Consider the following 72089-nt stretch of genomic DNA (forward strand, 5'->3'; position numbering starts at 1 on the left):
CCCTCGTCTATCCCCAGGACCAGTGTGTATCTGAGTCAATGGGACACTCTCTGACCTTTCTCCCCAGTCTATCACCTCGACCAGTGTGTATCTGAGTCAATGGGACAGTCTCTGACTTTTCTCCCCAGTCTATTCCCAGGACCAATGTGTATCTGAGTCAATGGGACCCTCACTGACCTTTCTCCCCAGTCTATCCCCAGGACGAGTGTGTATCTGAGTCAATGGGACTCTCTCTGACCTTTCTCCCCAGTCCCCCAGGACCAGTGTGTATCTGAGTCAATGGGACTCTCTCTGACCTTTCCCCCCAGTCCATCCCCAGGACCAGTGTGTATCTGAGTCAATGGGACTCTCTCTGACCTTTCTCCCCAGTCTATCCCCAGGACCAGTTTGTATCTGAATCAATGGGACTCTCTCTGACCTTTCTCCTCAGATCCCCAGGACCAGTATGTATCTGAGTCAATGGGACTCTCCCTGACCCTTACTCCCCAGTCTATCCCCAGGACCAGTGTGTATCTGAGTCAATGCGACACTCTCTGACCTTTCTCCCCAGTTTATCCCCAGGACCAGTTTGTATCTGAGTCAATGGGACTCTCTCTGACGTTTCTCCCCAGTCTCTCCCCAGGACCAGTGTGTATCTGAGTCAATGGGACTCTCTCTGACCTTTCTCCCCAGTCCCCCAGGACCAGTTTTTATCTGAGTCAATGGGACTCTCTCTGATCTTTCTCCCCAGTCTAACCCCAGGAGCAGCGCGTATCTGAGTCAATGGAACTCTCTCTGACCTTTCTCCCCAGTTTATCCCCAGGACCAGTGTTTATCTGAGTCAATGGGACTCTCTGACCTTTCTCCCCAGTCTATCCCCAGGACCAGTGTGTATCTGAGTCAATGGGACTCTCTCTGACCTTTCACCCCAGATCCCCAGGACCAGTATGTATCTGAGTCAATGGGACTCTCTCTGACCTTTCTCCCCAGTCTATCCCCAGGACCAGTGTGTATCTGAGTCAATGGGACACTCTCTGACCTTTCTCCCCAGTTTATCCCCAGGACCAGTTTGTATCTGAGTCAATGGGACTCTCTCTGACCTTTCTCCCCAGTCTCTCCCCAGGTCCAGTGTGTATCTGAGTCAATGGGACTCTCTCTGACCTTTCCCCCCCGTCCATCCCCAGGACAAGTGTGTATCTGAGTCAATGGGACTCTCTCTGAACTTTCTCCCCAGTCTATCCCCAGGACCAGTTTGTATCTGAGTTAATGGGACTCTCTGACCTTTCTCCCCAGTCTATCCCCAGGACCAGTGTGTATCTGAGTCAATGGGATTCTCTCTGACCTTTCTCCCCAGTCTAACCCCAGGAGCAGCGCGTATCTGAGTCAATGGAACTCTCTCTGACCTTTCTCCCCAGTTTATCCCCAGGACCAGTGTTTATCTGAGTCAATGGGACTCTCTGACCTTTCTCCCCAGTCTATCCCCAGGACCAGTGTGTATCTGAGTCAATGGGATTCTCAATGACCTTTCTCCCCAGTCTATCCCCAGGACCAGTTTGTATCTGAGTCAATGGGACTCTCTGACCTTTCTCCACAGTCTATCCCCAGGACCAGTGTGTATCTGAGACAATGGGACACTCTCTGATCTTTGTCCCAGTCTATCCCCAGGACCAGTGTTTATCTGTGTCAATGGGACTCTCTCTGACTTTTCTCCCCAGTCTATCCCCTGGACCAGTTTGTATCTGAGTCAATGGGGCTCTCTCTGACCTTTCTCCCCATTCTATCCCCAGGACCAGTGTTTATCTGAGTCAATGGGACACTCTCTGATCTTTCTCCCCAGTCTATCCCCAGGACCAGTGTGTATCTGAGTCAATGGGACTCTCTCTGACCTTTCTCCCCAGTCTATCCCCAGTACCAGTATTTATCTGAGTCAATGGGACACTCTCTGATATTTCTCCCCAGTCTAACCCCAGGAGCAGCGTTTATCTGAGTCAATGGAACTCTCTGACCTTTCTCCCCAGTCTATCCCCAGGACCAGCGTTTATCTGAGTCAATGGGACTCTCTCTGACATTTCTCCCTCGTCTATCCCCAGGACCAGTGTGTATCTGAGTCAATGGGACACTCTCTGACCTTTCTCCCCAGTCTATCACCTGGACCAGTGTGTATCTGAGTCAATGGGACAGTCTCTGACTTTTCTCCCTAGTCTATCCCCAGGACCAGTTTTCATCTGAGTCAATGGGACTCTCTCTGACCTTTCTCCCCAGTCTATCCGCAGGACCAGTGTGTATCTGAGTCAATGGGACTCTCTGACCTTTCTCCCCAGTCTACCTCCAGGACCAGTGTTTATCTGAGTCAATGGGACTCTCTCTGACCTTTCTCCCCAGTCTATCCCCAGGACCAGTTTGTATCTGAGTCAATGGGACTCTCTCTGACCTTTCTCCCCAGATCCCCAGGACCAGTATGTATCTGAGTCAATGGGACTCTCTCTGACTTTTCTCCCCAGTCTATCCCCAGGACCAGTGTGTATCTGAGTCAATGGGACACTCTCTGACCTTTCTCCCCAGTTTATCCCCAGGACCAGTTTGTATCTGAGTCAATGGGACTCTCTCTGACCTTTCTCCCCAGTCTCTGCCCAGGACCAGTGTGTATCTGAGTCAATGGGACTCTCTCTGACCTTTCTCCCCAGTCTATCCCCAGGACCAGTGTGTATCTGAGTCAATGGGACTCTCTCTGAACTTTCTCCCCAGTCTATCCCCAGGACCAATTTGTATCTGAGTTATTGGGACTCTCTGACCTTTCTCCCCAGTCTATCCCCAGGACCAGTGTGTATCTGAGTCAATGGGATTCTCTCTGACCTTTCTCCCCTGTCCCCCAGGACCAGTTTTTATCTGAGTCAATGGGACTCTCTCTGATCTTTCTCCCCAGTCTAACCCCAGGAGCAGCGCGTATCTGAGTCAATGGAACTCTCTCTGACCTTTCTCCCCAGTTTATCCCCAGGACCAGTATTTATCTGAGTCAATGGGACTCTCTGACCTTTCTCCCCAGTCTATCCCCAGGACCAGTGTGTATCTGAGTCAATGGGACTCTCTCTGACCTTTCTCCCCAGATCACCAAGACCAGTATGTATCTGAGTCAATGGGACTCTCTCTGACCTTTCTCCCCAGTCTATCCCCAGGACCAGTGTGTATCTGAGTCAATGGGACACTCTCTGACCTTTCTCCCCAGTCTATCCCCAGGACCAGTGTGTATCTGTGTCAATGGGACTCTCTCTGACATTTCTCCCCAGTCTATCCCCAGGACCAGTTTGTATCTGAGTCAATGGGGCTCTCTCTGACCTTTCTCCCCATTCTATCCCCAGGACCAGTGTTTATCTGAGTCAATGGGACACTCTCTGATCTTTCTCCCCAGTCTATCCCCAGGACCAGTGTGTATCTGAGTCAATGGGACTCTCTCTGACCTTTCTCCCCAGTCCATCCCCAGTACCAGTATTTATCTGAGTCAATGGGACACTCTCTGATCTTTCTCCCCAGTCTAACCCCAGGAGCAGCGTTTATCTGAGTCAATGGAACTCTCTGACCTTTCTCCCCAGTCTATCCCCAGGACCAGTGTTTATCTGAGTCAATGGGACTCTCTCTGACATTTCTCCCTATTCTATCCCCAGGACCAGTGTGTATCTGAGTCAATGGGACACTCTCTGACCTTTCTCCCCAGTCCATCACCTGGACCAGTGTGTATCTGAGTCAATGGGACAGTCTCTGACTTTTCTCCCTAGTCTATCCCCAGGACCAGTGTGTATCTGAGTCAATGGGACTCTCTCTGACATTTCTCCCCAGTCTATCCCCAGGACCAGTGTGTATCTGAGTCAATGGGACCCTCACTGACCTTTCTACCCAGTCTATCCCCAGGAACAGTGTGTATCTGAGTCAATGGGACTCTCTCTGACCTTTCTCTCCAGTCCCCCAGGACCAGTGTGTATCTGAGTCAATGGGACTCTCTCTGACCTTTCCCCCCAGTCCATCCCAAGGACCAGTGTGTATCTGAGTCAGTGGGACTCTCTCTGACCTTTCTCCCCAGTCTATCCCCAGGACCAGTTTGTATTTGAATCAATGGGACTCTCTCTGACCTTTCTCCCCAGATCCCCAGGACCAGTATGTATCTGAGTCAATGGGACTCTCTCTGACCTTTCTCCCCAGTCTATCCCCAGGACCACTGTGTATCTGAGTCAATGGGACACTCTCTGACCTTTCTCCCCAGTTTATCCCCAGGACCAGTTTGTATCTGAGTCAATGGGACTCTCTCTGACGTTTCTCCCCAGTCTCTCCCCAGGACCAGTTTGTATCTGAGTCAATGGGCCTCTCTCTGACCGTTCTCCCCAGTCTATCCCCAGGACCAGTGTGTATCTGAGTCAATGGGACTCTCTCTGAACTTTCTCCCCAGTCTATCCCCAGGACCAGTTTGTATCTGAGTTAATGGGACTCTCTGACCCTTCTCCCCAGTCTATCCCCAGGACCAGTGTGTATCTGAGTCAATGGGATTCTCTCTGACATTTCTCCCCAGTCCCCCAGGACCAGTGTTTATCTGAGTCAATGGGACTCTCTCTGACCTTTCTCCCCAGTCTATCCCCAGGACCAGTGTGTATCTGAGTCAATGGGACACTCTCTGACCTTTCTCCCCAGTCTATCCCCAGGACCAGTGTGTATCTGTGTCAATGGGACTCTCTCTGACTTTTCTCCCCAGTCTATCCCCAGGACCAGTTTGTATCTGAGTCAATGGGGCTCTCTCTGACCTTTCTCCCCATTCTATCCCCAGGACCAGTGTTTATCTGAGTCAATGGGACACTCTCTGATCTTTCTCCCCAGTCTATCCCCAGGACCAGTGTGTATCTGAGTCAATGGGACTCTCTCTGACCTTTCTCCCCAGTCTATCCCCAGTACCAGTATTTATCTGAGTCAATGGGACACTCTCTGATCTTTCTCCCCATTCTAACCCCAGGAGCAGCGTTTATCTGAGTCAATGGAACTCTCTGACCTTTCTCCCCAGTCCATCCCCAGGACGAGTGTTTATCTGAGTCAATGGGACTCTCTCTGACATTTCTCCCTAGTCTATCCCCAGGACCAGTGTGTATCTGAGTCAATGGGACACTCTCTGACCTTTCTCCCCAGTCTATCACCTGGACCAGTGTGTATCTGAGTCAATGGGACAGTCTCTGACTTTTCTCCCTAGTCTATCCCCAGGACCAGTGTGTATCTGAGTCAATGGGACTCTCTCTGACCTTTCTCCCCAGTCTATCCCCAGGACCAGTGTGTATCTGAGTCAATGGGACCCTCACTGACCTTTCTCCCCAGTCTATCCCCAGGACCAGTGTGTATCTGAGTCAATGGGACTCTCTCTGACCTTTCTCTCCAGTCTCCCAGGACCAGTGTGTATCTGAGTCAATGGGACTCTCTCTGACCTTTCCCCCCAGTCCATCCCCAGGACCAGTGTGTATCTGAGTCAATGGGACTCTCTCTGACCTTTCTCCCCAGTCTATCCCCAGGACCACTTTGTATCTGAATCAATGGGACTCTCTCTGACCTTTCTCCCCAGATCCCCAGGACCAGTATGTATCTGAGTCAATGGGACTCTCTCTGACCTTTCTCCCCAGTCTATCCCCAGGACCAGTGTGTATCTGAGTCAATGGGACACTCTCTGACCTTTCTCCCCAGTTTATCCCCAGGACCAGTTTGTATCTGAGTCAATGGGACTCTCTCTGACGTTTCTCCCCAGTCTCTCCCCAGGACCAGTGTGTATCTGAGTCAATGGGCCTCTCTCTGACCGTTCTCCCCAGTCTATCCCCAGGACCAGTGTGTATCTGAGTCAATGGGACTCTCTCTGAACTTTGTCCCCAGTCTATCCCCAGGACCAGTTTGTATCTGAGTTAATGGGACTCTCTGACCTTTCTCCCCAGTCTATCCCCTGGACCAGTGTGTATCTGAGTCAATGGGATTCTCTCTGACCTTTCTCCCCTGTCCCCCAGGACCAGTTTTTATCTGAGTCAATGGGACTCTCTCTGATCTTTCTCCCCAGTCTAACCCCAGGAGCAGCGCGTATCTGAGTCAATGGAACTCTCTCTGACCTTTCTCCCCAGTTTATCCCCAGGACCAGTGTTTATCTGAGTCAATGCGACTCTCTGACCTTTCTCCCCAGTCTATCCCCAGGACCAGTGTGTATCTGAGTCAATGGGATTCTCACTGACCTTTCTCCCCAGTCTATCCCCAGGACCAGTGTGTATCTGAGTCAATGGGACTCTCTGACCTTTCTCCACAGTCTATCCCCAGGACCAGTGTGTATCTGAGTCAATGGGACACTCTCTGACATTTCTCCCTAGTCTATCCCCAGGACCAGTGTGTATCTGAGTCAATGGGACTCTCTCTGACCTTTCTCCCCAGATAACCAAGACCAGTATGTATCTGAGTCAATGGGACTCTCTCTGACCTTTCTCCCCAGTCTATCCCCAGGACCAGTGTGTATCTGAGTCAATGGGACACTCTCTGACCTTTCTCCCCAGTCTATCCCCAGGACCAGTGTGTATCTGTGTCAATGGGACTCTCAATGACTTTTCTCCCCAGTCTATCCCCAGGACCAGTTTGTATCTGAGTCAATGGGGCTCTCTCTGACCTTTCTCCCCATTCTATCCCCAGGACCAGTGTTTATCTGAGTCAATGGGACACTCTCTGATCTTTCTCCCCAATCTATCCCCAGGACCAGTGTGTATCTGAGTCAATGGGACTCTCTCTGACCTTTCTCCCCAGTCTATCCCCAGTACCAGTATTTATCTGAGTCAATGGGACACTCTCTGATATTTCTCCCCAGTCTAACCCCAGGAGCAGCGTTTATCTGAATCAATGGAACTCTCTGACCTTTCTCCCCAGTCTATCCCCAGGACCAGTGTTTATCTGAGTCAATGGGACTCTCTCTGACATTTCTCCCTAGTCTATCCCCAGGACCAGTGTGTATCTGAGTCAATGGGACACTCTCTGACCTTTCTCCCCAGTCTATCACCTGGACCAGTGTGTATCTGAGTCAATGGGACTGTCTCTGACTTTTCTCCCTAGTCTATCCCCAGGACCAGTGTGTATCTGAGTCAATGGGACTCTCTCTGACCTTTCTCCCCAGTCTATCCCCAGGACCAGTGTGTATCTGAGTCAATGGGACCCTCACTGACCTTTCTCCCCAGTCTATCCCCAGGACCAGTGTGTATCTGAGTTAATGGGACTCTCTCTGACCTTTCTCTCCAGTCCCCCAGGACCAGTGTGTATCTGAGTCAATGGGACTCTCTCTGACCTTTCCCCCCAGTCCATCCCCAGGACCAGTGTGTATCTGAGTCAATGGGACACTCTCTGACCTTTCTCCCCAGTCTATCCCCAGGACCAGTTTGTATCTGAATCCAAGGGACTCTCTCTGACCTTTCTCCCCAGATCCCCAGGACCAGTATGTATCTGAGTCAATGGGACTCTCTCTGACCTTTCTCCCCAGTCTATCCCCAGGACCAGTGTGTATCTGAGTCAATGGGACACTCTCTGACCTTTCTCCCCAGTTTATCCCCAGGACCAGTTTGTATCTGAGTCAATGGGACTCTCTCTGACGTTTCTCCCCAGTCTCTCCCCAGGACCAGTGTGTATCTGAGTCAATGGGCCTCTCTCTGACCGTTCTCCCCAGTCTATCCCCAGGACCAGTGTGTATCTGAGTCTTTGGGACTCTCTCTGAACTTTCTCCCCAGTCTATCCCCAGGACCAGTTTGTATCTGAGTTAATGGGACTCTCTGACCTTTCTCCCCAGTCTATCCCCAGGACCAGTTTGTATCTGAGTCAATGGGGCTCTCTCTGACCTTTCTCCCCATTCTATCCCCAGGACCAGTGTTTATCTGAGTCAATGGGACACTCTCTGATCTTTCTCCCCAGTCTATCCCAGGACCAGTGTGTATCTGAGTCAATGGGACTCTCTCTGACCTTTCTCCCCAGTCTATCCCCAGTACCAGTATTTATCTGAGTCAATGGGACACTCTCTGATCTTTCTCCCCAGTCTAACCCCAGGAGCAGCGTTTATCTGAGTCAATGGAACTCTCTGACCTTTCTCCCCAGTCTATCCCCAGGACCAGTGTTTATCTGAGTCAATGGGACTCTCTCTGACATTTCTCCCTTGTCTATCCCCAGGACCAGTGTCTATCTGAGTCAATGGGACACTCTCTGACCTTTCTCCCCAGTCTATCACCTGGACCAGTGTGTATCTGAGTCAATGGGACAGTCTCTGACTTTTCTCCCTAGTCTATCCCCAGGACCAGTGTGTATCTGAGTCAATGGGACTCTCTCTGACCTTTCTCCCCAGTCTATCCCCAGGACCAGTGTGTATCTGAGTCAATGGGACCCTCACTGACCTTTCTCCCCAGTCTATCCCCAGGACCAGTGTGTATCTGAGTCAATGGGACTCTCTCTGACCTTTCTCTCCAGTCCCCCAGGACCAGTGTGTATCTGAGTCAATGGGACTCTCTCTGACCTTTCCCCCCAGTCCATCCCCAGGACCAGTGTGTATCTGAGTCAATGGAACTCTCTCTGACCTTTCTCCCCAGTCTATCCCCAGGACCAGTTTGTATCTGAATCAATGGGACTCTCTCTGACCTTTCTCCCCAGATCCCCAGGACCAGTATATATCTGAGTCAATGGGACTCTCTCTGACCTTTCTCCCCAGTCTATCCCCAGGACCAGTGTGTATCTGAGTCAATGGGACACTCTCTGACCTTTCTCCCCAGTTTATCCCCAGGACCAGTTTGTATCTGAGTCAATGGGACTCTCTCTGACGTTTCTCCCCAGTCTCTCCCCAGGACCAGTGTGTATCTGAGTCAATGGGCCTCTCTCTGACCGTTCTCCCCAGTCTATCCCCAGGACCAGTGTGTATCTGAGTCAATGGGACTCTCTCTGAACTTTCTCCCCAGTCTATCCCCAGGACCAGTTTGTATCTGAGTTAATGGGACTCTCTGACCTTTCTCCCCAGTCTATCCCCAGGACCAGTGTGTATCTGAGTCAATGGGATTCTCTCTGACCTTTCTCCCCAGTCCCCCAGGACCAGTTTTTATCTGAGTCAATGGGACTCTCTCTGATCTTTCTCCCCAGTCTAACCCCAGGAGCAGCGCATATCTGAGTCAATGGAACTCTCTCTGACCTTTCTCCCCAGTTTATCCCCAGGACCAGTGTTTATCTGAGTCAATGGGACTCTCTGACCTTTCTCCCCAGTCTATCCCCAGGACCAGTGTGTATCTGAGTCAATGGGATTCTCACTGACCTTTCTCCCCAGTCTATCCCCAGGACCAGTGTGTATCTGAGTCAATGGGACTCTCTGACCTTTCTCCACAGTCTATCCCCAGGACCAGTGTGTATCTGAGTCAATGGGACACTCTCTGACCTTTCTCCCCAGTCTATCCCCAGGACCAGTGTGTATCTGTGTCAATGGGACTCTATCTGACTTTTCTCCCCAGTCTATCCCCAGGACCAGTGTTTATCTGAGTCAATGGGACTCTCTCTGACATTTCTCCCTAGTCTATCCCCAGGATCAGTGTGTATCTGAGTCAATGGGACACTCTCTGACCTTTCTCCCCAGTCTATCACCTGGACCAGTGTGTATCTGAGTCAATGGGACAGTCTCTGACTTTTCTCCCTAGTCTATCCCCAGGACCAGTGTTCATCTGAGTCAATGGGACTCTCTCTGACCTTTCTCCCCAGTCTATCCGCAGGACCAGTGTGTATCTGAGTCAATGGGACTCACTGACCTTTCTCCCCAGTCTACCCCCAGGACCAGTGTTTATCTGAGTCAATGGGACTCTCTCTGACCTTTCTCCCCAGTCTATCCCCAGGACCAGTTTGTATCTGAGTCAATGGGACTCTCTCTGACCTTTCTCACCAGTCTCTCCCCGGGACCAGTGTGTATCTGAGTCAATGGGAATCTCTCTGACCTTTCTCCCCAGTCTATCCCCAGGACCAGTGTGGATCTGAGTCAATGGGACTCTCACTGAACTTTCTCCCCAGTCTATCCCCAGGACCAGTTTGTATCTGAGTTAATGGGACTCTCTGACCTTTCTCCACAGTCTATCCCCAGGACCAGTGTGTATCTGAGTCAATGGGATTCTCTCTGACCTTTCTCCCCAGTCCCCCAGGACCAGTTTTTATCTGAGTCAATGGGACTCTCTCTGATCTTTCTCCCCAGTCTAACCCCAGGAGCAGCGCGTATCTGAGTCAATGGAACTCTCTCTGAACTTTCTCCCCAGTTTATCCCCAGGACCAGTATTTATCTGAGTCAATGGGACTCTCTGACCTTTCTCCCCAGTCTATCCCCAGGACCAGTGTGTATCTGAGTCAATGGGATTCTCACTGACCTTTCTCCCCAGTCTATCCCCAGGACCAGTGTGTATCTGAGTCAATGGGACTCTCTGACCTTTCTCCACAGTCTATCCCCAGGACCAGTGTGTATCTGAGTCAATGGGACACTCTCTGACCTTTCTCCCCAGTCTATCCCCAGGACCAGTGTGTATCTGTGTCAATGGGACTCTCTCTGACTTTTCTCCCCAGTCTTTCCCCAGGACCAGTTTGTATCTGAGTCAATGGGGCTCTCTCTGACCTTTCTCCCCATTCTATCCCCAGGACCAGTGTTTATCTGAGTCAATGGGACACTCTCTGATCTTTCTCCCCAGTCTATCCCCAGGACCAGTGTGTATCTGAGTCAATGGGACTCTCTCTGACCTTTCTCCCCAGTCTATCCCCAGTACCAGTATTTATCTGAGTCAATGGGACACTCTCTGATCTTTCTCCCCAGTCTAACCCCAGGAGCAGCGTTTATCTGAGTCAATGGAACTCTCTGACCTTTCTCCCCAGTCTATCCCCAGGACCAGTGTTTATCTGAGTCAATGGGACTCTCTCTGACATTTCTCCCTAGTCTATCCCCAGGACCAGTGTGTATCTGAGTCAATGGGACACTCTCTGACCTTTCTCCCCAGTCTATCACCTGGACCAGTGTGTATCTGAGTCAATGGGACAGTCTCTGACTTTTCTCCCTAGTCTATCCCCAGGACCAGTGTGTATCTGAGTCAATGGGACTCTCTCTGACCTTTCTCCCCAGTCTATCCCCAGGACCAATGTGTATCTGAGTCAATGGGACCCTCACTGACCTTTCTCCCCAGTCTATCCCCAGGACCAGTGTGTATCTGAGTCAATGGGACTCTCTCTGATCTTTCTCCCCAGTCCCCCAGGACCAGTGTGTATCTGAGTCAATGGGACTCTCTCTGACCTTTCCCCCCAGTCCATCCCCAGGACCAGTGTGTATCTGAGTCAATGGGACTCTCTCTGACCTTTCTCCCCAGTCTATCCCCAGGACCAGTTTGTATCTGAATCAATGGGACTCTCTCTGACCTTTCTCCCCAGATCCCCAGGACCAGTACGTATCTGAGTCAATGGGACTCTCTCTGACCTTTCTCCCCAGTCGATCCCCAGGACCAGTGTGTATCTGAGTCAATGGGACACTCTCTGACCTTTCTCCCCAGTTTATCCCCAGGACCAGTTTGTATCTGAGTCAATGGGACTCTCTCTGACGTTTCTCCCCAGTCTCTCCCCAGGACCAGTGTGTATCTGAGTCAATGGGCCTCTCTCTGACCTTTCTCCCCAGTCTATCCCCAGGACCAGTGTGTATCTGAGTCAATGGGACTCTCTCTGACCTTTATCCCCAGTCTATCCCCAGGACCAGTGTGTATCTGAGTCAATGGGACTCTCTCTGACCTTTCTCCCCAGTCCCCCAGGACCAGTTTTTATCTGAGTCAATGGGACTCTCTCTGATCTTTCTCCCCAGTCTAACCCCAGGAGCAGCGCGTATCTGAGTCAATGGAACTCTCTCTGACCTTTCTCCCCAGTTTATCCCCAGGACCAGTGTTTATCTGAGTCAATGGGACTCTCTGACCTTTCTCCCCAGTCTATCCCCAGGACCAGTGTGTATCTGAGTCAATGGGATTCTCACTGACCTTTCTCCCCAGTCTATCCCCAGGACCAGTGTGTATCTGAGTCAATGGGACTCTCTGACCTTTCTCCACAGTCTATCCCCAGGACCAGTGTGTATCTGAGTCAATGGGACAATCTCTGACCTTTCTCCCCAGTCTATCCCCAGGACCAGTGTGTATCTGTGTCAATGGGACTCTCTCTGACTTTTCTCCCCAGTCTATCCCCAGGACCAGTGTGTATCTGAGTCAATGGGACAGTCTCTGACTTTTCTCCCTAGTCTATCCCCAGGACCAGTGTGTATCTGAGTCAATGGGACTCTCTCTGACCTTTCTCCCCAGTCTATCCCCAGGAGCAATGTGTATCTGAGTCAATGGGACCCTCACTGACCTTTCTCCCCAGTCTATCCCCAGGACCAGTGTGTATCTGAGTCAATGGGACTCTCTCTGACCTTTCTCCACAGTCCCCCAGGACCAGTGTGTATCTGAGTCAATGGGACTCTCTCTGACCTTTCTCCCCAGTCTATCCCCAGGACCAGTTTGTATCTGAATCAATGGGACTCTCTCTGACCTTTCTCCCCAGATCCCCAGGACCAGTATGTATCTGAGTCAATGGGACTCTCTCTGACCTTTCTCCCCAGTCTATCCCCAGGACCAGTGTGTATCTGAGTCAATGGGACACTCTCTGACCTTTCTCCCCAGTTTATCCCCAGGACCAGTTTGTATCTGAGTCAATGGGACTCTCTCTGACGTTTCTCCCCAGTCTCTCCCCAGGACCAGTGTGTATCTGAGTCAATGGGCCTCTCTCTGACCTTTCTCCCCAGTCTATCCCCAGGACCAGTGTGTATCTGAGTCAATGGGACTCTCTCTGACCTTTCTCCCCAGTCTATCCCCAGGACCAGTGTGTATCTGAGTCAATGGGACTCTCTCTGACCTTTCTCCCCAGTCCCCCAGGACCAGTTTTTATCTGAGTCAAAGGGACTCTCTCTGATCTTTCTCCCCAGTCTAACCCCAGGAGCAGCGCGTATCTGAGTCAATGGAACTCTCTCTGACCTTTCTCCCCAGTTTATCCCCAGGACCAGTGTTTATCTGAGTCAATGGGACTCTCTGACCTTTCTCCCCAGTCTATACCCAGGACCAGTGTGTATCTGAGTCAATGGGATTCTCACTGACCTTTCTCCCCAGTCTATCCCCAGGACCAGTGTGTATCTGAGTCAATGGGACTCTCTGACCTTTCTCCACAGTCTATCCCCAGGACCAGTGTGTATCTGAGTCAATGGGACAATCTCTGACCTTTCTCCCCAGTCTATCCCCAGGACCAGTGTGTATCTGTGTCAATGGGACTCTCTCTGTCTTTTCTCCCCAGTCTATCCCCAGGACCAGTTTGTATCTGAGTCAATGGGGCTCTCTCTGACCTTTCTCCCCATTCTATCCCCAGGACCAGTGTTTATCTGAGTCAATGGGACACTCTCTGATCTTTCTCCCCAGTCTATCCCCAGGACCAGTGTGTATCTGAGTCAATGGGACTCTCTCTGACCTTTCTCCCCAGTCTATCCCCAGTACCAGTATTTATCTGAGTCAATGGGACACTCTCTGATATTTCTCCCCAGTCTAACCCCAGGAGCAGCGTTTATCTGAGTCAATGGAACTCTCTGACCTTTCTCCCCAGTCTATCCCCAGGACCAGTGTTTATCTGAGTCAATGGGACTCTCTCTGACATTTCTCCCTAGTCTATCCCCAGGACCAGTATGTATCTGAGTCAATGGGACACTCTCTGACCTTTCTCCCCAGTCTATCACCTGGACCAGTGTGTATCTGAGTCAATGGGACAGTCTCTGACTTTTCTCCCTCGTCTATCCCCAGGACCAGTGTTTATCTGAGTCAATGGGACTCTCTCTGACCTTTCTCCCCAGTCTATCCCCAGGACCAGTTTGTATCTGAGTCAATGGGACTCTCTCTGACCTTTCTCCCCAGATCCCCAGGACCAGTAAGTATCTGAGTCAATGGGACTCTCTCTGACCTTTCTCCCCAGTCCCCCAGGACCAGTTTTTATCTGAGTCAATGGGACTCTCTCTGATCTTTCTCCCCAGTCTAACCCCAGGAGCAGCGCGTATCTGAGTCAATGGAACTCTCTCTGACCTTTCTCCCCAGTTTATCCCCAGGACCAGTGTTTATCTGAGTCAATGGGACTCTCTGACCTTTCTCCCCAGTCTATCCCCAGGACCAGTGTGTATCTGAGTCAATGGGATTCTCACTGACCTTTCTCCCCAGTCTATCCCCAGGACCAGTGTGTATCTGAGTCAATGGGACTCTCTGACCTTTCTCCACAGTCTATCCCCAGGACCAGTGTGTATCTGAGTCAATGGGACAATCTCTGACCTTTCTCCCCAGTCTATCCCCAGGACCAGTGTGTATCTGTGTCAATGGGACTCTCTCTGACTTTTCTCCCCAGTCTATCCCCAGGACCAGTGTGTATCTGAGTCAATGGGACAGTCTCTGACTTTTCTCCCTAGTCTATCCCCAGGACCAGTGTGTATCTGAGTCAATGGGACTCTCTCTGACCTTTCTCCCCAGTCTATCCCCAGGAGCAATGTGTATCTGAGTCAATGGGACCCTCACTGACCTTTCTCCCCAGTCTATCCCCAGGACCAGTGTGTATCTGAGTCAATGGGACTCTCTCTGACCTTTCTCCACAGTCCCCCAGGACCAGTGTGTATCTGAGTCAATGGGACTCTCTCTCACGTTTCTCCCCAGTCTCTCCCCAGGACCAGTGTGTATCTGAGTCAATGGGCCTCTCTCTGACCTTTCTCCCCAGTCTATCCCCAGGACCAGTGTGTATCTGAGTCAATGGGACTCTCTCTGACCTTTCTCCCCAGTCTATCCCCAGGACCAGTGTGTATCTGAGTCAATGGGACTCTCTCTGACCTTTCTCCCCAGTCCCCCAGGACCAGTTTTTATCTGAGTCAAAGGGACTCTCTCTGATCTTTCTCCCCAGTCTAACCCCAGGAGCAGCGCGTATCTGAGTCAATGGAACTCTCTCTGACCTTTCTCCCCAGTTTATCCCCAGGACCAGTGTTTATCTGAGTCAATGGGACTCTCTGACCTTTCTCCCCAGTCTATACCCAGGACCAGTGTGTATCTGAGTCAATGGGATTCTCACTGACCTTTCTCCCCAGTCTATCCCCAGGACCAGTGTGTATCTGAGTCAATGGGACTCTCTGACCTTTCTCCACAGTCTATCCCCAGGACCAGTGTGTATCTGAGTCAATGGGACAATCTCTGACCTTTCTCCCCAGTCTATCCCCAGGACCAGTGTGTATCTGTGTCAATGGGACTCTCTCTGTCTTTTCTCCCCAGTCTATCCCCAGGACCAGTTTGTATCTGAGTCAATGGGGCTCTCTCTGACCTTTCTCCCCATTCTATCCCCAGGACCAGTGTTTATCTGAGTCAATGGGACACTCTCTGATCTTTCTCCCCAGTCTATCCCCAGGACCAGTGTGTATCTGAGTCAATGGGACTCTCTCCGACCTTTCTCCCCAGTCTATCCCCAGTACCAGTATTTATCTGAGTCAATGGGACACTCTCTGATATTTCTCCCCAGTCTAACCCCAGGAGCAGCGTTTATCTGAGTCAATGGAACTCTCTGACCTTTCTCCCCAGTCTATCCCCAGGACCAGTGTTTATCTGAGTCAATGGGACTCTCTCTGACATTTCTCCCTAGTCTATCCCCAGGACCAGTGTGTATCTGAGTCAATGGGACACTCTCTGACCTTTCTCCCCAGTCTATCACCTGGACCAGTGTGTATCTGAGTCAATGGGACAGTCTCTGACTTTTCTCCCTCGTCTATCCCCAGGACCAGTGTTTATCTGAGTCAATGGGACTCTCTCTGACCTTTCTCCCCAGTCTATCCCCAGGACCAGTTTGTATCTGAGTCAATGGGACTCTCTCTGACCTTTCTCCCCAGATCCCCAGGACCAGTAAGTATCTGAGTCAATGGGACTCTCTCTGACCTTTATCCCCAGTCTATCCCCAGGACCAGTCTGTATCTGAGTCAATGGGACACTCTCTGACCTTTCTCCCCAGTCTATCCCCAGGACCAGTGTGTATCTGAGTCAATGGGACTCTCTCTGACCTTTATCCCCAGTCTATCCCCAGGACCAGTGTGTATCTGAGTCAATGGGACTCTCTCTGACCTTTCTCCCCAGTCCCCCAGGACCAGTTTTTATCTGAGTCAATGGGACTCTCTCTGATCTTTCTCCCCAGTCTAACCCCAGGAGCAGCGCGTATCTGAGTCAATGGAACTCTCTCTGACCTTTCTCCCCAGTTTATCCCCAGGACCAGTGTTTATCTGAGTCAATGGGACTCTCTGACCTTTCTCCCCAGTCTATCCCCAGGACCAGTGTGTATCTGAGTCAATGGGATTCTCACTGACCTTTCTCCCCAGTCTATCCCCAGGACCAGTGTGTATCTGAGTCAATGGGACTCTCTGACCTTTCTCCACAGTCTATCCCCAGGACCAGTGTGTATCTGAGTCAATGGGACAATCTCTGACCTTTCTCCCCAGTCTATCCCCAGGACCAGTGTGTATCTGTGTCAATGGGACTCTCTCTGACTTTTCTCCCCAGTCTATCCCCAGGACCAGTGTGTATCTGAGTCAATGGGACAGTCTCTGACTTTTCTCCCTAGTCTATCCCCAGGACCAGTGTGTATCTGAGTCAATGGGACTCTCTCTGACCTTTCTCCCCAGTCTATCCCCAGGACCAATGTGTATCTGAGTCAATGGGACCCTCACTGACCTTTCTCCCCAGTCTATCCCCAGGACCAGTGTGTATCTGAGTCAATGGGACTCTCTCTGACCTTTCTCCACAGTCCCCCAGGACCAGTGTGTATCTGAGTCAATGGGACTCTCTCTGACCTTTCTCCCCAGTCTATCCCCAGGACCAGTTTGTATCTGAATCAATGGGACTCTCTCTGACCTTTCTCCCCAGATCCCCAGGACCAGTATGTATCTGAGTCAATGGGACTCTCTCTGACCTTTCTCCCCAGTCTATCCCCAGGACCAGTGTGTATCTGAGTCAATGGGACACTCTCTGACCTTTCTCCCCAGTTTATCCCCAGGACCAGTTTGTATCTGAGTCAATGGGACTCTCTCTGACGTTTCTCCCCAGTCTCTCCCCAGGACCAGTGTGTATCTGAGTCAATGGGCCTCTCTCTGACCTTTCTCCCCAGTCTATCCCCAGGACCAGTGTGTATCTGAGTCAATGGGACTCTCTCTGACCTTTCTCCCCAGTCTATCCCCAGGACCAGTGTGTATCTGAGTCAATGGGACTCTCTCTGACCTTTCTCCCCAGTCCCCCAGGACCAGTTTTTATCTGAGTCAAAGGGACTCTCTCTGATCTTTCTCCCCAGTCTAACCCCAGGAGCAGCGCGTATCTGAGTCAATGGAACTCTCTCTGACCTTTCTCCCCAGTTTATCCCCAGGACCAGTGTTTATCTGAGTCAATGGGACTCTCTGACCTTTCTCCCCAGTCTATACCCAGGACCAGTGTGTATCTGAGTCAATGGGATTCTCACTGACCTTTCTCCCCAGTCTATCCCCAGGACCAGTGTGTATCTGAGTCAATGGGACTCTCTCTGACCTTTCTCCCCAGTCCCCCAGGACCAGTGTGTATCTGAGTCAATGGGACTCTCTCTGACCTTTCCCCCCAGTCCATCCCCAGGACCAGTGTGTATCTGAGTCAATGGGACACTCTCTGACCTTTCTCCCCAGTCTATCCCCAGGACCAGTGTTTATCTGAGTCAATGGGACTCTCTGACATTTCTCCACAGTCTATCCCCAGGACCAGTGTGTATCTGAGTCAATGGGACTCTCTCTGACCTTTCTCCCCAGTCTATCCCCAGGAACAGTGTTTATCTGAGTCAATGGGACACTCTCTGACCTTTCTCCCCAGTCTATCCCCAGGACCAGTGTGTATCTGAGTCAATGGCACTCTCTCTGACCTTTCTCCCCAGTCCCCCAGGACCAGTGTTTATCTGAGTCAATGTGAGACTCTCTGACCTTTCTCCCCAGTCTATCCCCAGGACCAGTGTTTTTCTGAGTCAATGGGACACTCTCTGACCTTTCTCCCCAGTCTATCCCCAGGACCAGTGTGTATCTGAGTCAATGGGACTCTCTCTGACATTTCTCCCTAGTCTATCCCCAGGACCAGTGTGTATCTGAGTCAATGGGACACTCTCTGACCTTTCTCCCCAGTCTATCACCTGGACCAGTGTGTATCTGAGTCAATGGGACAGTCTCTGACTTTTCTCCCTCGTCTATCCCCAGGACCAGTGTTTATCTGAGTCAATGGGACTCTCTCTGACCTTTCTCCCCAGTCTATCCCCAAGACCAGTTTGTATCTGAGTCAATGGGACTCTCTCTGACCTTTCTCCCCAGATCCCCAGGACCAGTAAGTATCTGAGTCAATGGGACTCTCTCTGACCTTTCTCCCCAGTCTATCCCCAGGACCAGTCTGTATCTGAGTCAATGGGACACTCTCTGACCTTTCTCCCCAGTCTATCCCCAGGACCAGTGTGTATCTGAGTCAATGGGACTCTCTCTGACCTTTATCCCCAGTCTATCCCCAGGACCAGTGTGTATCTGAGTCAATGGGACTCTCTCTGACCTTTCTCCCCAGTCCCCCAGGACCAGTTTTTATCTGAGTCAATGGGACTCTCTCTGATCTTTCTCCCCAGTCTAACCCCAGGAGCAGCGCGTATCTGAGTCAATGGAACTCTCTCTGACCTTTCTCCCCAGTTTATCCCCAGGACCAGTGTTTATCTGAGTCAATGGGACTCTCTGACCTTTCTCCCCAGTCTATCCCCAGGACCAGTGTGTATCTGAGTCAATGGGATTCTCACTGACCTTTCTCCCCAGTCTATCCCCAGGACCAGTGTGTATCTGAGTCAATGGGACTCTCTGACCTTTCTCCACAGTCTATCCCCAGGACCAGTGTGTATCTGAGTCAATGGGACAATCTCTGACCTTTCTCCCCAGTCTATCCCCAGGACCAGTGTGTATCTGTGTCAATGGGACTCTCTCTGACTTTTCTCCCCAGTCTATCCCCAGGACCAGTGTGTATCTGAGTCAATGGGACAGTCTCTGACTTTTCTCCCTAGTCTATCCCCAGGACCAGTGTGTATCTGAGTCAATGGGACTCTCTCTGACCTTTCTCCCCAGTCTATCCCCAGGACCAATGTGTATCTGAGTCAATGGGACCCTCACTGACCTTTCTCCCCAGTCTATCCCCAGGACCAGTGTGTATCTGAGTCAATGGGACTCTCTCTGACCTTTCTCCACAGTCCCCCAGGACCAGTGTGTACCTGAGTCAATGGGACTCTCTCTGACCTTTCTCCCCAGTCTATCCCCAGGACCAGTTTGTATCTGAATCAATGGGACTCTCTCTGACCTTTCTCCCCAGATCCCCAGGACCAGTATGTATCTGAGTCAATGGGACTCTCTCTGACCTTTCTCCCCAGTCTATCCCCAGGACCAGTGTGTGTCTGAGTCAATGGGACACTCTCTGAACTTTCTCCCCAGTTTATCCCCAGGACCAGTTTGTATCTGAGTCAATGGGACTCTCTCTGACGTTTCTCCCCAGTCTCTCCCCAGGACCAGTGTGTATCTGAGTCAATGGGCCTCTCTCTGACCTTTCTCCCCAGTCTATCCCCAGGACCAGTGTGTATCTGAGTCAATGGGACTCTCTCTGACCTTTCTCCCCAGTCTATCCCCAGGACCAGTGTGTATCTGAGTCAATGGGACTCTCTCTGACCTTTCTCCCCAGTCCCCCAGGACCAGTTTTTATCTGAGTCAAAGGGACTCTCTCTGATCTTTCTCCCCAGTCTAACCCCAGGAGCAGCGCGTATCTGAGTCAATGGAACTCTCTCTGACCTTTCTCCCCAGTTTATCCCCAGGACCAGTGTTTATCTGAGTCAATGGGACTCTCTGACCTTTCTCCCCAGTCTATACCCAGGACCAGTGTGTATCTGAGTCAATGGGATTCTCACTGACCTTTCTCCCCAGTCTATCCCCAGGACCAGTGTGTATCTGAGTCAATGGGACTCTCTGACCTTTCTCCACAGTCTATCCCCAGGACCAGTGTGTATCTGAGTCAATGGGACAATCTCTGACCTTTCTACCCAGTCTATCCCCAGGACCAGTGTGTATCTGTGTCAATGGGACTCTCTCTGTCTTTTCTCCCCAGGCTATCCCCAGGACCAGTTTGTATCTGAGTCAATGGGGCTCTCTCTGACCTTTCTCCCCATTCTATCCCCAGGACCAGTGTTTATCTGAGTCAATGGGACACTCTCTGATCTTTCTCCCCAGTCTATCCCCAGGACCAGTGTGTATCTGAGTCAATGGGACTCTCTCTGACCTTTCTCCCCAGTCTATCCCCAGTACCAGTATTTATCTGAGTCAATGGGACACTCTCTGATATTTCTCCCCAGTCTAACCCCAGGAGCAGCGTTTATCTGAGTCAATGGAACTCTCTGACCTTTCTCCCCAGTCTATCCCCAGGACCAGTGTTTATCTGAGTCAATGGGACTCTCTCTGACATTTCTCCCTAGTCTATCCCCAGGACCAGTGTGTATCTGAGTCAATGGGACACTCTCTGACCTTTCTCCCCAGTCTATCACCTGGACCAGTGTGTATCTGAGTCAATGGGACAGTCTCTGACTTTTCTCCCTCGTCTATCCCCAGGACCAGTGTTTATCTGAGTCAATGGGACTCTCTCTGACCTTTCTCCCCAGTCTATCCCCAGGACCAGTTTGTATCTGAGTCAATGGGACTCTCTCTGACCTTTCTCCCCAGATCCCCAGGACCAGTAAGTATCTGAGTCAATGGGACTCTCTCTGACCTTTCTCCCCAGTCTATCCCCAGGACCAGTCTGTATCTGAGTCAATGGGACAATCTCTGACCTTTCTCCCCAGTCTATCCCCAGGACCAGTGTGTATCTGTGTCAATGGGACCCTCACTGACCTTTCTCCCAAGTCTATCCCCATGACCAGTGTGTATCTGAGTCAATGGGACTCTCTCTGACCTTTCTCCCCAGTCCCCCAGGACCAGTGTGTATCTGAGTCAATGGGACTCTCTCTGACCTTTCCCCCCAGTCCATCCCCAGGACTAGTGTGTATCTGAGTCAATGGGACACTCTCTGACCTTTCTCCCCAGTCTATCCCCAGGACCAGTGTTTATCTGAGTCAATGGGACTCTCTGACATTTCTCCACAGTCTATCCCCAGGACCAGTGTGTATCTGAGTCAATGGGACTCTCTCTGACCTTTCTCCCCAGACTATCCACAGGAACAGTGTTTATCTGAGTCAATGGGACACTCTCTGACCTTTCTCCCCAGTCTATCCCCAGGACCAGTGTGTATCTGAGTCAATGGCACTCTCTCTGACCTTTCTCCCCAGTCCCCCAGGACCAGTGTTTATCTGAGTCAATGTGAGACTCTCTGACCTTTCTCCCCAGTCTATCCCCAGGACCAGTGTTTTTCTGAGTCAATGGGACACTCTCTGACCTTTCTCCCCAGTCTATCCCCAGGACCAGTGTGTATCTGAGTCAATGGGACTCTCTCTGACCTTTCTCCCCAGTCTATCCCCAGGACCAGTGTTTATCTGAGTCAATGGGACACTCTCTGAGATTTCTCCCCAGTCTATCCCCAGGACCAGTGTGTATCTGAGTCAATGGGCCTCTCTCTGACCTTTCTCCCCAGTCTATCCCCAGGACCAGTGTGTATCTGAGTCAATGGGACTCTCTCTGACCTTTCTCCCCAGTCTATCCCCAGGACCAGTGTGTATCTGAGTCAATGGGACTCTCTCTGACCTTTCTCCCCAGTCCCCCAGGACCAGTTTTTATCTGAGTCAAAGGGACTCTCTCTGATCTTTCTCCCCAGTCTAACCCCAGGAGCAGCGCGTATCTGAGTCAATGGAACTCTCTCTGACCTTTCTCCCCAGTTTATCCCCAGGACCAGTGTTTATCTGAGTCAATGGGACTCTCTGACCTTTCTCCCCAGTCTATACCCAGGACCAGTGTGTATCTGAGTCAATGGGATTCTCACTGACCTTTCTCCCCAGTCTATCCCCAGGACCAGTGTGTATCTGAGTCAATGGGACTCTCTGACCTTTCTCCACAGTCTATCCCCAGGACCAGTGTGTATCTGAGTCAATGGGACAATCTCTGACCTTTCTACCCAGTCTATCCCCAGGACCAGTGTGTATCTGTGTCAATGGGACTCTCTCTGTCTTTTCTCCCCAGGCTATCCCCAGGACCAGTTTGTATCTGAGTCAATGGGGCTCTCTCTGACCTTTCTCCCCATTCTATCCCCAGGACCAGTGTTTATCTGAGTCAATGGGACACTCTCTGATCTTTCTCCCCAGTCTATCCCCAGGACCAGTGTGTATCTGAGTCAATGGGACTCTCTCTGACCTTTCTCCCCAGTCTATCCCCAGTACCAGTATTTATCTGAGTCAATGGGACACTCTCTGATATTTCTCCCCAGTCTAACCCCAGGAGCAGCGTTTATCTGAGTCAATGGAACTCTCTGACCTTTCTCCCCAGTCTATCCCCAGGACCAGTGTTTATCTGAGTCAATGGGACTCTCTCTGACATTTCTCCCCAGTCTATCACCTGGACCAGTGTGTATCTGAGTCAATGGGACAGTCTCTGACTTTTCTCCCTCGTCTATCCCCAGGACCAGTGTTTATCTGAGTCAATGGGACTCTCTCTGACCTTTCTCCCCAGTCTATCCCCAGGACCAGTTTGTATCTGAGTCAATGGGACTCTCTCTGACCTTTCTCCCCAGATCCCCAGGACCAGTAAGTATCTGAGTCAATGGGACTCTCTCTGACCTTTCTCCCCAGTCTATCCCCAGGACCAGTCTGTATCTGAGTCAATGGGACAATCTCTGACCTTTCTCCCCAGTCTATCCCCAGGACCAGTGTGTATCTGTGTCAATGGGACCCTCACTGACCTTTCTCCCAAGTCTATCCCCATGACCAGTGTGTATCTGAGTCAATGGGACTCTCTCTGACCTTTCTCCCCAGTCCCCCAGGACCAGTGTGTATCTGAGTCAATGGGACTCTCTCTGACCTTTCCCCCCAGTCCATCCCCAGGACCAGTGTGTATCTGAGTCAATGGGACACTCTCTGACCTTTCTCCCCAGTCTATCCCCAGGACCAGTGTTTATCTGAGTCAATGGGACTCTCTGACATTTCTCCACAGTCTATCCCCATGACCAGCGTTTATCTGAGTCAATGGAACTCTCTGACCTTTCTCCCCAGTCTATCCCCAGGACCAGTGTTTATCTGAGTCAATGGGACTCTCTCTGACATTTCTCCCCAGTCTATCACCTGGACCAGTGTGTATCTGAGTCAATGGGACAGTCTCTGACTTTTCTCCCTCGTCTATCCCCAGGACCAGTGTTTATCTGAGTCAATGGGACTCTCTCTGACCTTTCTCCCCAGTCTATCCCCAGGACCAGTTTGTATCTGAGTCAATGGGACTCTCTCTGACCTTTCTCCCCAGATCCCCAGGACCAGTAAGTATCTGAGTCAATGGGACTCTCTCTGACCTTTCTCCCCAGTCTATCCCCAGGACCAGTCTGTATCTGAGTCAATGGGACAATCTCTGACCTTTCTCCCCAGTCTATCCCCAGGACCAGTGTGTATCTGTGTCAATGGGACCCTCACTGACCTTTCTCCCAAGTCTATCCCCATGACCAGTGTGTATCTGAGTCAATGGGACTCTCTCTGACCTTTCTCCCCAGTCCCCCAGGACCAGTGTGTATCTGAGTCAATGGGACTCTCTCTGACCTTTCCCCCCAGTCCATCCCCAGGACCAGTGTGTATCTGAGTCAATGGGACACTCTCTGACCTTTCTCCCCAGTCTATCCCCAGGACCAGTGTGTATCTGAGTCAATGGGACTCTCTCTGACCTTTCTCCCCAGTCCCCCAGGACCAGTTTTTATCTGAGTCAAAGGGACTCTCTCTGATCTTTCTCCCCAGTCTAACCCCAGGAGCAGCGCGTATCTGAGTCAATGGAACTCTCTCTGACCTTTCTCCCCAGTTTATCCCCAGGACCAGTGTTTATCTGAGTCAATGGGACTCTCTGACCTTTCTCCCCAGTCTATACCCAGGACCAGTGTGTATCTGAGTCAATGGGATTCTCACTGACCTTTCTCCCCAGTCTATCCCCAGGACCAGTGTGTATCTGAGTCAATGGGACTCTCTGACCTTTCTCCACAGTCTATCCCCAGGACCAGTGTGTATCTGAGTCAATGGGACAATCTCTGACCTTTCTACCCAGTCTATCCCCAGGACCAGTGTGTATCTGTGTCAATGGGACTCTCTCTGTCTTTTCTCCCCAGGCTATCCCCAGGACCAGTTTGTATCTGAGTCAATGGGGCTCTCTCTGACCTTTCTCCCCATTCTATCCCCAGGACCAGTGTTTATCTGAGTCAATGGGACACTCTCTGATCTTTCTCCCCAGTCTATCCCCAGGACCAGTGTGTATCTGAGTCAATGGGACTCTCTCTGACCTTTCTCCCCAGTCTATCCCCAGTACCAGTATTTATCTGAGTCAATGGGACACTCTCTGATATTTCTCCCCAGTCTAACCCCAGGAGCAGCGTTTATCTGAGTCAATGGAACTCTCTGACCTTTCTCCCCAGTCTATCCCCAGGACCAGTGTTTATCTGAGTCAATGGGACTCTCTCTGACATTTCTCCCCAGTCTATCACCTGGACCAGTGTGTATCTGAGTCAATGGGACAGTCTCTGACTTTTCTCCCTCGTCTATCCCCAGGACCAGTGTTTATCTGAGTCAATGGGACTCTCTCTGACCTTTCTCCCCAGTCTATCCCCAGGACCAGTTTGTATCTGAGTCAATGGGACTCTCTCTGACCTTTCTCCCCAGATCCCCAGGACCAGTAAGTATCTGAGTCAATGGGACTCTCTCTGACCTTTCTCCCCAGTCTATCCCCAGGACCAGTCTGTATCTGAGTCAATGGGACAATCTCTGACCTTTCTCCCCAGTCTATCCCCAGGACCAGTGTGTATCTGTGTCAATGGGACCCTCACTGACCTTTCTCCCAAGTCTATCCCCATGACCAGTGTGTATCTGAGTCAATGGGACTCTCTCTGACCTTTCTCCCCAGTCCCCCAGGACCAGTGTGTATCTGAGTCAATGGGACTCTCTCTGACCTTTCCCCCCAGTCCATCCCCAGGACCAGTGTGTATCTGAGTCAATGGGACACTCTCTGACCTTTCTCCCCAGTCTATCCCCAGGACCAGTGTTTATCTGAGTCAATGGGACTCTCTGACATTTCTCCACAGTCTATCCCCAGGACCAGTGTGTATCTGAGTCAATGGGACTCTCTCTGACCTTTCTCCCCAGTCTATCCCCAGGAACAGTGTTTATCTGAGTCAATGGGACACTCTCTGACCTTTCTCCCCAGTCTATCCCCAGGACCAGTGTGTATCTGAGTCAATGGCACTCTCTCTGACCTTTCTCCCCAGTCCCCCAGGACCAGTGTTTATCTGAGTCAATGTGAGACTCTCTGACCTTTCTCCCCAGTCTATCCCCAGGACCAGTGTTTTTCTGAGTCAATGGGACACTCTCTGACCTTTCTCCCCAGTCTATCCCCAGGACCAGTGTGTATCTGAGTCAATGGGACTCTCTCTGACCTTTCTCCCCAGTCTATCCCCAGGACCAGTGTTTATCTGAGTCAATGGGACACTCTCTGAGATTTCTCCCCAGTCTATCCCCAGGACCAGTGTGTATCTGAGTCAATGGGACTCACTCTGACCTTTCTCCCCAGTCCCCCAGAACCAGTGTTTATCTGAGTCAATGGGACTCTCTCTGACCTTTTGCCATTGTCCATCCCCAGGACCAGTGTGTATCTGAATCAATGGGACTCTCTCTTCCCTTTCGCCCCTATCGATGTATGAAAGCTCTTTGAATCAATTGTTTTCTCTGTTTGGTGCTCTCACAATTCCGGGCTGGTTCACCTGGTGTTGTTCCTCAGTCTACAATCCCTGTTAGGTTCTCAAGCACTCCTAAATTCACCAGGACATCTGATCAGGACAGAAAATGAGAACAATATTATCGGTGTGAAATAGAGTGCGATGTTAACCTACCTTGTATTTACTGGTCTAAACAAAACATTCAAGTAAAAATAATTCAATATTCCACGGTTAGAGACTCCTCATATACCGGCCGTGCATTTTCCAGGAGTAGGTCCATATTGAAGATAGAAACATAGAAAATAGGTGCAGGAGTAGGCCATTCAGCCCTACTAGCCTGCACCGCCATTCAATAAAATCATGGCTGATCATTCAACCACAGTACCCCACTCCTGCCTTCTCTCCATAAACCTTGATCCCTTTAGCCCTAAGGGCCACATCTAACTCCCTTTTGAATATATTTAGTGAACTGGCCTCAACAACTTTCTGTGGCAGTGAATTCCACAGGTTCACCACTCTCTGAGTGAAGATGTTTCTCTTCATCTCGGTCCTAAACGGCTTACCTCTTATCCTTAGACTATGTCCCCTGGTTCTGGACTTCCCCAACATCGGGAACATTCTTCCCGTATCTACCCTGTCTAATCCCATCAGAATTTTATATGTTTCTATGAGATCGCCTCTCATTCTTCTAAATTCCAGTGAGTATAAGCCTAGCTGATCCAGTCTTTCCTCTTGTCAGTCCCGCCATCCCCGGACTCAGTCTGGTGAACCTTCGCTGCACTCCCTCAATAGCATTAATGTCCTTCCTCAGATTAGGAGACCAAAACTGTACACAATACTCCAGGTGTGGTCTCACCAAGGTCCTGTACAACTGCAGTGAGACCTTCCTGCTCCGATACTCAAAGCCTCTCGCTATGAAGGCCAGCATGCTTTCTCCGCTATCTACAATCACTGCCCATTCCTTTATATTCCTGGCTGATGCCCATCCAGGACACACACGCCCAGTCTCCACCTGTCTGTCTGTCCCTCGTGTTTTACTTTCTCTCAGTGACACCTCAGGCAGAGAGAGAGCTGACAGACAAGATATTCAGCTCAGACAACTCAGCAACTTCCCTGGAGCGTTGGCAAGCTTTAATGACACTCATTAACAAGGGCTTTCGCCCTCCCACTCCCACTTTCTGGGGCTCTCTCTGTGTCCGGAGAAACAACAGTGGACATCCAACTCGCTCTCAATTCCTGTCTGAGAGAGGGACCGCCCACCGTGTGTGAGGTCAGGGCCCCGCCCACCGTGAGTGAGGTCAGGACCCCGCCCACACAGCCCCTGAGCCCAGCAATGTGAGAGAATAAAGAGAGAAGGTGCTGGGAACAGTCAGCCTAAGAGCTCAGGCAGTGTGTGTGGGGGGAGAGAGAGAGAGAATGGAGCTGAGGGAAGATCATTGTCATTGGCCTGACATTCAGGGGCATGGGCCTTTACCTGCTGCGGTGGGCAGTGCAGCTGAAAGATTGAGTGACAATATACAGCACTGTTTCCTGACACAACATGTTAATGCACTCACTGGGGAAAACCAGAGATTGGATCTGGTGTTTAGTAGTGAGCCTGACCTGGGATCAGGCCTCCGTGTGGGGAACATCTGGGCAACACTGATCACATTATACCGTCCCGATTGGCTGGGAGAACCAAAGGGACAGAGACCCTGCGACACGGACCGCATTTCAGTGCAATCTTCTCCCAAACTGGCAGAGGATTGTAACAGGTAAATTGGTCAACCCTCCTCGGTGGTGATGTGACCAATGTTGGATATAAATGGAAAGGTTTTAAAAACTAGTTTAAAAATGTGGTAAACAAATGTAGTCAAAATCAAAAGATAGAAATGTGGTAAGAAAAAGCCGAGGTGGGCGACTGGCTCTGTACAAAGATGTAAACAGAAAAGTTTCCACAAATTAAATAAATTTCACACTTAAATAAATAGGGTGAATAAAAGGAACAACTAAAGAAAACGAAGGCTGCTATTTGATCAGCAAAAATTCTCTGGGAATAAAAGGATTGCAGACAACTGGCCGTCATGGGCAGAGCTTTTTCAGTTATGTGCTGAGTCCGAGAACTATCAAAGTCTGTATTGAGCCACTGAAGGGTGTTCAAGGACAGGTTACACAGGACTCACTGAGTATGGTGGGAATATCAGTGAGCACTGTGCATCAGTCTTCACCCTTTAACATCATGCTCAAATATTAGAATTTAATAATACTAGTTTTATCAGTAACATTAACATATATAAGCATATTGTTTTCGAAAACATTCAGAACTTAAAAAGAGATAGAGCAGCCGGACTGGAGGATATCAATCCAAGGGTCCTCCGCGAGATGGGACATGTGCTGTGTGAGGGTTCTCCGCGAGATGGGACATGTGCTGTGTGGGGGTCCTCCGGGAGATGGGACATTTGCGAAGTGAGCCCCTCCGGGAGATGGGACATGTGCTGTATGAGGGTCCTCCGGGAGATGGGACATGTGCTGCGTGAGGGTCCTCCGGGAGATGGGACATGTGCTGTGTGAGGGTCTTCCGGGAATGGGACATGTGCTGTGTGAGGGTCCTCCGGCAGATGGGACATGTGCTGTGTGAGGATCCTCCGGGAGATGGGACATGTGCTGTGTGAGGGTCCTCCGGGAGATGGGACATGTGCTGTGTGACGGTTCTCAGCGAGATGGGACATGTGCTGTGTGAGGGTCCTCCGGGAGATGGGACATGTGCTGTGTGAGGATCCTCCGCGAGATGGGACATGTGCTGTGTGAGGGACTTCCGGGAGATGGGACATGTGCTGTGTGAGGGTCCTCCGGGAGATGGGACATTTGCGAAGTGAGCCCCTCCAGGAGATGGGACATGTGCTGTGTGAGGGTCCTCCGGGAGATGGGACATGTGCTGCGTGAGGGTCCTCCGGGCGATGGGACATGTGCTGTGTGAGCCACTCCAGGAGATGGGACATGTGCTGTGTGACGGTCCTCTGGACGATGGGACATGTGCTGTGAGAGGGTCCTCTGGGCGATGGGACTTGTGTTGTGCGAGCCCCTGGCGTGTATGTTTAATAGCTCACTGTGAAATAGTTCCTACAGATTGGAAGGATGCTAATGAAGTCCCCATTTTAATAAAAACGTGACAAGGCAGACCCGGGTAACCAGAGGCCCATCAGTTTAACATCAGTAAGAGGTAAGATGCTTGAAAGAATCATAGGGGATGCAATATATGAATACTTGGATAGGGAGGGACATATTAGGAACTCCACAACCCATAATAAAGAGTTCATGTCTCACAACTCTAATTATATTTTTTGAAGAAGTTACAAAGTTGGTGGATGAGGGAAGCCCAGTAGACATTATCTACTTAGATTTCCAAAAACCTTTTGATAAGGTACCGCACAAGAGGCTTCTCTATAAGAACGGAGCCTCTGGTATTAGTGAAATATATTGAGCTGGATACAGAACTGGCCGGCAGGATGCAGGTAAAGAGCAGTTATAGATGGATTTGGATCTGTTTGCTACCGGTCACCAGTGGTGTCCAGCAGGGATCAGTGTTGGGACCATTTCATTTTACTATTTTTATTAATGATCAGGATTTTGGGTTTAGGGGCACAATTTGCAAATTTTGAAATGATACCAAGATCTGTGCGAGTGCTCGAACTGTAGAAGAGGCTCGTCTGATTCAGGCATATTTTAATGTGTTGGGAGACTGGCCTCATGACTGGAAAATGATGTATAACTTAGATAAGTTCAGTGTTATTCATGTTGGAAGGGCAAATGCTCAACATTCATTCACCCTCCAGGGAAAGGCATTAAAAAGATGGTGGAGATAGAAAGAGATTTCGACATTCTAGTGAATACATCCTTAAAGGTACACGAGCAATGCAGTGCAGTGACAGTTAGAGCAAATAGGGTGTTGGGATTTATCCATAGGACAATTGAGTATAAGACGAGGAGTACTGTTTTGTCCTTATACAAGACCTTAGTCAGGCCACACTTGGAATACTGTGTCCAGTTTTGATCTCCTCACATGGTGGGTGATAGAGGTTCTGGAAAGGGTCACTCGACTAATTCCAAGTCTAAAGCATCTTAGTAACCAAGATAGGTTAAAAGTGTTGGGACTCTTTACCTGAGAGCAGCGTAGACTTCGGGCGATATGATTGCGGTTTATAAGATAATGAAGGTGAGAGAGAGTGTTCCAGCTGACCGTTTATTTCAATTAAGTAGGTTAGGCAGGACCAGGGACACAAATTTCAGTTGTACAAGGCTAGATCTAGGTTAGACATCAGGAGGTGGTTCTTTTCCCAGAGAACAGTAGACCTCTGGAACAAGCTGCCCTCTCATGTGGTGGATGCAGACTCACTGAATTCCTTCAAGTAAAAGCTGGATTTGTTTCTGGCTGCGGCGGAGATTAACACTTACAGAAGGTAGGTACTGCAGGGAGTTTAATGGCCAGAGTGATCTCCTGGACTAGTTTCCATCACTTCGATGGGTCGGAGCTGAATTTCCCAGATTTTATTTTCCCAAATTGTCCTAGTTTTTTTTTAAAATCTGTATTTTTGCCTCTCCCAGGAGATCACATGGACTCGGGTGGAGTGGAGTGTATACGCTGTGATATATCGCAATTGTGTGGGACAGGCTTGATGGACCAGATGGTCTTTATCTGTCCGTCATTTATCGTGTGTATCAAAACATTTCCTCTACACTGTCCCACCGAACACTACCAGAGCAGGTGCAGCACGGCTTAGATACAGAATAAATCTCAGGCCCCGAATTCGTGCCCACAGGCCCCGTGGTGACAGGCCCGGGGGAGCAGGGTCACTGGCGGCCATCTTGCACAGAGCGGGATCAGGACGCATGCGCGGCCATCTTGGATCAGGAACAGAGAGTGGGCGGGGCTTCAGAATCTCTGTTCCCAACTGGATCCCAGTGCCCGGGAGATGGACATTCTGGGCAACACATTTTTCATCATCTTAGAATCAGAGACTGGTTACAACATGGAAGGAGACCATTTGGCCCGTCGAGCCCATGCCGGCTATCTGCAAGTGCTTCTACTAATCCCACTCTATCTACTCTGTCCAGACCCCTCATGATTTTGAACACCTCTGTCAAATCTCCTCTCAATCTTCTCTGTTCTGAGAACAACCCCAACTTCTCCAGACTATCCACATAACTGAAGTCCCTCATCCCTGAAATCATTCTTGTAAAACATTTCTGCACGCTCTCAAAAGGCCTTCACATGCTTACTAAAATGCGGTAGCCAGAATTGCTCCAGCTCAGTCAACAAGCTCCCCACTGAAGAGGAACTAAACTACAGAACCAGTGGCAACCTGTTCAACCTTCGTCGTCTCCAGGCCAGGTCCAAGACCACCCCAGTCTCTGTCGCTGAGCTACCGTACGCGGACAATACCTGCGTCTGCGAACATACAGAGGCTGAACTTCAAGTCATAGTCAACGTATTTACTGAGGCACACCAAAGCATGGGCCTTACACTAAACATCAGTAAGACAAAGTCCTCCACCAGCCTGTCTCGCCGCACAGCACTCCCTCCACCCACCCCCCGCAGTCATCAAGATCCATGGCACGGCCCTGGACAACGTGGACCATATCCCATACCTCGGGAACCTCTTATCAACAAGACCAGACATTGACAACAAGATTCAACACCGCCTCCAGTGCAGCCTTCGGCCGCTTGAGGAAAAGAGTGTTTGAAGACCACGCCCTCAAATCTACCACTAAGCTCATGGTCTGCAGGGCTGTAGTAATACCCACCCTCAGAGACATGGACTATGTACAGTAGACACCTCAAGTTGCTGGAGAAATACCACCAACGATTTCTCCGCAAGATCCTGCAAATTCCCTGGGAGGACAGATGCACCAACGTTTGTGTCGTCGACCAGGCCAACATCCCCAACAGTGAAGCACGGACCACATTTGATCAGCTCCGCTGGGCAAGCCACATTGTTCGCATGCCAGACACGAGATTCCCAAAGCAAGCACTCTACTCAGAACTCCTTCACAGCAAACGAGCCAAAGATGTGCCAGAGGAAACATTACAAGGACACGCTCAAAGCCTCCCTGATAAAGTGCAACATCCCCAGTGACAGCTGGGAGCCCCTGGCCAAAGACCTTCCTAAGTGGAGGAAGAGCATCCGGGAGTCTCATCGCTGAGAGCGTGCAGAAATCAACCGCAGGCATCAGAAAGAGCGTGCGGCAAACCTGTCCCACCCACACCTTCCCTCAACGACTATCTGTCCCACCTGTGACAGGGACTGTGGCTTCGTATTGGACTGTTCAGCCACCGAAGGTCTCATTTTTAGAGTGGAAGTATGTCTTCCTCGATCCGAGGGACTGCCTATGATGATGATGATGAACCAGAATTGGACACAATACTCCAGTTGAGGCCGAACCAGAGTTTTACGTGGGTTCAACATAATATCCACACTTCTGTACTCTATACCTCTATTCATGAAGCCGAGGGTCCTGTAAGTCTTTGTAACCACTTTCTCAACCTGTGCTGCCACCTTCAGTGATTGGTGCACATATACTCCTGGGTCTCTCTGTTCACGCACCCCTTTACAATTGTACCCTTTAGTTTATATTTACTCTCCTCTTTCTTCCTCCCAAAATGTATCACTTTTAAACTTTTCTACGTTAAGTTTCATCTGCCACATGTCTGCCCATTCCACCAGCCTGTCTATGTCTTTCTGAAGTCTATCACTATCCTCCTCACTGTTCACTGTACTTCCAAGTTTTGTGTGAGCTGTAGATTTGGAAATTGTGCCCTGTACACCCAAGTCTAGGTCATTAATATAGATTAAAAAAAGCAGTGGCCCCAATACCGACCCCTGGGGAACACCACTTCCTCCAGTCTGAAAAACAACCATTCACCACTATTCTGTTTGTGTCACTTAGCCACTTTCATATCCATGCTGCCACTGTCCCCGTTATTCCATGGGCTTCGATTTTGCTGGTATTGGTAACACGCCTGGGATCAGTAAACACAAAACCCAGTCTGTTAATCACTTTCAGCTACTGGACTTAGCATGTACCCCACAGCATCTCTTCTACCTTCAATATGTGAATAGAGCATCACGCCTGTAAACCTGGTTTAAGTTTATATCCACTCAGCAAATCTATTTAAGAAAAGCCTGTAGGCCAATGAGACACTGTTAAGCTGCCAGTGTGCTGCTGGTTTGATTGGCATTTTGCCTGTAATGGACTCCGTATTTTGGTCTCCGTATTTAAGGAAGGATATATCTGCATTGGAGGCAGTTCAGAGAAGGTTCACTGGGTTGATTCCGGAGATGAGGGGATTTACTTTTGAAGATAGCTTGAGTAGCTTGGGCCTAAACACATTGGAGTTCAGAAGAATGAGAGGTGATTTTATCGAAACATAAGATAATGAGGGGGCTTGATAGGTGGATGCAGAGAGGATATTTCCACTTACACGGGAAACTAAAACTAGGGGACATAGTCTTAGAATAAGGGGCCACCCAATTAAAACTGAGATGCGGAATTTCTTCTCTGAGGGTTGCAAATCCATGGAATTCCTTGCCCAGGAGAGCTGTGGAGGCTGGGTCTTTGAATATATTTAAGGCGGAGATAGAGAGATGTTTGAGCAATAAGTCAGTAAAGGCTTATGGGGAGTGGGCAGGGAAGTGGAACTGAGTCCATGATCAGATCAGCCATGATCTTATTGAATGGCGGAGCAGGCCCGAGGGGTCAAATGGCCTACTCCTGCTCCTATTTCTTATGTTCTCATGTTCTAACTGAACATTTCTCCCAGTGTAACCTTGTCTGTAATGAAATATGTGTCATTTAATAAGCCTCAGGTCCTTGCTCATGTCTGCTGCAGATTCCAGAGTTGATTCCGGAGATGAGCGGATTGACTTATGAAGATAGGTTGATTTGGTTGGGCCTATACACATTGGAGTTCAGAAGAATGAGGTGATCTCAGTGTGGCCCTGAAGGACTGTGTCCAGGCTGAAGTTCTGTTCCCCCTGTAAGATCCTCCCCACAGATTGTCCTTTCTCAGCTCTAGCCAGGTGATGCTGTACACTCAGGTGGGAAAGACAAAAATCCACAGCAATGTGTTGAAAGCAAAAGTAATTTATGTGTCCATATCCCAAATATTATACCTCTTTCCAGTTACAGGAGTTATTACCATCAGCGTTACAGGATTTATAAACCCCAACTGTCAGAATGAACACGATGCAGTCTAGGATGTGATTACCAGCAGCAATAACAACAGAATCCAACCCCTGCGGTCACTTGTGAACTCGCTGGTGTCTCAGCAGGTTGCCTGACAGAGAGAATCCCTTCCCACACTTAGAGCAGCTGAACGGCCTCTCCCCAGTGTGAACTCGCTGGTGTGTCAGCAGGTCGGATGACTGAGTGAATCCCTTCCCACAGTCGTAGCAGGTGAACGGCCTCTCCCCAGTGTGAAGTCACTGATGCCTCAGCAGGTGGGATGATGTAGTGAATCCCATCCCACACTCGTAACAGGTGAACGGCCTCTCCCCAGTGTGAACTCGCTGGTGTGTCAGCAGGTCGGATGACTGAGTGAATCCCTTCCCACAGTCGGAGCAGGTGAACGGTCTCTCCCCAGTGTGAACTCGCCGATGTGTTTCCAGCTGGGACGGGTAGTTGAAACGTTTCCCACAATCCCCATATTTACACAGTTTCTCCCCAGTGTGACTGCACTTGTATCTCTCCAGTTTGGACGATTGACTGAAGCCTTGTCCACACACAGAGCACGTGTACCGTTTCTCCCCACTGTGAACGGTGCCTTCTGCTTCCATGGTCAAAAGCTGATGATATTCCAGTCCCGATGTACCGAGTGACTGTCAGATCTTGAGGTGATGTTTGGTTTGAGCTTCCAGTCTACAAATCCTCCCCATTTAACATCCTGTAAAGTGAATTTCAAACAGGAAAAAGGGAGTGTGAGAGAGAACCCACAAAAACACAAAGGCAGATTGTGAAATTGAGTTTAATGAATCTGGTCACTTGTGGGGCCGGCACGAGAAAAAAGTGACCATCAAAGCTGCCGGATTGTCATAAAAACACATCTGAGTCAGTACTGTCCTTCAGGGAGGGGAACCCACCTCCCTCGACAGGCCAACATGGGAAATTGTTGGTCCCACTGGGCCCAGAAGTACTGGGGGTGAAACCCAGCAACTTCTACCCCTCTCCATCCAGGTCAAACTGATGTAACAACAGACCCAAACAGGAGGCCAGTGAGTGACTTCCACATCCAGCGCCCACTGATACAGAGCGGCTGGGAATTGCTGGGCCTGCTGTATAAATGTAAGTTGTTGTTTTCCTGGTGTGGGGGAGGGGCTGCCCCCGGGGGTTTCTGGTGCCGGGCCCGGTGGCTCTGACTCAGGGCCCGAGAGCCGCGGTCGGTGTTGCCCGGGGCCCGAGAGCCGCGGTCGGTGTTGCCCGGGGCCCGAGAGCCGCGGTCGGTGTGGCCCGGGGACGAGAGCCGCACTCGGTGTTACCCGGGGACTGAGAGCCGCACTCGGTGTTACCCGGGGACTGAGAGCCGCACTCGGTGTTACCCGGGGACTGAGAGCCGCACTCGGTGTTACCCGGGGACTGAGAGCTGCACTCGGTGTTACCCGGGGACTGAGAGCCGCACTCGGTGTTACCCGGGGACTGAGAGCCGCACTCGGTGTTGCCCGGGGACCGAGAGCCGCACTCGGTGTTACCCGGGGACTGAGAGCTGCACTCGGTGTTACCCGGGGACTGAGAGCCACACTCGGTGTTACCCGGGGACTGAGAGCCGCACTCGGTGTTACCCGGGGACTGAGAGCTGCACTCGGTGTTACCCGGGGACTGAGAGCCACACTCGGTGTTACCCGGGGACTGAGAGCCGCACTCGGTGTTACCCGGGGACTGAGAGCCACACTCAGTGTTACCCGGGGACTGAGAGCCACACTCGGTGTTACCCGGGGACTGAGAGCCACACTCGGTGTTACCCGGGGACTGAGAGCTGCACTCGGTGTTACCCGGGGACTGAGAGCTGCACTCGGTGTTACCCGGGGACTGAGAGCCACACTCGGTGTTACCCGGGGACTGAGAGCCACACTCGGTGTTACCCGGGGACTGAGAGCCGCACTCGGTGGTGCCCGGGGACTGAGAGACACACTCGGTGTTACCCGGGGACCGAGAGCCACACTCGGTGTTGCCCGGGGACTGAGAGACACACTCGGTGTTGCCCGGGGACTGAGAGCCACACTCAGTGTTACCCGGGGACCGAGAGCCACACTCGGTGTTACCCGGGGACTGAGAGCCACACTCGGTGTTACCCGGGGACTGAGAGCCGCACTCGGTGTTGCCCGGGGACTGAGAGCCGCACTCAGTGTTACCCGGGGACTGAGAGCCACACTCGGTGTTACCCGGGGACTGAGAGCCGCACTCGGTGTTACCCGGGGACTGAGAGCCGCACTCGGTGGTGCCCGGGGACTGAGAGACACACTCGGTGTTACCCGGGGACCGAGAGCCACACTCGGTGTTGCCCGGGGACTGAGAGACACACTCGGTGTTGCCCGGGGACTGAGAGCCACACTCAGTGTTACCCGGGGACCGAGAGCCACACTCGGTGTTACCCGGGGACTGAGAGCCACACTCGGTGTTACCCGGGGACTGAGAGCTGCACTCGGTGTTACCCGGGGACTGAGAGCCACACTCAGTGTTACCCGGGGACTGAGAGCCACACTCAGTGTTACCCGGGGACTGAGAGCTGCACTCGGTGTTACCCGGGGACTGAGAGCTGCACTCGGTGTTGCCCAGGTACTGAGAGCCGCACTCGGTGTTACCCGGGGACTGAGAGCCGCACTCGGTTAAAAAGGAGGCAGACAAAAAGCAGGAAACTATAGACCAGTTCGCCTAACATCTGTGGTTGGGAAAATGTTGAAGAGTTCATTCTTCAAGAAGCAGTAGCACGCCATTTGGAAAAGCATAATTCGGTCAGGCAGTCAGCATGGAATTATGAAGGGGAGGTTAATTCTTTGAGCATGTAATGAACAGGGTGGATAAAGTGGGTGTGGTGTATTTGGACTCCCAGAAGACATTTGACAAGGTTCCACATAAAAGGTTACTGTACAAGATAAAAGTTCACGGGGCTGGGGGTAATATATTAGCATGGATAGAGGATTGGCTAACTAACAGAAAACAGAGAGTCAGGATAAATGGTTCATTTTCCGGTTGGCAATCAGTAACTAGTGGGGTGCCGCAGGGATCAGTGTTCGGACCCCAACTATTTACAATCTATATTAACGACTTGGAAGAAGGGACCGAGTGTAACGTAGCCAAGTTTGCTGGCAATACAAAGATGGGAGGAAAAGCAATGTGTGAGGAGGACACACGTAATCTGCAAAAGGACACAGACAGGCTAAGTGAGTGGCAAAAATTTGGCAGATGGAGTGTAATGTTGGAAAGTGTGAAGTGATGCAATGTGGCAGAAAAAAATCAAAGAACAAGTTATTATTTGAATGGAGAAAGATTGCAAAGTGCTGCAGTACTGAGGGACCTGGGGGTACTTGTGCATGAAACACAAAAGGTTAGTATGCAGGTGCAGCAAGTGATCAGGAAGGCCAATGCAATCTTGGCCTTTTTTGCAAAGGGGTTGGAGTATAAGAGCAGGGAGGTCTTGCTACAGTTACACAGGGTATTGGTGAGGCCACACCTGGAATACTGCGTGCAGTTTTGGTTTCCATATTTATGAAAGGATATACTTGCTTTGGAGGAAGTTGAGAGAAAGTTCACTTGGTTGAGATGAGGGGTTGACTTATGAGAAAAGGTTGAGGAGGTTGGGCCTCTACTCATTAGAATTCAGAAGAATGAATGAGAGGTGATTTATCGAAACGTATAAGATAATGAGGGGGCTTGAGAAGGTGGTAGCAGAGAGGATGTTTTCACTGATCGGGGGAGACTAGAACTAGGGGGCATAATATTAGAATAAGGGGCACCCCATTTAAAACTGAGGTGAGGAGGAATTTCTTCTCACAGAGGGTTATAAACCTGTGGAATTCGCTGCCTCAGAGAGCTGTGGAAGCTGGGACATTGAATATATTTAAGACAGAGATAGACAGTGTCTTAACCGATAAAGGAATACAGGGTTATGGGGAACGGGCAGGGAAGTGGACCTGAGTCCATGATCGGATCAGCCATGATCGTATTAAACAGTGGAGCAGGCTCGAGGGACCATATGGCCCACTCCTGCTCCTATTTCTTATGTTCTTATTTTCTTATATAGTGGGTGTCTGGTATGGGAGTGTGGATTTGACTCTATCTGTCCATCTCTGGTATGTGGATGAGGGTTTTACTCTGTATGTTAGTTTCTGATACGAGAGCATGGATTTTATCCTGTACCTGTCAATTTCTGGTAACTGCCTGTGGGTTTAATTCTGTATCAAAAAGGGCCACATTACAACATAATTCTAAAAGGACAAAGAGTGTTTAAAAAAAACAAGCCTGAAGGCTCTGAGTCTCAAAGCGAGAAGCATTGTAATAAGGTGGACGAATTAACTGCACAGATATCTGTTAACGGATATGATGTAATTGGTATTACTGAGACATGGCTCCAGGGTAACCAAGGCTGGGAACATAACATCCAGGGGTATTCAATATTCAGGAAGGATAGCCAGAAAGGAAAAGGAGGTGGTGTAGTGTTAATGGTTAAAGAGGAGGTTAATGCAACAGTCAGGAAGGACATTGGCTGGGATAATGTGGAATCTATATGGGTAGAGCTGCGAAACATCGAAGGGCAGAAAACGTTAGTTGGGGTTGTGTACAGACCATCAAACAGTAGTAGGGGGGTTGGGGATGGCATCAAACAGGAAATTAGGGACGCGTGCAATAAGGGTACAGCAGTTATCATGGGTGACAACCTGCATATTGATTGGGCTAACCAAACTTGTAGCAATACTGTGGAGGAGGATTTTCTGGAGTGTATAAGGGATGGTTTTCTAAACCAATATGTCGAGGAACCAACTGGAGAGCTGGCCATCCTAGACTGGGTCTTGTGCAACGAGAGAGGATTAATTAGCAATCTGGTCTTGCATGGCCCCTTGGGGAAAAGTGACCATAATATGGTAGAATTCTTCATTAAGCTGGAGAGCAACACAGTTAATTCAGAGACTAGGGTCCTGAACTTAAAGGAAACTTCAATGGTATGAGACGTGATTTGGCTAGGATAAACTGGCGAATGAAACTTAAAGGGTTGACGGTGGATAGGCAATGGCAGACATTTAAAGATCACATGGATGAATTACAACTATTGTACATCCCTGTCTGGCATAAAAATAAAACAGGAATGGTGGCTCAACCGTGGCTCACAAGGCAAATTAGCGACTGTGTTAAATCCAAGGAAGAGGCATATAAATTGGCCTGAAAAAGCAGCAAACCTGAGGACTGGGAGAAATTTAGATTCAGCAGAGGAGGACTAAGGGTGTAATTAGGAGGGGGAAAATAGAATACGAGAGTAAGCTTGCAGGGAACATAAAAAACTGACTGCAAAAGCTTTTATAGATATGTGAAGAGAAAAAGATTAGTGAAGTCTAATGTAGGTCCCTTGCAGTCAGAATCAGGTGAATTCATAATGGGGAACAAGGAAAAGGCAGAACAATTGAACAAATACTTTGGTTCTGTCTTCACTAAGGAAGACACGAATAACCTCCCAAAAATACTAGGGGACCGAGGGTCTAGCGGGAAGGAGGAACTGAGGGAAATCCTTATTAGTCAGGAAATGGTTGGAGGGAAACTGATGGGACTGAAGGCCGATAAATCCCCAGGGCCTGATAGTCTGCATCCCAGCGTAGTTAAAAAAGTGGCCCTAGAAATAGTAGATGCATTGGTGATCATTTTCCAGAATTCCATTGACTCTGGATCAGTACCTATGGATTGGAGGGTAGCTAATGTAACCCAACTTTTTAAAAAGGAGGGAGAGAGAAAACAGGGAATTATAGACCGGTTGGCCTGACATCGGTGGTGGGGAAAATGCTGGAATCAATTATTAAAGATGTAATAACAGAGCATTTGGAAAGCAGTGACAGCATCGGTCCAAGTCAGCATGGATTTATGAAAGGGAAATCATGCTTGACAAATCTTCTAGAGTTTTTTGAGGATGTAACTAGTAGAGTGGACAAGGGAGAACCAGTGGATGTGGTGTATTTGGAATTTCAAAAGGCTTTTGACAAGATCCCACACAAGAGATTAGTGTGCAAATTTAATGTCCACATTTCTTTTTCTGCAGTTCTAGTCAGGTAGAACAGTTCCACTTTGGAACAGAATTTTTTCTTCAAAAGGGGGCGTGTCCGACAACTGACGCCTGATTTGAAAGTTTCCACAGTGAAAACGTACTCCAAACTAACTCAGAATGGAGCAAGTGAAGATTTTTGTAGAACTGAAAAAACCTGTTCTACACATTAAAAAATCAGGCGCAGATTTCAAATTAGGCGTCCAGAACGAGGTGGGGGGGGGGGGGGGGGAGGGAAGTCATTAAATTCTACAATCAATCCTTATTGTTTTTATACAAATATTATACAAATAAATCCAACCTGAATAAACGTTTATAAGCGAAGAAGAGATTAAATAAAGCATCTTCCTATCTGTGTGAAAGTTCTTCAGCCAGGGAGAATGCTGCAGCAAGCCTCACAAAATGAGGCAGCCGTTCCCGAAGGTGGGCGGGCGGGAGGGAACCGAGCGACTGAACGCAGGGGGGGGGGACAAAGCCGTTCCAGATGGCGGGAGGGAGGGAGGGAGGGAGGGAGGGAGGGAGTGAACCGAGCGACTGAACGCAGGGGGGGGGAACAAAGCCGTTCCAGATGGCGGGAGGGAGGAAAGGAAACAGAAGGCTGCAGGAAGCCACAAAAATTGAGGAGCCATTTCCCGACGGCAAAAGGGGGATGTTGTCGGGAAACGGCTGCCTGAACTTTCTGAGGCTTCCTGCACCTTCTCAGTGCTGATGGCAATGTGGTTTTATTAAACAATGTTCAAAAACTAAACAGCTACAAAGAACTACAAAAATGGCCGAGTGCCAATGTTTCCTTCACACTGAGCATGTGCGAACGCTCCAACGCGCACGCGCAGCATTGCCGGCAGGAAAAAAAATAATTTAAATAGTACCCGCCCCCTCCCACTTACAAAATCGGTGCGAGTGTAGGCTCCGCCCCCCTGGGCGCCACACCAAGCAGACAAGGAGCTGCAGGGCTCTCCAGAATCGCCAGTTTTTTTCCGGCGCCGTTTTAGGCGCGAAAAACGGGCGCCCAGCTTGGAGGGTGACCGTTTTTTATCGTGTGGAGTCTTGGGCCCATAGTATTGGGGGTAATGTATTGACGTGGTGGGAGAACCGGTTGGCAAACAGGAAGCAAAGTGTGGGAATAAACAGGTCCTTTTCAGAATGGCAGGCAGTGACTAGTGGGGTGCCGCAAGGCTCAGTGCTGGGATCCCAGCTATTTGTAATATACATCAATGATTTAGAAGAAGGAATTGAGTGTAATATCTCCAAGTTTGCAAATGACACAAAGCTGGATGGCAGTGTGAGCTGTGAGGAGGTGCTAAGAGGCTGCAGGGTGACTTGGATAGGTTAGGTGAATGGACAAATGCATGGCAGATGCAGCATAGTGTGTATAAATGTGAGGTTATTCACTTTGGTGGCAAAAACAGGAAGGCAGATTATTATCTGAATGGTGACAGGTTAGTAAAGTGGGAGGTGCAAAGAGACCTGGGTGTCATGGTACATCAGTCACTGAAGGTAGGCATGCAGGTACGGCAGGCAGTAAAGAAAGCAAATAGCATGCTGGCATTCATAGCGAGAGGATTCGAGTATAGGAGCAGGGAGGTCGTACTGCAATTGTATAGGGCCTTGGTGAGACCACACCTTGAGTATTCTGTGCAGTTTTGGTCTCTTAATCTGAGCAAGGACGTGCTTGCTATTGAGGGAGTGCAGCGAAGGTTCACCAGACTGATTCCCGTGATGGCAGGACTGACATTTGAAGAAAGACTGGATCAGCTAGTCTTATACTCACTGGAATTTAGAAGAATGAGAGGGGATCTCATAGAAACATGTAACATTATGACGGGAGTGGACAGGTTAGATGCAGGAAGAATGTTCCCGATGTTGGGGAAGTCCAGAACCTGGGGTCACAATCTAAGGATAAGGGATAAGCCTTATAGGACTGAAATGAGGAGAAACTTTTTCACCCAGAGAGTGGTAAACCTGTGCAATTCTCTACCACAGAAAGTTGTGGAGTCCAGTTCGTTGGATATCTTCAAGAGGGAGTTAGATGTGGTCTTTACGGCTAAGGGGATCAAGGGATAGGGAGAGAAAGCAGGAGTGGGGTACTGAAGTTGCATGATCAGCCATGATCATACTGAATGGCAGTGCAGGCTCGAAGGGCCAAATGGCCTGCTCCTGCACCTATTTTCTATGTTTCTATGTATCTTTCCATTCCTGGTGTGTGAGTATGTGTTCTGTGCTGTATCTGTCCATCTCTGTTACGTGACTGTGAGCTCTACTCCATATCCGGCATTCTCCAGTATGTTAGTATTGTTTTACTGTGTACCCCAATTCCTGATAGTTAGAAAATAAAACGAATACTCTATCAATTTGTGTTATGGAGGGGAGTGTTTATGCTGAATCTGTCGGTCTCTGGTAAATGAGTCTGAGTTTCACTCTGTATCCATCTGTCTCTGCTATGTGAGTGTGGGCCTTTCTCTGTATCTCCATTTCTGTTATGGGAGTCTGGGTTTTATGCTGTATCTGTCAAGTTCTGACATGTGATTGTGGGCCTTACTCTATAACTGCCAGTTTCTGTTTACTTGTGAGTGGACTTTCCTTTGTACCTGTCAGTTTCTGTAATGAAAGAGATCTTTACCCTGTACCTGTCAATTACTGGCTCGTGAGTATGGGCATGTCACTGTCTGTCAATTTATGTTATGGGAATATGGATTGTAATATGTCAGCCTCTGATATGTGAGTGTGGGTTTTATACTGTATCTCTCAGTCTCTGATATGTGAGTGTTGGTTTTATACTATATCTCTCAGTCTCTGATATGTGAGTATGGGTTTATACTGTATCACTCAGTCTCTGATATATGAGTGTGGGTTTTATACTGTATCTCTCAGTCTCTGATATGTGAGTATGGGTTTTATACTGTATCTCTCAGTCTCTGATATGTGAGTGTGGGTTTTTTACTGTATCACTCAGTCTCTGATATATGAGTGTGGGTTTTATACTGTATCACTCAGTCTCTGATATATGAGTGTGGGTTTTATACTGTATCTCTCAGTCTCTGATATGTGAGTATGGGTTTTTGTGTATCTCTCAGTCTCTGATATGTGAGTGTGGGTTTTATACTGTATCTCTCAGTCTCTGATATGCAAGTGTGTGTATTTTTCTGTAACTGTCAGATTTTGGTGTATGTTGAGGTTTAATCAGTGCCTCTCAGTGTCTTCTATGTTGGACTGTACCTATTTGTTCCTGCTACTTGATTGTGTGTTTTAGACTGTTCCTATCGGTTCCTGCTATGTGACTGTGGAATTTACTCTGTATCTGCTAGTCTCTGGTATGTGAACGTGAGAATCAATGTTAATTTTTACCTGTATTTCTCTGATGTGTGAGTGAAGATTTTGCATTCTCCATGTCATTGTTCAGATGTGTGGGTTTGGGTTTTACTCTGCCCCGATCAGTTCCTGCGATGCAAGTAACAATTTTTCTTACTGTCTTTCAGTTTTCCGACATGTGCCCATGGGATTTACACTTTACCTGTCACTCTCTGGTATGCAAGTGATGATTTTATTCTGTTACTGTCACTTTCATATATGTGGGTGTGTGTTGTATACTGTATCTGTCAGTCTATGGTACGGGAATGTGGGTGTTATTCTGCACCAGTCATCTTCTGGTATGTTCGGGGGTTAAATACTGAATCCGTCAGATTCTGAAACATTAATATGGCTTTTGCTCTGTACCCATCAGCTTCTGATATGCAAGTGTGGTTTATACTACCTGGTTGACATTTTTTCTGATAGATGATTGTCTTTTATTCTCCACCTGCCAGTTTCTGGCAAATGAGTGTTGGTGTTTAATGTACCTGTCAGTGTGATCTGTTTCAATGGTGAAACAGCATGTGATTACACTGCTCCATGTGGCTGTAAGATTCACAGTGTAACTCTGTCACTTCAGATCACTGTGGGACTGACAGCTTCTGCTGTCTGTGACAATAGGATTGAGGCCAGTTCTGTGTGTCTGTGCTCTGTGAGTGATAATCTACTTACTGTGTGTGAGAAGGAGCTGCCTGCACTGTTCCTTGTATTCTGGGTGGAGGAATGATCACATTTGTTCTGGCTGGTTGAAGAATTTTGCTCTGAGAATAATAATACGAGAACATTATTAGTTCTAAGATATGGATGCGGGGACAATACGATGTATCTGAGGGAGTGACAATGTATCTCTCGATCATCAGCAACACGGTTCTGGAGAACTCAGCTCACCGAAACAATATAACCCGTCTTTAAAATATCTTCTCCCACACTCCTCTCCTGGTGCCTGCAATAGATGCACTTTGTGAAACTCCCCACATCCTCACTGTCAGGCTGTGTTTCCACTGCTCACTGTCCGAGAACAACAGACACGGTGAGATTGGAACTGAATCAGGAACATTCACTACTGATTTGGGGAAAGAATGCAGCAATGATTGGAAAGAGCGAGTGGTTTACTTTCTCTGTTACCTTACACTATCCATACACAGCCCGAGAATGGCCTCTCGCTTCCCCCACTCACATCTTGTTCCGGAACTAGTTCCTGATCCACTCTGCCCTTACACACAGCCCCCGAGGGAACTAAACCAGGAACGTTCACTCCTGGTTTGGAGAGAGAAAGCAGCAGATTGTAAACAGCAGATTCTGCCCATTCTGTCTCCCTTACCCTGGACACACGCTATCCACACACAGCCCGAGAACGGCCTCTCCCTTCCCCCACTCACACCATGCACTGACACTGATTCTTGGTCCATTCTGCCTCTTACACACAGCCCCCGACTCCCCCTGAACTCCCCCCGGACTCAATGCCGATCTCTGAGCCCATCTGCGGACACACTCCCAAAGCGCTGTGCTGCTGTAAGGAGGCTGCTGCTTGCTGCCTTACCCCGGGGACACGGTGTCACCATTCCTGGCTGTTTTAAACCATCTTCTTCCGCTCACTGAGTGAATGACGATCACAGGCAGTGCTGGGGGAGGGGAGGGCGCATGTGCTCTTCTGCTCACTGGAAATCCACACAGGGGGTGGGGCTGAACTGTGCATGCGCAGCTCTCTGCAATAATTCAATCTGTAAAAATCAAAGTGCACTTTTCCCAATTTACTTTTATCAGAATCTGAGCAAAGGGACTGGGCCTGGGGGGAAAGGACAGAGAATGATTAAAGCTGCAAGCCTTGTCCCTTGGAGATGATCAATTTGGGATCATTCCGTGCAGGGTGTTTCTCTCCATTAGCCCATCTTCACAAAGCAATCCTGCAGCAACATCGGAGAAACGAGGGAGTGGGAGTGTTTGATGGGACCGTGCAGGAGTTAATATCTGACAGAAACAATCCAAGATCAGTTGAATTAGAGTAAAACACTCGGTCACTGAGAGTAATACCGAAGTGTATAATCAAGGGGCTTTCGTGAGGGAAGAACTTAATACAATAACAATTCATAATGAAGTAGTACTCAGTAAAATAATGGGACTAAAGGCAGACAAGTCACCTTGCCCTGATGGTTTACATCGTAGGATCTTAAGAGAAGTGGCTGCAGAGATAGTGGACACATTAGTTGTAATCTACCAAAATTCCCTGGATTCTGGGGCGGTCCCAACAGATTGGAAAACCGAAAATGTAACGCCTATATTTAAAAAAGGAGGCAGACAAAAAGCAGGAAACTAAAGACCAGTTAGCCTAACATCTGTCATTGGGAAAGTGCTGGAGGCCATTATTAAGGAAGCAGTAGTGGGACATTTGGAAAAGCTTGATTCAATCAAGCAGAGTCAGTATGGCTTCATGAAAGGGAAATCATGTTTGACAAATTTGCTGGAGTTCTTTGAGGATATAATGAGTAGGATGGATAAGGCGGAACCAGTGGATGTGGTGTATTTAGATTCCCAGAAGGCATTTGATAAGGTGGGACATAAAAGGTTACTGCACAAGATAAAAGCTCACTGGGTTGGGAGCAGTATATTAGCATGGATAGAGGATTGGTTAACTAACAGAAAACAGAGAGTCGGGATAAATGGGTCTTTTTCTGGTTGGCAAATGGTGACTAGTGGGGTGCCGCAGGAATCGGTGCTAGGTCCTCAACTATTTAAAATCTATATTAAATGACTTGGATAAAAGAACCAAGTGTAATGTAGCCAAGTTTGCTGATGATACAAAGATAGGTGGGAAAGCAAATTGAGGACAAACAAAATCTGCAAAGGGATATAGACAGGGTAAATGAGTGGGCAAAAATTTGTCACATGGAGTATAATATGGGAAAATGTGAGGTTATCCACGTTGGCAGAAATAATAGAAAAGCAAATTATAATTTAAATGGAGAAAAATTGCAAAGTGCTACAGGACGGAGAGACCTGAGGGTGTATGTGCATAAAACACAAAAAGTCAGTCTGCAGGTTCAGGAAGTAGTCAGGAAGGCAAATGTAATGTTGGCCTTTATTGTCAGGGGGATAGAATAAAAAGCAGAGAAGTCCTGCTCCAAGTGTACAGGGTATTGGTGGGACCACACCTGGAATACTGTGTGTTTAAGCAGAGAAGTCCTGCTCCAAGTGTACAGGGTATTGGTGGGACCACACCTGGAATACTGTGTGTTTAAGCAGAGAAGTCCTGCTCCAAGTGTACAGGGTATTGGTGGGACCACACCTGGAATACTGTGTGTTTAAGCAGAGAAGACCTGCTCCAAGTGTACAGGGTATTGGTGAGACCACACCTGGAACACTGTGTGTTTAAGCAGAGAAGTCCTGCTCCAAGTGTACAGGGTATTGGTGAGACCACACCTGGAATACTGTGTGTTTAAGCAGAGAAGTCCTGCTCCAAGTGTACAGGGTATTGGTGGGACCACACCTGGAATACTGTGTGTTTAAGGAAGGATATACTTACACTGGAGGCTGTTCAGAGGTTGATTCCGGCGAGGAGGGGGTTCTCTGATGAGGACAGGTTGAGCAGGTTGGGACGATACACTTTGGAGTTCAGAACAATGAGAGAAATCCGAGGTGAGAATAAAATAACTCAGCTCTTACTTTACCAAGATGGCCGCGCATGCGCTTTGCTGCTAACTGAACCAAGATGGCGGAGGACTGACCCTGCCTTCCTGTACAAAGATGGCCGCCCTTACCCGGGGACTGTGACCGGGAGAAAGCCTCGAGGCTGCAGCCGCCGATATTCCGGTTGTTATTCCGGGCTTCCGGCGGGCACCAGGTGTTTCTGAAGCCTCCCCGGCTCCCCGCTGGTCCATTACTCCCCTCCGCCCCGCGGAGTAGGAGCTGTTTGGCGGAACACATTTCACCACAGCCGCTCCGCCATTACACGCACCGCGCATGCTCCACATACCGCCAGGTCCCGCGCCTGCGCACTGGGCCCCTGTAGTCTGGGCTCGGCACATTCTCCATCGCGGGGAATGCTGGGTAAATACCCAAGACCACCTCAGTGACTGGGACAGGATTTACTGGGCCCCCATTGGGCACTGAACATGTTCATTCTGGCCCTCAGTCATTGTTCCTGCTGCTCTGTATAACCCTGTCCCTGAGCTGGACAGTAATGTTCTGTCTCAGGATTGGTCCAAACACCCTGTGTCCAATATTTCATTTTTCCATAACCATCATCATCATCACAGGCAGTCCCTTGAAGCGAGGATGACTTCTTTCCACGCCAAAAAAGACTAAGTTCACAGGTGTTTTAATGAAGGATCTAATATTGCAGATCCCGAGCTACATTTTGAAGGGTGGAAGCTGTCTGTGCTTGGATTGTTTTAACGTGCGGTGGCCGTTGCACACCAGCCACCACAGTGGCTTGACAGAGCTCGGTCTTGGTCCAGTGGCAAGGATTACCCCAGGCGACTGGAGACCAGCTGTGCTGCACGGACTGAGCGCACACATATACCAGTTTGGGCTGGCCCGTGCTGCCCCTAGGCCCTTGCCCCTTCTGTGCCCCAGTCTCATGCCTCCCCTGGGCCCCGGTCACTGCCATCTATAATCTCATGCTGCTCCTTCGCCCCTCCTGCTGTGCCTGCCCACACTGCAATTAGCGACGTGACGTTGCAGCCGTCACCATCCTACAATGGAATACCACCGCCGCACACTGCTCCCTCTGATGGCCCCGACCTGCTGATGGTCATGCAGGCCGGGACCATGCCGCTGCACGGGAGACTAATTCATGTTCCCTTCCCTTCCATTTTGGGCCTTTTCTTACTCTAGATTATTTCACTTCTCACGCAGTTCATCTTTTGCCACATCAAATCCCAAGCTTGTTTCGTTTGAGTATACGGCTTGTGGATGTCATACACTGAACCGGCGTGTCTCACTTTACACTCATTTGACGTTCCTTGAAAGAACTATCTTGCTTAAGACTGGAACTCTCTTATTTTCCATATTGTTTAACGATTTTTGAATGCGGTTAATAGATCTCCACACATAATGCATGTGATCACCTTTGAAATGTTCTGGTCTTTGTAATTGTCTTTGCTAATTTTGATGGGTTAGTTGATTATAATTACTTGTTACTAACATACGTTGCAGAAATCTTTTGCATCAAAATAATTGTTTAAACACTTCCTTTATCGGGTCTTTAGCTTCCCCACTGATCTCTGTTGCCTCTTGTGGGGGGAATCGAGAACGAGGTGGCATAGTCTGAGCATGAGGTGTCGCCCATTTAAAACGGAAATGAGGATGAATTTCTTCTCTCAGAGAGTCGTGAATCTTTGAAATTCTCTACCCCAGAGAGCAACGGACGCTGGGGCATTGAATATATTTAAGTTGCAGATGGACTGATTTTTGAAAGATAGGGAAGTCAAGCGTTATGTGGAGAGGGCAGGGAAGTAGAATTGAGGCCAAGATCAGATCAGTCATGATATTATTAAATGGCAGAGCGGGCTCAAGGGGCTAGATGGCCGACTTCTGCTCCTATTTTTTATGTTCTTTGCATTGATTAGGGGCTGGGTTTAGATGTAGGTTTAGTGGTTAGTGGGTGTGCTTTGTGGTTATGTGTTAGGATTGGGATTAGTGATTGGGATAGTCAATATGATATTCGGCTTAGGATATAGTGATTAACGTAGAAAGCACTATTGGCAATATAAGTGTCACTGAACTTGCCCTTTTCCATTTCATGTTTTTAACCTCTCACAGACGAGTCACAAAACAGCCTCACAATGTGTTAATTCAAGGAACCTTCGTTTCTGCCCAAGCCTCATTTCCTCCCTTCTTTTAAATCTCTACATTTCTCACAGAAAAATCAATTAGTGACATTAGATTTGGGGATTTTGGGACAATAACAGAAGGATACATTTGTTGTGCTCGTTACATTTAATCATCAGCCTGCTTGAAAAGGGCTTCTGACAATATACTGTCACCAGGTCTCACCAGTCACCGTCTGATTCCACCATCATATCTTCATTCATTACCCACCTTTTCCCCCTAACTAGAGCTGCTTTCAGCGGCATGGCCATTCCCCATACTGAGGCTCTCTAATTACCGAGCAGAGCATGAACACCGGCACAGACTGGTTAGTCCGAATGGCCCAATTCTGTCCCATATATCTGATGTAATTCTATAGTCTCAGTGTAAGTGGTCCAAGGATTTGGTGCCTCAGTGTTATTGGTCTCTGGATTTGTTGTCACGGTATTAGTAATCCCTCAATTTGGTGTCACGATGTAATTTATCATGGATTTGATGTCTCATTGTAACTGGTCCCTGTATTTGTTGCCTCAGTGTAAGGGGTCCCTAGATTTGATGACTCAATCTAAGTTGTCCCTGGATTTGGAGTCACAATGTATGTGGTCCCTGGATTTGGTGTCAACAATACCTCATCACTGGGACTGAGGGTAAACCCGCCGCCCAGCCACGCATTCAGCACAGAATGATCCCACTCAAATCTCTTCCCAATTAACACTTCCCACATTAATTCACCAGAAACAGTCCAGTGCCTGCAAGGAACTGCAACCCCACGTCTAACTTCAGTGAAACACACAATACAAAACATTTTAAAGGAAAAATAAACCCCATCATAGTTCAACAAAGGCAATTAAGGGGCTGTAAATCCCATTCACTCATACACCCTCTTCACCCCTACTCTCCACCTCCCCCTCCCCAACTACTCTTTCAACCCAACTCCCCAACCCCTCACCCCAACTCCTCTATCACCGCATTTCTCTCAAACCCTCACCCCAACTCCTCTTTTATGCCTAATCTCTAAACCCTCCTCACCCAACTCCTCTTTTAACCGACAATTTAATGTTTAACATCACTTACATAAGTCATCCACACTGGAGGTAAATCTCAGGACCATCTGTGATGGTGAGGTGATCACTGTGCAATAAAATGCAGAGACTGGTGGGAGGCTGCTTATTACCCTCGGTGAGATTTAATCCCCTTTCCCACAGTATACTGTGGACAAGTGGTCACCTTGGTAACGGAATGATCATTGTGACATCACTTTCGAAACAGGAGCACGCAAGACAATGGGTCATCAATAAATGGGAAAGGGATTAAACACTCTGCAATTACATTGTAAATAAGAGCAAATAAAATGCTGGAAAATAACTGGCGAAGACAATCGCTTATCTCTGTGTAATTCACTGTTAAACATTAAGAATGATGTGTTTTGTTTACACACACGCACACACACACGCATATATATCAAAGACTTTGTGTGTGCACTTTTCAGTTGTTGTGCTTAACCAGATGCGTTATTAATTGTTGGCCTTTAGGACCTTGCGGGAGCCCACCGGCGGTGCTTGCTGTGTGAGGATATAAGGAGACCCCGCGCGTTTGCTCCTCCCAAACCTGGGGGGAATGGAGCAGATATTAAAAGGGACCCGGACTCCCTTTTCACTGCCTATTTATACTTAAAGGAACAGTGCAGTTTATCTCGGAGTGTCGGGGGACTTCACGAACCGAGCTCCCATTAACAGTTGTTCCCTTCTGTACTGTGCAGTGATTGAAAAGCTGTCGATTTCAGTGACTTGCGCCTTTCTAAAATGTCACACTCTTTTTAATGATCCATTGGACTTGAATTTGGAAAGTCTTCAGAATTGTGCAATGTGACGAAGGTTTCATTTAAAGCTGGAGTAAAATGTGTTTCAAAATATTATTTCAAACCCTCCCCCCATCCCCCAATTTTTAGAACACTCTGCAATACTGACTGGGAAGTTCCCAAGTTCGTTCCTTGATCTGTGCTGTTAGTTGATCTCAGCCAAGGCAGCAGTACAGGGGTTATAATTGTCCTCACTACCACTGGGCTAAATATGATTAAAAATTAGTCAGTGCCCATGTTCTTGATGCCGTTCCAATGACCTCAACTGGGAAATGACCTCAACTGGGAAGTGTGTGGTTGTAATTTGACGGCAGGACTGGATTCGACTCTGATGCCTACCACAGTGGAAATGTCTATCCTGTACTTAAAGTAACAACGCTTGTAACCACCATTTGCAGGGTATCAGAAGGTGAGGGTCTACAGCTGGGAAACTGAAACCAAACATCACGGCAAGATTTGAGAGATTCACCGGATTGATCAGGATCACCTTATCATCAGTCTTTGGAAAAACACCAATCAGAGTGGTGAGAAACAGGACACATGTTCTGTGTGTGGATGCACCTTCAACCAATCGTCTAGCCTGTGAGACTCGTGTGCCCAGCTGACTCAACACTGTAAATGTGGGGACAGTGGGAATGGATGCAGATGCACGTTGGGTGGAAAGACATTAGGGAGAGGCAGTTTACCAGCTGAGTGTGGAAAGTGATTCAGTCTCTCATCTCACCAACTGACATTCGAGGACTTAGATAACAGACTTTCTCCTGTGAATATAGAGCTGGGTTACTGGGCCGTGATATTTTTACTTGTTCATCTTGTTGACTGTAAACCTTTGCCAATTACTTGATGTGATGGGTTCACTTGTACATTTTTCTTCAAATACATGTACTGAATGGATTCAAATTTAAATCGAAACCAGATTTGCACGATTCTCTATTCACACATCGAAAGTGAGAGAGATGCTGCCAGGAATGCGCTAAGTCCTGTAGCTGATAGGGATTAACAGACTGTGTTTTGTGTTTAATGATCCCAGGCGTGATAGCTATCCCTACTCTGGACACCAAGGCAAAGAGAGGCACTCTGGAAGGTATAAGGAACTGGGACTTCTCCCTGAGAGTAACCAAAGGCATGAGAACTGAAACAATCTAGAGATAGAAAGGAGAAAAGGACCAACATATAACAGGACATCAATTAGTCTCCTCTTATCATGCATATTTTAAATATCGACACATTGTATTATTTGAAATATCAAAATATTAAACTCCATCCCAGTTTTCGGGGTTGTAATATCAGCAGAAACAAATCCCAACTGACAGAATGAACACGATTCAGTCAGGATGCGCTTAACAGCAGTAATAACAGTGGAACATAACCCGGGCAGTCACTTGTGAACACGCAATTCAGATGACTGAGTGAATCCCTCCACACACTTCCCCAGTGTGAACTCACTGGAGTTTCATCAGGTTGGATGACTGAGTGAACCCCTGCCCACACACAGAGCAGGTGAACAGCCTCTCTTCGGTGTGACTGTGACAATGAATTTCTAGATCAGACGGGGAACTGAATCCCTTTTCACAGTCTCCACATTCCCACGGTTGCTCCATGATGCAGGTGTCCTTGTGTCTCTCCAGGTTGGATGATCAGTTGAAGTTTTGTCCACACACAGAACACGTGTAGTTTCTCCCCGCTGTGAATGGTGCAATATTTTTTCAGCTGTGTAATTGATTGAAGCTCTTTCCACAGTCAGTGCACTGGAACACTCTCACTCGGATGTGTGTGTGCTTTTCCAGTCACACTGATGTCTGAAATATTTTCCCACAGACATGCTGTGGAATAATATTTCCGAGACTGTATAATATATAAAGAGAGGTTTATTAAATCGGAGACAAAGCTTTGGGAGAAGTGTTAGAGACTCCTCTCTCTGAACCAGCTTCTCAATTTGGTATCTCCAGAGAGGTTCTTTTATCTTAAAAATTAGGTCACTTTACATCACATGCTTGAGCACTAGTCCTTCAGTCTTATCATCGCATTACAAGGTTTACAAAGCTTTTCATACAATTACTATCCAAGGCTGAGCTCTTGATATAATCCATCCTCGCATTGTGACAGGGCATTATAAACAAATGCAGGCTTTTGGCACCGGTATAGACAAACAGGCCCCCACTTATCTCTCCAGTCGTTCATTATCTCACTTTCCTATCTCCATAACTCAAGGCCAGCATACCTTGAAGTCTAACTGTGTTTTTTCTTATATAAAGCATCAGTATTGTCCCTTACAAAATTCATTAAAGCGGAATATAAAAACAAATGTTTGATCCCGTATACTAGTCAAGTATATGTCCAAAGATCCGCTCCAACAATATTCCCCCTTTTGGTCCTTGAGGATGTTCACGAAATCCAGATGACCACAATGATAGTAGCATGGTGTCATATATTCGGCCTTTGGGTTATGTTACTTCCCTGATGTTCCGTATGTCCACCTTGCCTGCAGCTCTAGGCTACCCTTCAAAGATAGTGGTCGGTGTCATCGTGATCTGTTTCTTCATCCTTGTGTGTCTTCAAGTATTTCCATCAGGTGTGCTTCTTCTTCGGCGATTACACTTGCTACTGGCATCAGTCGAGCCATCATAACTTTACAGCAGATATTAAAACACCCGATAATCAGACAGCAAGTAATTATTATTACAACCAGAATAATTACCAGAGTAATTATGCATAATTACTCCATGCATAAGATAGGACCCACAGGATGCCCCTAACAGCCAGTCAAACCAGCTAGATTCTCCTGCTGTCGTGGATAACTTCTTTACCTCCCTTCTTATGTGATCAGCGAGGTTGGTTATGTTTTCTGAATTATCGGGAATGTAAGTGCAACATTCAGCTCTAATTAAGGCACATGTGCCCACACTTTGTGCTAGTATATATAGCCATTCGGTTCTGGAGTACCATTGTGCGTATAGCTACCATTTCAGCCGTTATGCCCTCTATTGCTTCAGCACTGTCGTTAACTATCTGTTCCAGTACCCTCTCTAGGTTACGTAATTCATCTATGGTGCGTCCTATCCCGAATGAGTATGTTTCAAACGCTCTACCTTCCCAGAACTCTGCGGGTGGTAGGGGATGTGGAATTATTGTTTTAAGCCCATCAGCTGGCATATATTTTTTTTAAATTTTTTCCGGTGAAGTGGGTACCTTGGTCAGAATATCCTTGCCACTGTGAGGCAGTGCAATCACGTGTGGGAAAAGCTTCCACCAACCGGGTAAATTGATCTATAATCACGAGGCAATATCTTTTTCCATGGGATGGGGGCAAAGGACCTGTGAAATCAATTTGTACGTGTTCTCATGGCCCCCGTGAACGGGGCTGGTGTCCCATTTTAATTTTAATCGGCCTGCCTGGATTATATTGTGTACACGTAACGCCTCGATGGCAATATTTGGCGATATCTCTCCCCATCCCTTTCCACCACGAATCTCTTCCAAGACTCCCGGTCATGGCCTCTCGTCCTGAATGAGACAGGCCATGATGCAACTCTGTATGCATTCAGGCGCCGTTACCTTGTCGTTCCGTCTCCAAACGTTATCCTTCCCTTGCGTTGCGCCCTGCTTTGTCCACATACTTATTTCCTCCTCAGAAGTGTCCTGGTGTAGTTTCTCAATACTTATCTGTTGGTCTCGGGCCCCAGCGGCACTGACTGAGGCTTCCTCACACGCTTCCTGTTCTAATGCCTTCTGTGCAGCTACGTCTGCAGCCTTATTTCCCTGGTGATTCAGCCAATCGGGACTGGTTCGGTCCGGCTCCCTCCTGAGGGCTTTAATTTTAATAACCGCTACCTGTTTTGGTTTATTACTGGCTGCTAAATGAGCTTCTATTCTCAGCTGATGCTTTATGGGATGTCCGCTAGTTGTGATAAAACCCCTTCTCCCCCATGCTGTCATATAATCGTGTACTACCCCGAATGCATATCTACTGTCCGTATAGATATTAACAATCTTATTTTCCGATAATTCCAGTGCCCGGGTGAGGGCTACCAGTTCTGCCACTTATTCAACTGTCTCTAGATCCTGGTTAACTACGGCCCATCCGGTACGAGGTAGTCACTCTACGTATTTTCGTGAGCCGCCCACAAACAAGGTTTGTTCTGCGTTTTGAAGGGGGGCGTCTTTTATTCTATCCTCTTCCATATCCTCACATACCTCTTCACAAAAGTGGGGTTCCCCTTCACCCATCATACCTTCTGCGGGGTTGTTTCCTACATCCCTAATTATGGTTACCACTTTGTTGGGTGTTAAGAGGACTGCTTCCCACTTTGCCCGTCTCATATAAGATACGGTTCTCAGTTTTCCTGTGTTTAACATTTCTAACAATGTGTGTTTAGTGTGGAGAATGATGGTTCCAGTCATCACCACAGGCTCGCTTATTTTTACCGCCCAAGCTGCGCAATCTAGCGCGGCTATACATCTGGATAACCCAGTCACCACCGGGCTTTCGGTGGTAGATTAATAGGCTATAGGTCTCCTTTTATCCCCGTGATCTTGGGTGACCACGGCCGTATAGAACCCACCTTCATTGTTACAGTGGATGTGGGAATCCTTACTCATGTCAGGCTGTCCCAATACAGGTGCGGAGACTAGTTCTGACTTAAGTTTACTATACGCCTGTTTTTGTTCAGGACCCCACTCTATGAGGTCTAGGGCCGGTTTCCCCCCTTTCACTAATCTTTGTATTGGCTCAGCAATTTCTGCAAAATCAGGGATAAAGCTCCGGCTGTAATTAAAGAGGCCCAGTACCTTCCTCACCCCCCTTACCTTTACTGGTCGAGGCTTGTCCTTGAGAGCCTTTTTCCTATCCGAGGGCATTTCTTTCAGCCCGTTTGAGAGGCAGTACCCTAGGTACAGGACCTGGGATTTCCCTACCTGGGCCTTTTTGGGGTTATCCTTAAGGCCCGCCGTTTCCAGAGCCCTTAATACTAAGTATAGGGTTGCCTGATGTCCTTCCTTGGTTTCTGAGGCTATTAATATGTCGTCGACATATTGTAAAATATTATTTCCTGCCGGTACCTCTATTTGTTTTAGTATATCCCTCATGACTCGATGGAATATGGCAGGACTATTATGGAATCCTTGTGGTAATCGGGCCCAAGTATATTGTTTATTCTCCACATTGAAGGCAAATTTTTCTTGTGATTCTGGGTCGAGTGGAAGGGCCCAAAACCAATTGGCTATGTCTAGGACTGTAAAGATCTTATGTTCATGGGATAATCCATTAAGGATTGTGGAGTGACTGGCCACTATCGGGTGTAATTTGGGGGTGACCTTGTTAAGGGTATTGTCATCGATAGTGAGTTTATAACTCCTATCTGGTTTCCCTACCGGCTAACAGTGGTGCTAACTGTTTCTTTTAAGAAACCCTTTTCCACTAGCCGTTTTACTATTTCTACAACCGCTGTTCTAGCTTCAGGTCTTCTAGGGTATTGTCGATGTGGTTTATGAGGTGGTCCAGGGAATTTAATAGGATCCATCTTCGCCTTTCCAGTATACAATTTTGTCTGTGCCCAGACCCCGGGCACATAGGCACATATGCCTCCATACCCTCCAGTCCCGATAAGCCAGTCAGTTTTTGTGGCTGTAGCTACACCTATACTTTCCACATGGTGGGTTATTTGTCCTATATCTCCCTTACTGCCATCCGCCTTTAGACATGTCAGTTTCCCCTTGCCGCAATCAATCAGGGGCTTAAATTCCCTCATTACATCATTCCCCAATATTGTTCCCTCACGATTCTTGCATACGTAAAATCTCATGGGTATATATAAGTTATCAATTTCCACCAATTGGGTGCTGCTCAGGTTGCCATTGTGGGCCGTCTATCTATTCCGTTTATCAGAGCCTTTTTGTCGGTGACGGGAAGGTGCATATTGGTAATGGATATTGAGGCTCCCGTGTCCACGAGCATCTCACACTGTCGGTCCCATACTCGTTCAGACACATATATCCTTCGCTCCTTTTTACTTTGTACAGGGGCCGCCGGACATCACAGGGTGGCTTTGTACGCCTGCCACTGCTGGTATTCCTGTTGTGACAGGTTCCTTGCCTTTTTAGGATATTCATTTTTACCATAGCATGTCGCTTCCAGGTGCCCTTTCTTACCACAATACGTACATTGCTTTTCACTGCCTTTCCCTTTGCATTCCCTGGCAAAATAGCCCGGTTTTCCACAATTATGTCAAGTCCCCCTTTCCTGCCCTCCTCCTGTTCCCGTGGCAGATACCTTTTCCTGCTTTATCTTTGTCTGAGATTTTTCATCGCCCCCTCCCTGGACGCCACTATCCCACTCGACCAGTTCATCATAATCCTGGGTTACAATTACTCCCATTTTTATAATGGTCTGGTGTACAGCGGATAGTCCATCCTTGAATGCCTGAATAAATGTTCGGTCACCGCGGCCTGGGTTTCCCTGTCCAGAGCATTCTTGATATATCGGGAACAATCGTTCCCCATACTCTGAGGCTCCTTCCCCTTTTTGCTGTTTGGTTGTAGTAATTTTAACCCAATTAGTAGGGGCGTTACCTAAAACTCGTTGGATCTCGGTTTTAAAAGGGCCAAAGGCCGCCTGTTGACCATCTACTTCGGCGGTTAAAGGTACCGCGTGTGTCCAAGGACCCCTGAAAAGTCGGCATTGGCTGCTACCGCGGTTCCTCCGGCCACTGCTCCCCACCGATCTGCCGGGCAAACCGCTCAGATTACTTGGTGGATATCTCTGAGGTGTAGTTGGTGGCCCACCCAAACTGTATCCAGCTCTGCCCAAAATTTAATATTCGCACATCGGGGCTGTAATTTACCCAGGGATGCCATTATCTGCTGTCTTTCGCCGGGGGTAAAGGGCTTAATTTCGCAATGGGATTTGCAGCCGTCCCACCTCTTATTACCAGCGCCACCGGGAGGGTTTCTAAATCTTCCTGACCCGGGGCAGTTGCTTCACATTGATAATTCTCGTGAGGGGGCAGCGATCCCCCCCATTGAGATCGATCCTGGATTTGTTGTTCCACCGCCAGGCATTTCTTTTCCCACTCTATATTTTTCCTTTGTGCCTGGATTAATTGTTTACTTTTTTCAACCATTTTCTCTTTAAACTCCTTAACCTGTTCCATTAGTCCTGCTAACTGATGCACCAATAATACTCCGGCTTTTTTAGTTTTATCTTTCTTTTGTTTAACTATCCAACTTCGCTGTTGTTCTAACGTCTGGGATACATCCCAACCGTCTTTTTGCATTTTCTTGATTAAGATCTGTCGATCGGTCATATAGGAATTAATTAACGACCCGGGCGGCCCGTGTTTTACATTCCCTTCCTTACCTTCAATCTTCGCCAGGCTCGGACGTTCCCTTTGTTCCTGTAATACTCACGACCACGACTACTCTGTGGGGACTCTTTGTCTTCGCAACAAAGCTAGCGTGTTTCTTTACCACTGGAGTTTTTCGGCCCTTGGTTGGAGTGATCAGTTCCCTTCCGCACCGAACTTATTTACCAAAGGGAAAAATCAAACTGGTTAGATGACCTCCTCCCGCTATCTACTTATTCGTATCTTATACACTATCCCGTTGTGCCCGGACACCTCACTTTTCAGTCTCTAACACCAGATTCCAGATATTGTCTTAAATGGTCATGTCTGATCAGAGAGTATCCGGTCGTGACGCCATTTTGTTGTGGAAAAATATTTCCGAGACTGTATAATATATAAAGAGAGGTTTATTAAATCGGAGACAAAGCGTTGGGAGAAGTGTTAGAGACCCCTGTCTCTGAACCACGACTCAAATTGGTATCTGCAGTGAAGTTCTTTTATCTTACAAATTATGTCACTTTACAACACATGCTTTAGCACTACAAAGCTTTGACTATCGAAGGCTAAGCTTTTGATATAACCCATCCTGCATTGTGACAGGGCAGTATAAAGAAGTGCAGGCTTTTGACACCGGTATAAACAAACATACTCAGCACTTAACTCTTCAGTGTTCATTATCTCACTTTCCTATCTCCATTAACTCAAGGCCATTATACCTTGAAGTTTAACTGTTGAAAGCACAATGCATCAGTATTATCCCTTACAAAATTCATTTAAAGGGGAAAATAAAAAAAATGTTGGACAAGTATATGTCCAAAAATCCGCTCCAACAGCCTGGATGATGTGGAATCGGTATGGGTCGAGCTGCGGAATTTAAAGGGCAGAAAACGCTTGTAGGAGTAGTGTATAAACCACCAAATGGTAGTAGTGAGGTTGGGGACAGCATCAAATAAGAAATAAGGGATGTGTGCAATAAAGGTACAGCAGTAATCATGGCGACTTTAATCAACATATTACGTGGGCTAAACTAACTGGTAGCAATGCGATGGAGGAGCATTTCCTCGAGTGTATTTGGGATGGTTTATGAGATCAATATGTCGAGGAACCAACCAGGGAGCTGGGCATCCTAGACTGGGCGATGTGTAATGAGAAGGGACTAAACTTGTTGTGCGAGGCCCCTTGGTGAAAAGTGAACATACTTTGGTAGAATTCGTTATTAAGATGGAGAGTGACAAATTTAATTCGGAAACTAAGGTCCTGAACTTAAGGAAAGGTAACTTCGACGGTATGAGGCATGAATTGGCTAGAATAGACTGGCAAACGACACTGAAAGGGGAGACGCTGGATAAGCAATGACAAAGATTTAAAGATCACATGGATGAACTTCAGCAAATGTAAATCCCTGTCTGGAGTAAAAAAAAAACTGGGAAGGTGGCTCAACCATTGCTAACAATGGAAATTAAGGATAGTGTTAAAGCCAAGAAAGAGGCATGTAAATTGGCTAGAAAAAGCAACAAACCTGAAGACTGGGAGAAGTTTAGAATTCGATAGAGGAGGACTAAGGTTTTAATTAAGAGGGGGAACAAACACTTCGAGAGGAAGCTTGCAGGGAATATAAAAACTGACTGCAAAAGCTTCTCTAAATATGTGAAGAAAAAAAGATTAGTAAAGCCAAACGTAGGACCCTTGCAGTCGGATTCAGGTAAATTTATAATGGGGAACAAAGAAATGGAGGACCAATTGAACAAATACTTCAATTCTGTCTTCACGAAGGAAGAAACAAATAACCATCTGAAGGTACTAGGGACAGTGGGTCTAGTGAGAAGGAGGAACTGAAGGATATCCTTATTGGGCGGTAAATTGTGTTCTGAAAATTCATGCGATTGAAGGCCGATAAATCCGATGGGCCTGTCGTCTGCATTCCAGAATGCTCAAGGATGTATCTCTAGAAATAGTGGATGCATTGGTGATCATTTTACAACAGTCGATCGACTCTGGTTCAGCTCCTATGGACTGGAGGGTAGGTAATTTACCATCAATTTTTAACAAAGGAGGGAGAGAGAAAACAGGTAATTATAGACCGGTTCGCTTGACATCAGTAATGGGGGAAATGTTGGAATCGATCATGAAGGATGAAATAGCAACGCATTTGGAAAGCGGTGGCAGGATCGCATCAGGTCAGCATTGATTTATGAAAGGGATATCATGATTGACGAATCTTCTGGAACTTTTTGAGGATGCAACTAGTAGAGTGGACAAGGGAGAACCAGTGGATGTGGTGTATTTGGACTTTCAGAAGGCTTTTGACAAGGTCCCGCACGAGAGATTGTTGTGCAAAATCAAAGCACATTGTATTGGAGGTAATATACTGAGGTGGATAGGGAACTGGTTGGCAGACAGGAAGCAGAGATCGGGATAAACGAATCCTTTTCAGAATGGCAGGCAGTGACCACTGGAGTGCCGCAGGGCTCAGTGCTGGGACCCCAGCTCTTTGCAATATACATTACCGATTTGGATGAAGGAATAGAGTGTAATATCTCCAAGTTTGCAGATGACATTATACTGGGTGGCGGTGTGAGCTGTGCGTAGGACGATAAAACACTGCAGGGTGACTTGGACAGATTAAGTTAGTGTTCAAATGCATGGCAGATGCAGTATAATGTGGATAAATTTGAGGTTATCCATTTTTGGGCAAAAACACGAAGGCAGAATTTTATCTGAATGGCGGCACACTCGGAAAAGGAAAGGTGCAACAAGACCTGCGTGTCATGGTTCATCAGTCACTGAAAGTGTGCACGCAGGTACATCAGGCGATAAAGAATGCAAATGGTATGTCGGCATTCATAGCTAGGGGATTTGAATATAGATGCTGGGAAGTCTTACTGCAGTTGTCCAGGGCCTGAGTGAGGCCTCACCTTGTGTTTAGTGTCTGAGGAACGATGTTCTTACTCTTGAGGGAATGCAGCGTAGGTTCAGCAGACTGATTCCAGCGATGGCTGGACTGTCATATGAGGAGAGACTGGATCAACTGGGCCTTTAGTCACTGGAGTTTAGAAGGATGAGAGGAGATCTCATAGAAACATATAAGATTCTGACGGGACTGGACAGGTTAGATGCGAGAAGAATGTTCCCGATGTTGGGGAAGTCCAGAAACAGGAAACATAGTATTAGGATAAGGGGTAGACCATTTAGGACTGAGATGAGGAGAACCTTCTTCACTCAGAGAGTTGTTAACCTGTGGAATTCCCTGCCGCAGAGCGTCGTTGATGCCAATTCATTGGATATATTCAAAAGGGATTTAGATATGTCTCTTACGGTTAAGGGGATCAAGATGTATGGAGATAAATCAGGAAATGGGTACTGAAGGATTGATCAGCCATGATCTTATTGAATGGCGGTGCAGGCTCGAAGGACCGAATGGCCTACTCCTGCACATATTTCCCATGTTTCTATGTTTATATTTAACACGATGTGGATCAGGCGGTCAGAATGAGCTCGTCGCCAACACGACAGGAAATGGGAATCATCAGGGTATTCATGGTAATACATTTACTGTTAAATTACAAATATAGGTCAGGTGAATGTGGAGGGATGCAGTCACAGTTTAATGTGAAACAGAGAACTGGTGCATTTAGGGCAATAGAACAACTGTTCAGTTATAAATCATATAAAGGTAATTGCAGAGAAATAGCGTCATTGTCTAATTAGAAATAGAGGACTGGGGAATTTAGTGGCAAACAGTGAGAGTTTAAATAGAATGGGAGGACTGGGGAATTAAGGGCAACATTGTGAGTTTTTAATTAGAAATAGAGGACTGAGGAGATTAGGGGAACACAGTGAGTGTTTAATGAGAATTAGAGGGCCGGGGAATTTCGGGGAACACAGTGCATGTTTTAGTAGAAATAGAGGTCTGGGGAATTGAGGGGAATACAATGAGAGTTACATTTGAATTAGAGGACTGGGAAATTTGGGAGAACACAGTGAGTGTTTAATTAGAATTAAGAACAAAGGAACATAAGAAATTGGAACAGGAGTAGGCCATACGGCCCCTGGAGCCTGCGCCGCCGTTTAATATGATCATGGCTGTTCCGATCATGGATTCAGCACCAGTCCCTGCCCGCTCCCCATAACCCCTTATTCACTTAACGTTTAAGAAACTGTCTATCTCTGTCTTACATTTATTCAATGACCCAGCTTCCACAGCTCTCTGAGGCCGCGAATTCTACAAATTTACGACCTGCTGCAAGAAGAAAATTGTCCTCATCTCAGCCGTGAGTGGTTGGCCCCGTATTCTAAGATTATGCCCCCTTGTTCTAGTTTCCATTATCAGTAGAAACATCGTCTCTGCATCCACCTTGTCAATCCCACTCATAATCTTATACGTTTCGATAAGTTCACCTCTCATTCAGCATTTAATACAAATGTCGATCTTAAGTAATTTTTTTGCAGACGGCAGATGTAACCATACATGCAGTATGCATAACTTTTACGGTGGATAGTCATGTATGTTGTGTTGTGTTGCGTATTAATAATAATAATGATGATAATAATAAAATATCTGTCAGTAATCTATGTATCTCTATCTGTAACAATACCTGACAATGATCTTACGCCATGACATGCCGTTGTCACCTTTTGCAGAAAAAACTTTCATAGAACAGGGATGAGCAGCGGAGCACGGATAACGGCCCAGCAGGTCTATGTCCCCTCACCGATCTCGAGGAGCCGGTGCTGGCACTTCTGGGGTTCCACAAGCGTTTGCCCACCTGTGCTGCGTCAGAACCTGTCGTCAGGCCACGTGAGTAAACTATAAACCATTGGGTGATGTAAAGTCAATTGATGCGTCATATATCCATAAAATATATCATTGATGATTTATCGATGCAATGTTATGTAATATTATGTTATGTAATGTACTGTTATGTAATTATTGATGGGATCATGAAAGTTATTGTAATGCTAATTTAGTACGATCATGATGTTCATCATTCGTGAAGTCTGTCATCATTCTTACAACATTAGAGTTGCTCTCATGCACATGGCTGTGTAGCGTTTGGATTCCGATGTGACCCAAGCACCGCCTTCTCCTCTAATTAGCTCATTTTTGTCTTCTAGTTCAACGAAGAGTGTAGGCTTTGGAAATCGAACCACCACTTCAAACAATGGAGCCGGTCTAACTTATTTCTGGGTTCAAGAAGGCCTGAATCCCCCCCGTTCTGCTGCGGGTCCTACTCTCCACTGAGGAAAGTGAGGAGGTCAAGAAGGAGTCTGCAGCAGCCGTAGCTTCCAGTGTTCCTGCGGCCACATACTCCTCGAACGAGGAGTTAGCTAGGCCAAGTGCTTTGCCAAAGGGTGCCTCCAGTGATTCACTGCCGGTGACGAGCACGCGGCAGTTGGTTCGGCGCAGTCGAACTGCTCCACGAACAGGAAATCTTAGCGTGTACATGTTTAACTTGTCCTGGAGAAGTGTTGAGTTTTGTCAAGAGCTCCTCCAGGCAATGGGTGGAATATCTCAGCAGATGGCCACCCTATCCACTAAAGTGAACGAGAAAATGACACAGATAGCGGTGGCCCTGGAGATAATAGCCAGGGACACTGGTGCCAGAGTGCTATCATTGGTCCCGGAATCCGGCACTGCTCCCCAAGGTGCCGCACCCCCATTGCCCGAGACGTATGCAAGCCAGAGGAAGTTGTTGCATCTGGCTCGGAGGATATTTCCACAGAAATGTCCTCTCCACCATCATCACCTTGGTGTTGGTAGGTGAAAGGAAAGAGGTGCTGATCAGACCGGTGGAAAGTTAAGGAGGGGCGTGGCCGTAAGGATGGAGGGAATGTGTTTTGTTATACGTAAATATTGTTGTCTGTGAGGTGGGGTGTGTGTTTCGGTTTACTTTTAGTTGATTAAATTGTTCCTATTTTTAAATGTTTATTTGTTGGGATGGTTTGCGAGAGAGTGGGTTATGAAGGCTTTTTTTAAATTACAATCTGTTGTTATTGTATTGCTAAAACGTTAAAATGTTGAAAGTTTGTGTTGAGGTGGGGGAGGGGGTACTGTTGTTTTGTGTTGTATTGTGTTATGTTTTATTAAAAAAAATATATCATTAAACGTATTTATAAAAACTTAATTTAACATTGTTGTGCATTGTATTCAGCTACTTGTAGCATTAAACTCCGGCGAGTCCTTACCATGAAAGGTTAACATCAAACGTAATGGTACTTGTCACAAACCTAACGCAAAGCTTTCATTTATGAGCTGCAGACATAACACGTTCAGCTGTGTAGTCACAACGGGCCCTTTCCAGCGTTCAAGAGGAGAGTGAGGGCATGGTTTCAACATCAGCCTGAGTGTCTTCCCCGAGGTCATCATCCACCTCATCTTCATCATCTTCTCCTCCCTCCTGAGGTGGATCGGCAGTCCCATTTGGCAATTCTTATCCCTACCTGATAGCCAAATTATGCAGCATGCAGCACACCACAATTAATTGAGCAAACTACTCAGAGTATTATTGCAATTCGTCTCCTGAATGGTCCCGGCATCTGGAGTGTTGGTTAAGCATTCTAATTGTCTTTTCGACGACATTTTGTGTGGCGATGTCGCTTTCATGTTATCACCTCTCGGCTTCTATCTGTGGCTTACGCAGGGGAGTCCATCAGTCAGCTGGTAAGGCCATATCCTTTATCACCAGCATCCAACCGTGACTTATGGCTGACTCATAATCAGGTCAGGCAAAGTACTCTCACGCTAGATGAGTGCAACAGGGATGCTGCCTGGAAATGTTGCATTGAATGCCATGATTATTTCCTTGTGGTCAACAACGAGATGCACATTCAGGGAGTGGACTCCCTTTTTGTTCAGAAACACCTCTGCTTCCTGAAAGGGTGCTCGCATGGAGATGTTCGGGCTGTGTATTCCTCCCTGTAACTTGGGGAAGTTTGCTATTCTGGCGAAATCCAAAGCCCCCTCAGTCTGTGCCACGCTGGTCAAAGGGAAGCTTATCAGGTCCATCCTTTGAGCGTAAAGGGCTTCAGTAACCTATCGAAAGCAGCAATGCGTGGCATACTGAGAGATATCGCAAATGTCGCTTGCTGAAGCCTGAAAGCAGCCAGATGCATAGTCGGAAAGTGCCGCAGTAACCTTGACCTCAAAGGGCAGCACGGTCATGATGGTGCTGTTAGGCTGCAGATCTCCTTGATGATCTGGCATATCCCAGCGATGACCTCTTTTGGAATCATACTCTCCTAAGGCACGTGTTCACCGACACGTTCAGGTAAGACCGTTTCTCTCTGGAAGTGCGTCGGGTGTAGTTCTCCTCCTCCTCCTGCCACGTCCTTAATTAGGCAGATAATGCTCTTCAATATCCCTTCTTTCACCTCTAGTCTGCAGCATGTCTGTAGTCATCAATACAGGCTGAGAAATTTCAGGCCCCATTACAATTACTATTAGACGTATTCTTCAGAAATAATACATTTTCATCCGAAATTTCATAAATTCTTCTAAACTCGACCACAGTATTATAAGGTGTTTTTTAAATTTTGATATTCACCTTAAAATAACTCACAGATTAAATCAATGCTCTCCAGAAATTGAAGCTGCCTTTTTTAGAAAAGTCCTTCCATTTACGAAATGCCGCTGGGTTAAGATCAGGTGAATGCAGCTTTTTTTCAGTGTTTTTTTGGGCTAACGTTAGGCTGGGCGGTTTATTGGCGTTAGTTTCCATGAAAATCTGTTTTCTGGATGTTGACGTCTTAAAGATATGGACGAGTGGTTAAATTAAATGTCGGCGTTAACTTGATTCTAAAACTAATGCTGGCGATAAATGTGTAATAAATAGGCGATAGATGGACGTTAGTTTCCATTTCTGGGTAAATGGGAGATAACCGGGTGCTATAACATCTCAGCGTTTAAATAGGTGGTAAGTGATGGGTAGCCGGGAGAAGCTAATGGAAAAATTAAAGAAACAGCAAGGGACCTAGTACTGAGCCCTGCCGAACCCCACTGGAAACAATTTTCCAGTCACAAAAACACACCAATCATTTGCCTTTTCTTCCTGCCACTGGGACAATTATGGGTCCAACTTGACACTTTCCCTTGGATCCGATGATTTTTATTTTTCTTCCATGTAGGGGTTTGCTGCAAGCAATGATTCAAATCCATGCAGACTACATCAAACAAACTGTCTTCCCCGAACCTCCTTGTTACCGCCTCAAAAAATTCAATCATGTCAGTTCGAAATGAGTTTCCCTTAACAAATCCATGCTGACTGTCCTTGATTAATCCGTGCCGTTACATATGATGATTAATACAGTCGCTCAGACTTTTTCCGATAATTTTCCCACGGTCTCGTTCAGGGTCACACAGCTTGAATTACTCGGTGAACCCCTTTCTTCATTTTAAACAATGGTACAGTGTTTGCAAAACGCAAGTCATCTGGCACCACACTTATGTCATAGCAGTGCATTTGGAAAGGGGTGACATGATAGGTCCAAGTCAGCATGGATTTGTGAAAGGGAAATCATGCTTGACAAAGCTTCTGGAATTTTTTGAGGGTGTTTCCAGTAGATTGGACAAGGGAGAACCATTGATGTGGTATATTTGGACTTTCAGAAAGTTTTCGACAAGGTTCCACACAAGAGAGTAATGTGCAAAGTTAAAGCACATGGGATTGGGGGTAGTGTGCTGACATGGATTGAGAACTGGTTGTCAGACAGGAAGCAAAGAGTAGGAGAAAATGGCGACTTTTCAGTGACTAGTGGGGTTCTGTGCAGGGGCCCCAGCTGTTTACACTGTACATTAATGATTTAGATGAGGGGATTAAATGTAGTATCTCCAAATTTGAGGATGATACTAAGTTGGGTGGCAGTGTGAGCTGCGAGGAGGATGCTATGAGGCTGCAGAGCGACTTGGACAGGTTAGGTGAATGGGAAAATGCATGCCAGATGAAGTATAATGTGGATAAATGTGAGGTTATCCACTTTGGTGTTAAAAACAGAGAGACAGATTATTATCTGAATAGTGACAGATTTTTAAAATGGGAGGTGCAAAGAGAACTGGGTCTCATGGTACATCAGTCATTGAAGGTTGGCATGCAGGTACAGCAGGCGGTTCAGAAAACAAATAGCATGTTGGCCTTCATAGCAAGGGGATTTGAGTACAGGGGCAGGGCGGTGTTGCTACAGTTGTACTGGGCCTTGATGAAGCCACACCTGGAGTATTGTGTACAGTTTTGGTCTCCTAACCTGAGGAAGGACATTCTTGCTATTGAGGGACTGCAGCGAAGGTTCACCAGACTGACTCCCGGGATGGCAGGACTGACCTATCAAGAAAGACTGGATCAACTGAGCTTGTATTCACTGGAGTTCAGAAAATGAGAGGGGACCTCAGTGAAACGATTAAAATTCTGACGGGGTTAGACTGGTTAGATGCAGGAAGAATGTTCCCAATGTTGGGGAAGTCCAGAACCAGGGGACACAGTCTAAGGATAAGGGATAAGACATTTAGGACCGAGATGAGGAGGAATTTCTTCACCCAGAGAGTGGTGAACCTGTGGAATTCTCTACCACAGAAAGTTGTTGAGGCCAATTCACTAAATGTATTCAAAAAGTAATTAGATGAAGTCCTTACTACTAGGGGATCAAGGGGTATTGCGAGAAAGCAGGAATGGGGTACTGAAGTTGCATGTTCAGCCATGAACTCATTGAATGGCGGTGCAGGCTAGAAGGGCCGAATGGCCTATTCCTGCACTATTTTCTATGTTTCTATGTTTCTATGTACTTCCCCTGTACTGATTTCCATGTTTCTGGAGCTCCTAATTCCCCAGTTTTTGCACCGCCCAATTCGGCAGTTTCAGTAACTCCCAATCCATAGTTTCTGGAGCTAATTCCCCTGTTTCTGCAACTGCTAATTACCCTCCTCCTAGAGCTAATACTCCTGTTTCTGGAGCTCATGTTTTTCTGAAGTTCCTAATATCCCAGATTGTGGATCTCCTAATGCATCTGTTTCTGGAGGTAACTGTCCTGTTTCTGTATTTAATTCAACTCTTTCTGGAGCTAATACCTTTTTACCGGGGGAAAATTCCTATGGAGCTCCTAATTTCCCTTTATCTGGAGCTCCAAATTGCGCATTTTGTGAAACATATAATTGTGCTTTTTACCTGTCTAGTAGACGACGATATATATGGCACCGAATTGTCCTGTTTATGGTGCGCTCTCCTAATTACCCAGCAACATGAACACGAAAATGCAATTTTTCTGGAGCTAACTCTCCCGTTTTTAAATGTAATTCCCCTGTTTCTGGAGCAAATTGCACTGTACTGTGAATATTCCTGTGTTCCGCCAGCTGGCTTCCCCTGTTTCTGGCGGAAATTCCTCTGTTTCTGGAGCTGCTATTTTACCAGTTTCTGTAATTACTACTTTTCATCTTTCAAGACCTAATTCAACAGTTTCTAGATTTATGTCCCCTGTTCCCGTCGCTATGTCTCCTGTTTCTGTCGCTAATGCCCTTGTTTCTGCGCTAAATCCCGTGTTTCTGGAACTTCTACTTCCCTTCTTTCTGCGAGTCCTAATTTCCCTGTTTCCGGAGGGAATTCCCAATTTTCTGCAGCAAATAACCTGTTTCTGGACCTAATACCTTTAGTTTCTGGTGAAAAATATCGTTTCTGTAAGTCATAGTTCCCTTCGTTCTGGAGATTCTGAGTTGTGTATGGATCTCGTAATTGTCCTTTTTCTGCAGCTCCAAGTTGCGCTGTTTATGAAGCAGCTAATTGTCCTATATGACTGTCTACTAGTTATATATATATATATATATATATATATCTCTGAAGTGTCCTGTTTAAATGCGCTCCCCTGCTGTCACCTCTTAAAAGAGCTTAATCTGCTCAATCTAACCCCAATCCCTCTGTTTCTGGAGCTAATTGCACTGTTTCTGGAGCTATTTCCAAGGTTTGTGTTGCTGCTAATTTCCCTCTCCGTGGAGCTCATAATTCCTCTGTTACTGGAACAAATTACCCTATTCCTGCAGCAAATCACCTTTTATTTGAAGCTGAAATGTCCTCTGCTTCTGGAGCACCTAATTTTCTCTGTTTCTGTATATCATCGCGATATTCCTGGACATAATTTCCCTCTCTCTGCGGCTCCTAATTCCGCGGTTTCTGGAGCCCTTAATTCCCTAGTTTGTGGAGTTAACTCCGATATTTCTGGAGCTAATTCCACGGTTTCTGGAATTAATTCTGGTAACTAAGCATATTCCATTTGCCATATCGGGAGCTTTTTCCCTTGTTCCGGGTTTAGATTCAATTATCTTGGAGCTGCTAAATCCCATCTTATGGGAGCTGCCAATGCCGCTGTGGCTGGAGCTCCTACTACCTCAGGTTATGCAGGTCCGAGTTTCCCTGTTTCTGGAGCTAATTCACTTAATTGTGGAGACCATAATTGCCCTGTTTCTGGAGCTTCAAATTGCGCTGTATATGGAACACCGAATTGGGCTTTTTATGTGGCTACCATTTCACTGATATATTTAGCTTCGAATTATTCTGCTTATGGTCCGCTCTCCTAATTCCCCCGCTACAGGAATAGATAGTTTACCTGTTTCATGAGCCAACGCTTCTCTTTCTAAATGTAATTTTTTTTTACTGGAGCAACTTTCGCTGTACTGAATAAAATTCCATGTTTCTGGAGCTCATAATTCACCAGTTTCCCCAGTGCCTAACTCGTCAGTTTCTGTAACTCCAATTCTCCTCTTCGTAAACCTTATTCCCCAGTTTCTGTAGCTAATACCTATTTTCATGAACTAAAATCCAGTCATACAGGAGCTCCTAATTCCCCTCTCTGCAGCTCCTAATTCCCCTGTTCCTGGAGATAATTCACCTGTTTCTGGAGCTCATGTCTTTCTGGAGTTCGTGATATCCAGATTGGGGATCTACTAATGCATTTGTTTCTGGGGATAATTCCCCTGTTTCTGTTGCTAACTCAACAGTTTCTGGAGCTAAACTTTGTTTCTGGGGAAAATTACTCTGGAGATCTTAATTTCCCTTTTTCTGAAGCTCCAAATTGTGCAATTTATGTAGCACATTATTGTTCTTTCCTTTTAGTGTCTCGTAGTTTGCCGATATATATGGCTAGGAAGTGTCCTATTTATAGTGCGCTCTCTTAATTACCCTGCAACATGAAATGTAAATTCATCTTTTTTTTCGCCTGTTTCTGGCGCTAAATCCTTTGTTTGTGCGCTAATTCCCGTGTTCCTAGAGCTCCTACGTTCCCTTTTTATGCGACTCCAAATTCCCTCTTCCTGGATGGAATTCTCCTCTTTCTGGAGCGAATTCATCTGTTTCTGGAGTAAATACCTTTGTTTCTGGAGAAGTTTCCATAGTTTCTGAAGGTCCTCTTTCCGGAAATATTTCAGCTGTTTTTGGAAATAATTCCCCTGTTACTGGAGCTCCAGTTTGCACTGTTTATGAAGCAACAAATTGTCCTTGTTACCTGTCCACTCGTTTGCCATTATACATAGCTCCGATTTGTCCAGTTTATGTTGCGCTATTCTAAATCCGCTGTTGCAGGGACAGCTAAGGTTATTCTTTCTAGAGCTTACTCTGCTCTTTCTAACCCGACTCCCCCTGTTTCTGGAGCTAATTTCGCTGTTTCTGGAGCAAATTCTAATATTCCTGAGGCTGCTAATTTCCCATTCTGTGGAGCTCCTAATTCCTGTGTTATTGGAGCAACTTTCCATGTTCCTGTAGCAAATCACCTTGCAACTGTAGCTGAAATGTCCTCTCTTTCTGGAGAACTTAATTCTGTCTCTTTCTGTAGATAATCGCGATATTGCTGGACATAACTCCCCTCTCTTTGGAGTTCCTAATTCTGGTGTTTCTGAAGAACTTAATTCCCCAGCTTGTAGAGTTAACTCCAATATTTCTGGAGCTAATTCCCCGATTTATGGAATTATTTCCTGTAATTTAAAGATAACCCATTACCCCTGTTTCTGCTGCTATTTCCCTTGTTCAGGGGTTAGTTTTAATGTTCTTGGAGCTGCTAGATCCCATCTTGTGGGAGCTCCGAATGCCACTGTTGCTGGAGCTCCTACCACCCCAGGTTATGCAGGTCATGGTTCCCCTGATTCTGGAGCTAATTCACTTATTTGAGGAGATCCTAATTCCTTCGTTTCTGGAGTTTCAAATTGCGCTGTTAATGAAACACCTAATTGTGCATCTTATGTGGTTACCATCTCCCGATATATTTAGCTGTGCATTATTCTGCTTGCCGTGCGTTCTCCTAATTCCCTTGCGACTTGAGCTAATGCTTCTCTTTCTAAATTTAAATCTCTTTTTTCTGGAGCTACTTACGTTGTACTGATCGAATTTCCGTGTTTCTGGAGCTCCTAATTCCCAAGTTTCTCCAATGTCCAATTCGGCAGTTTCTGTAACTGCTAATTCTCATCTTTCTAGATCTAATTCCCCCTTATCTGGAGCTGATACACTTGTTTC

The 72089-nt window shown here is 47.6% G+C and overlaps 1 protein-coding gene across 3 annotated transcripts; it reads right to left on the reverse strand.

Moving 5' to 3' along the window:
• Positions 1–34104: 34104 nt before the first annotated feature.
• Positions 34105–47336, reverse strand: LOC139241875 (zinc finger protein 239-like). 3 transcript variants are annotated; one of them, XM_070870113.1, is made up of 3 exons: positions 47129–47336; positions 44281–44369; positions 34105–34908 (listed from the first exon to the last, which is right to left on the reverse strand). In XM_070870113.1, exon 3 carries the CDS (start codon positions 34799–34801, stop codon positions 34448–34450), a length of 354 nt encoding a protein of 117 aa, XP_070726214.1. In that variant the 5' UTR covers positions 34802–34908; positions 44281–44369; positions 47129–47336; the 3' UTR covers positions 34105–34447. The 3 variants fall into 3 exon arrangements, with proteins under 3 accessions (XP_070726214.1, XP_070726216.1, XP_070726217.1); XM_070870115.1 differs by lacking the exon at positions 47129–47336 and adding an exon at positions 45149–45229; XM_070870116.1 differs by lacking the exons at positions 44281–44369; positions 47129–47336 and adding an exon at positions 43606–43681.
• Between the last annotated feature and the right edge of the window lie 24753 nt (positions 47337–72089).

Source organism: Pristiophorus japonicus, unplaced genomic scaffold, assembly GCF_044704955.1.
Source record: "Pristiophorus japonicus isolate sPriJap1 unplaced genomic scaffold, sPriJap1.hap1 HAP1_SCAFFOLD_115, whole genome shotgun sequence".
NCBI lineage: Eukaryota > Metazoa > Chordata > Chondrichthyes > Pristiophoridae > Pristiophorus > Pristiophorus japonicus.

Bases quoted from the DNA above. Each gene is read 5' to 3' on its own strand.
- LOC139241875 (XM_070870113.1), bottom strand. From the start codon at position 34,801: ATGGAAGCAGAAGGCACCGTTCACAGTGGGGAGAAACGGTACACGTGC.